The 60236-nt window shown below is 36.5% G+C and overlaps 3 protein-coding genes and 1 long non-coding RNA gene across 4 annotated transcripts; 3 read left to right on the top strand and 1 right to left on the bottom strand.

Moving 5' to 3' along the window:
* The first annotated feature begins 570 nt into the window (after positions 1-570).
* LOC145823525 (uncharacterized) lies at positions 571-5829 on the top strand. The gene is made up of 3 exons (XR_014365809.1): positions 571-1072; positions 5405-5461; positions 5720-5829. It is a non-coding gene; the product is annotated as an uncharacterized LOC145823525 (long non-coding RNA).
* Positions 5830-23077: 17248 nt separating this feature from the next.
* LOC145824336 (uncharacterized) lies at positions 23078-23440 on the top strand. The gene has a single exon (XM_082923979.1). The coding sequence runs from the start codon at positions 23078-23080 to the stop codon at positions 23438-23440; it is 363 nt and encodes a 120-aa protein (XP_082780105.1).
* Positions 23441-26101: 2661 nt separating this feature from the next.
* On the bottom strand, positions 26102-37315 carry LOC114260516 (protein FAR1-RELATED SEQUENCE 5-like). The gene is made up of 4 exons (XM_028200657.2): positions 35678-37315; positions 26801-26927; positions 26468-26596; positions 26102-26316 (listed from the first exon to the last, which is right to left on the bottom strand). The coding sequence occupies exons 1-4, from the start codon at positions 37313-37315 to the stop codon at positions 26102-26104; spliced, it is 2109 nt and encodes a 702-aa protein (XP_028056458.2).
* Positions 37316-52688: 15373 nt separating this feature from the next.
* Positions 52689-57590, top strand: LOC114260482 (uncharacterized). Its single transcript, XM_028200623.2, has 8 exons — positions 52689-53263; positions 53362-53466; positions 53563-53628; positions 53728-53793; positions 55859-56170; positions 56393-56474; positions 57022-57188; positions 57298-57590. The coding sequence occupies exons 1-8, from the start codon at positions 53003-53005 to the stop codon at positions 57322-57324; spliced, it is 1086 nt and encodes a 361-aa protein (XP_028056424.2). The 5' UTR covers positions 52689-53002; the 3' UTR covers positions 57325-57590.
* The last annotated feature ends 2646 nt before the right edge of the window (positions 57591-60236 follow it).

The raw sequence follows: 60236 nt of genomic DNA, 5'->3' as shown, positions 1-60236 counted from the left end.
CTGCCACTCTTTACATCAGACTTTCCTTTAGAGTGATGAACACACCAAGGCCGTTAAGAAAATAAAATTGAAGGCCAAACAATTACTATGTCTTTCTGTTTCTAACCCTAATTGAAAGAAGATTGTAGAGACAGATGCCTCAAACCAAGGTTATAGTGTCATCCATGAACAACACAATCCCAGTACATGTAGGGAGGAATTACTGAGATTCATAGATGGCATGTTGAAATTAACAGCATTAAATTATCCTACAATAAAGAAAGAATGTCTTTTTACTGTTAAATGTATTTTTAAAATTTCAAGATGATTTGTTAAATCAAGACTTTTGCGTGTGAGTGATATACACAAATTTTATAAAATAAACAATTTAGATCATCAAACGAGACCTATAATGGGCCTGCTAGCTCAAATAACACTATGGAATTGAGAAATTTAGACCCATAACATAACGAAAGTGTAAATCACAATTTATTTTTTGTTTTCCTACTCTAGGTTCCCAAACAAAGTACAAAGTGAGCAATTAATATTAGCTGATGATGAGCAAGCATACACACACACAGTATGGTTCAAGTTTGAAGAAAGATATAGAGAGATAGACACGAAGCAGAGAAAAGCAAAGCGACGAAGAGGATGTTTGTCTAGAACCCGAGAGAGAGAGAGAGAGAGAGAGAGAGAGAGGGGAGGGGAGGGGCAAATTGAATTGAATTAGCCACAACGATGCTCTCTCTATGGCTGAGTTTACAAATGGGTGTGAATGGGGTTGTCTGTTTTGGTATGCAATTATGGTTTCGATTCCTATTTGGAAATTCAAAATTGTCCAGATTACAGTAATCCCATTTGACAACCCCACTCACACTCGCTATCCCTTCAAAATACTACTATCTATCATCTTTACGATCTTGCTTCAACCAATAAAGATTTTCCAGAGAAATGGAGATAGAGACAGACAAAGAAACAGGTGTAGAGAAAGAAAGAGGCATAGAAAAAGGTGAAGGAATCGAAACAGATAGATAGACAGATACAAAGAAAAACCGAGAAACACGAAGAGAGATCTCTTGAAGCTTTTGAAGGGGTAAGATTGTTTTTCTTGAATTCAATCTCTCTCTCTCTCTCTCCTTTCTTTTCTTTTTTTTTTAAATCTATGGTTTGATTGATAATCTGTGAACCATTTTTCTCTGATTTCGTTGTTTGATTCTTAATAGTGAAGCCCAGTTTGTATCTGTGATTGTTCTTTTTTCTTCTTCTTCTTCTTCTTCTTCTTCTTCTTCTTTTTTAATTGAAATTTTGTGTCATGGGCAAATTCCTTATTTTCTTGACTGGAATCTTTCTTTTTTTCATGTATGTGTAGATCGTCAAGCTGATTAGCTGAAAATCACATATATACACTCAATTTCACAATTTGGACTATCGGGATAAGTTAGTATGATCTTTCCTGTTTTTTTTTTTTTTTTTTTTTTTTTTTTTATTTATTTATTTATTTATTTTATCAGCAAAGAAAAATTTTATTAACAACTTGAAATTAAAGGTATAAAAAGATAACATGCATCGAGAGAGATTCGAAAAATACAGATTACCCCTACTACTGCTACTCGCATCCATACAACTAACCCCTTGGCCTCACGAATTTTTTTTTTTAAACAAAAAAAATTAAGAACTTAACTAAAAAATAAAATACAAGACTCCCCACAAAATCAACCCACACAACCCGAACCCAATAACCAACACCAAAACACCCAAGCTTTTCAAACTAACTCCCAATGCTGCTGCACTCCCAATTCACCTGTGCTGCCAAGACCCACCCACGCCACCAAAGCCAAGACCCACGCCTGCTACACTCCCAATGCCCACACCACCCAACCTAAAAACCTTTCAGCAGCCCACCAATACCAAGACCCACGCCACTAATACCAAGACCCAAGCCTGCCAAGGCCTATGCTTGGTAACACTTGCCAAATGAATATTTGCCACCTCCTCTACCTATGCTGACACACCATCATCAGCCACTTCTTCCACTCTGCTGTTGCCCCTTACGGGCTCACCTACCACCTTGCTCCTGCCATCATCATCATCCTCCACATTGCTTCGTACCTTCCCTGGTACACCATCCTCCTTACCTATGTATCCATCATTTGACTCCATGCTAGCAACCTCTTTGAAGGCCAACTTCTATGCAAGCACCTGAACAATAAACTCACACTACGAGCCGAGCCTACCAAGACCCTCGTTAGAACACCCATCCCCACTTCCACGATCGGAACACTTCTTTTTCCGATTCAAATCTCCGATCACTCATAGCAACCGAACACACCCGAGGACGAACAAAACCCATTGCCACTGCCGAACAAGACCCATTGCCATTGCCAAACAAGACCCACTGCCATCTCCAGTTCCATGGTCGGACACATCTGTTCTGATCCAAACTCCGAACACACCCACTGCAGAAGCTCCAAAGTTAACAACCCAAAACATCAAACAACCGCCAAGGCACCTCCATACATCTGGATGAAGTTCACCCCTCAAACACCCACTCGAAAAGAAGCGCTCGAATGAAATCTTAGATCTGGATCGAAGATCTGGATGTAGATCTGAAATCTTAGATCTTAAATCTAGACCGAAGCATCTCCATAGATCCGAACCAGAGTTCATCCCTCAAACTCCCACTCGCAAAGGAGCGCCCGAATGAAAAACCTAACCAGATCAGAACAACCTCTATTCCGGTCCAAAACCGACCTCCTTCTACTCTGTTTTGACCCCTATTCCAAGCACCCCCTGGTGAAACAAAACATACAACCCTAATGAATCATCCAAAAATGAGCATCAAACACCAAAAAGTTTAAGATCAGCAGCATCGAAACACACCTAAGTGGGAAAACATTGTGGGAATCAAGTTACTAAAAGGAAAAACCAACACATAAACACAAGAGGGAGCTGGACCAGCCGACCGCCATAGCCAAAGGCGGCGGCCGGCCGGTCAAAAGTGAGGCCCGGGGGTGGAGGTTTTTAGAGACAGAGAGAGAGTATCAATTAAAAATATATTGTTAGTATGATCTTTCCTTTAAAACTTATAATTTCTTTCATGGATCTTTTCTTAGAGTAGGAACTAACTAATCTTCATGATCTATCTAACATTTCATAGAGTTATATTGTTGACAATTTTATGATTTATACAATGATTCCTATGGTTAAGTAATCTTCGGCATCATTCAAGAAAGGTGGTTCTCAATATAGCTACTAGATGGTTCATGCATTGATTGATATTTTAGCAATCCTAAATCTATGCATGATATTAATAATTTGTTTTAAATTTACAAATCGTCAATGGATTTAGTAGATAGTAAGTAAAATTGACATTCTAGTTCATAATTTCCATTAACTGAGGAGTTCTTAACTCAAATCTTTTAGAGGTTCTTCCTTCGCTCCCAAAAGTATTGATTTTATTTTTTCACATTCTGTACTAGAACTCCCTCTCTCCCCTCTCTTTTTTCTCCCTTGTGTAAATCTTGTTTGTTTCATATATATTTTTTTGATGTTAAATGATATGTGTTGTTCATTATTATTATATTCTAGGTAACTAAAAGATTTTTCAGGAACTCGTAGTTCATTAATATACTTGTATATGTATATCTTTTTCTAAGTAATTATTATTCTTGCTCATTTCTAAACATGTTACTATAGATTACTAATTTTGGTGACATAATTTCAAGATTGCTGAGAAGTCTTGTATGTAAAACCCTAGTCAACCCTGAAGGAACGTCGAAGCATCTTTTTTATTGATTGAATGGATCAATCCAATGCAAAGCATAGATGGTTGCCTTCTCCAGACATCAATATTGAAACCACTGAGAGCTTGGAAGAATTTCAAACTTTTGAGAGAAATACTCGCCAAAGGATAAATCTAGGTAGTGAAGAAGAATTTCCATCCTCAAGCATGTCATCCTTTACACATGTTGGTAACACCTCACAAACCTTGCAGCCTTCTATTTCCATTGTCAATCCAGACACTAGAAGTACTTCATATGTTCCTCCAATCATTCTTGCAAGTGGAGCAGATACATTGCAAGAAGAAGAGAACCCAGCACAGTGTGCAATGCCTTTAAAAACCTTCTCGGGGAACTATAGTACTCAAAATGGCACTACAACTAACTAGCTACCTCCTTTTATGACGAGTTTATCTGGTGTTGTGTCTGGAGGCCGGATTGGTTACCATCAGCCAACTCCAAGTACTTATACTACCATGAGCGGCATCCTTGTATCTAGACCTGATAACCAAAGGGCAATTCAGGCAGTCCATCCAACACCTAGAGTTGTAATGATGAGGGCAGAAGGACAAAATGCTGTCATCCATCCAATGTTGGTTGCATTAGAGCAATTCATTGTTGACCCAAGGAGAATTAGAATGGTACTTGTAATTTAATCCCTTGTTTTTTTTTTTTAAGGAAAGTTTCCTATGGAAAATGTTCTTGAGCAATTCATTGTTGACCCAAGGAGAATTAGAATGGTACTTGTAATTTAATCCCTTGTTTTTTTTTTTTAAGGAAAGTTTCCTATGGAAGATGTTCTTGCTATGTTGTTTTAAGCATCTCATAAACCATGTTTTTGGTTTTATTTCATGCATTTCTCTTATTGAATTTTTTTATACTATGTTGAATTTGGAAAGGCACAGGAAAAGACGAGAAAAAATTTAGATTTGCGAGTGTTTGGGAAGTGGCTATTTTTAGGCTTTTTGGCTTTTTGGCTAATTTAGTAGGCTATTTTAGCTTTTGTGTTTGGGAAGATAGGATGGATTTTTATTTGGGTTGTGTATTAAAAAATGTTTTTGAAATGATGTTTAGATTGAAATGACAAGTTTGTTCCTAATCTCATTTTTTTCAAAAATAAGTTTGAAAGGGCAAAATTGTCATTTACTCTTTGAAATGATTGGGTTGTCAATCCTTGTGCCTACACTATCACGTTGACAGTGTAGGATACGCCCTATATTTTTTTTTTTTTTAAATCAATGGGTTTTAGGGGCTAAAAGGCTTTTTTTACAATTAAGGCTAAAATAGCCTGTGGCCAAGCTTCCCAAACACCGCCTTTATTTCCTTCATTTTTCGTTTTCCTTTCCAAATTCATGATTCAAGCATAATCTTATTGTATTTGTAATATACACCTTATTGGAAAATTAAATAGAAAAGCCTACTCTTGTCCTACACCAATGGTGGGTATCCAACTTATTGTAATACACATTATTGAGGTTGGTTTTGTCCTGTATTAGATTCCAAAGCTTTGTTTATTGCATGAAACATCACGTAGTAAGAAAATTTTGTACGTTTGTTAGTTTGTATTGTATTTTTCTTTATAATATCTCACAATTGTCTCAACTCTCCAGTCAGAGCTCTAATTATCTTTGTTTTTCCATAAGCAGGTTCGCCAAGCTTAGGAAATCCTACAACAAGCTGGTGCTACCGCCTTGCAAAATGAGGTATGGTCTTTTGCTAAGTTTTTTTTATACTTCAATTATCAAGTTTGTGCTTGCTTTGGGAAATGAATAGAAACTTGCTAGAGTTACTTTGTCTATGTTCTCTAAATATACAAATATTATTTGTCATTAATTGCCTGCTAAAACTGAATCAACTATTTTTTACTACATTATTGATTACCATTGTATATCTCGACTATATAAAAGTGTACAAAATAACATTTTTCACATGTTTTGATTTCATCAATATGTATTATACAGCTTGCTTGGATGGTGGTGTGCTAGGATGGTATGATTGTTGGCCTAATATTTAATGAGCCTAATGTGCATGAAGATATGCGTCTCAATGTGGACAACATGACTTATGAGGTAACACTTCAAGAATTGAAGTAAATGTTTACCTGGCATTTTTTTCTCATTATCATTAAAGATTTTCTCATAAATATTGGGCTTAGGTTTAGGAATTGTTGTCCTTGGAAGTGCAAATTGGTAATATGAACACTGGACTGGGTGAGGATGCTATTTGGGGGGGGGGGGGTGTGAAGCAGCATAGGCATCAATCAATGAAATCAGGACTTCCAATGGAGGACAAATAGTGTTGTGTTTGTCAATGTAAGAGGGGTTAACTTGTACCCGCTAAATTAACTGGGCCCAATCAAAGCCCAAAAATTGGTGAGCTCAGAGAAATTATTGCCAAATAGGCCAAGTGAATTCTATTGAATGGGCCTACAAAAAAAGTCAACAAATTGAGCCGAGGAGGATACATTTCAAGCATATGTCTCTAAAGAAAGCCCAATAAGCCCATTCGAGAACGTCCAAATCATACAAGTGTCTGAGGAGGTTAACTGTTGCTTTCAGAAGAGATAAAACCCTTGGAGGAGATCCATTCTCCGAGGTATTTGCTTAGCCTTGAAAGGGTTCGGAACCACGAACCTAGAGACCTATTTGAGCTCGGACTCGAAAGGGTTTGAATGTACGAACCTAGAAATCCGAAACGCTGGGCTTCAAACGGATTCGGACACAATCTAGAAGTCGCTCCATTAATGAGTTCCAGAACACTTGTGGGCTCGGAGCTTTCCGGGATCTACACACCAGAACCACGGGCATAACGGAGTCCGAACAAAGGACCCGATCTCGAGGACAGTGAGTGGAGATAAATTCACTCTTTGATTAAACTAGCCTATACCCGGGTCGAGGTAGCACGATCTAGGGGGTCCCTAAGACTCAGTAATATTTGCGGCAGGGTGTTCTCTTGAACTACCCCTGACCCTTCTGTGGCAAGGCGTCCTCTAGAACTACCCCTAACCCTTTGGGATAATTGGGGGATCATTGGTTAGGTGTGGCTAAGAACAAGGGTTCTCAAAGGTTGATCTCCTCTTCGGGGTTTTCTTCATCCTCGAAGAGGTCACCTCCTCGGACAAGATAGTTAAAGGGAATATTTCCCACATGCCTTGCACATGGGCTCCATCCTACACCATGAGATGCTTATAAATTGCACTCACCTATAGCTTTACAAAGGGATGGATTTTGGAGACAACTCTTGGAAAAGAACTAATTTCCCTTCCTTTTGTAGATGGGACAAGAATTCTTCTAGATGAGCCACTGTTTGATGCAGTTCAAGTGAAACTGATGTCCGCAATCCAACTTCCCAAGATCCTCTTCATCAACATATTCTTCCTACAAATTGATCTGACAAATGGAAGCATATTGTTTAATGGGAAGCTTGAAATTTAAGAAAAATAAAAGCCTAGAGATGAAGAACTTTAATGCTCTTTACCTGACTGTATGAGAGGGTTCAAGAATGTTGTCGGAAAATTCGGAGATCTTTGAAAAAAATTTGAATTTTCTAGAAATGATGAGAGACTTAGATTCTTTAACAGTCGCAACTAGGAACACAATAGCAAAGAGATGATGAAGATAAGAGATTGGGTGAAGAGGAAAGCAAAATAGTTAGAGAGTTGCACTGGCCAATTGAGAGAGAGATCATCACCTTCAGGGCTCTCAAATCAGATGTCATTTGCTGATTGGTTGATCCCTCTAAATTTCTCTATGTTCCATTTTTTATCAAAACTTATACTGTTTGTTTTCCTTTTCTTCCTCCATGAGACAAGTTCATTTCAATAATATGCAAGCTCATGAGAAACCTGTGTTTCTCATGATGTTGCTTTGCATGACATGATAGGGTCCTCTATGAGGATTCCATTAGAACCCAAGTTGTAGAAGCTGAAGAAGCTTCTATATATATTTAGCAGGTTTTTGATCATGAATTGAAACACACCTTAGACTTTTAAAAAACTCTGTCGTTGTGGTTTTTGGGACAATAGGTTCCTCAACACTCAGGGTTGTGGCTTTTACTAAATGTTGCTCGGGCAGCTGAATTCCTAAACTTATTCTGCTTAAAATAAACCATGTTTTGGATCTATTCTCTTGTTGTTACTGTATGTCTGTCTTTCTAGTGTTTGATAGCTATTTGAAATGTGTGCAAAGTTGATGCTATATTGCCAACCTTTATGACTGTTAGTAGGTAAGAAATAATGGTTTGTATGGTAAGTTTTGTGGTTGCAAATTATTTGTAACTTAAATTTCTGTTAGCATTATGCTAGAATTGTTACTTCATGTATTGGTATTTAGTACCCAAATCAATTATATAGACCCTACATTATATATTATATACAAGTATGCATTGTTATTAGAAGAAAATGTTAAGCCACCGTTGTACTCATCTTAAATTTGATGATGTGTTATGATTGGTTTACGGTTTGGTAATTGAAGGGGCAAAATATGAAATGGGTTGGATCCGAGCCTTGGGCCGGTCCAATCTCCTAAGCCCAAATACAAATGGGTCAGGTGAGTATGTAGGCAACCCAACTAAGCCCAACTTCATTACCAATAGTCCACCCAAGTCCTCAAGCGGACTCAACTCGCAGTGGAAAGGCCAATCCAGCTGCGATACTGGGCTAGGGCAGAGCTACAGGACTCATTCTATGGGCCGAATTGATGGGTCAAACCCATCATCAGAACCAAAGTGGGCCGAGTTCCATACACAGATATCCGAATGGGCCAACCAATCCCTACAGTAGTCTCGCAAAGGGCCGAGCCGAGGTATAACGGTACCGAGCTGAGGAAACCTCCCAAAGAAATGTGGAAGCTGTGAGTATATGCATGTGCAAGATGCCACCTTAGCTGGTCCCCTACAACTAGAATCACAGAAACAGTTAAACTAGAGGAATGTGGTTTGTTATCAACATGACTACAATAAATATATGCACCCCATGACAACTACCAGATGGTCCCCCACCTTGAGCAATACTAAAAGGAAACTTGGCAGCACCAGAGCTTCATGAAACCATCTTGGACAACAAACAAGGAGTTTTATATAAATCGCACTAACATCACATTGAAGGTAACTGATCTAAGCTAAACCCTACTTACTAAAACTGAACTCTCTACACTTAGGGAGCATCTTTCTCCTTCCCCAATTACTCATCCCCACACCGGAGGGGTTATCCGACCAACCCCAGCCGGGCAGCTCTGACGGTGCTCCTTGTTGCAAGGCCTCAATTCCCAAACAGTCTAATCAAGTGCGGAGCTCCGATCCACAATCATCAAGTGCAGTATTCAGTACGCACAATTGGTGCGGTGAACGTGGACGCTTTGTCTCAGAGCTCTGCACTCGATTCCAGCGATGGGGATTGAGGACATCCCACCTTCAGCCCATACTCCACAGACGGAGAAGACAAAGGACAAAGGCTTGGCACTACCAACAGTCTTAGAAGAACAAACCGAGAACAATAACCGGACCCCCAAATCTGTTGAGCATCGATTGCCCTTCGCTGGAGGTTCTTCTCATCACTTTCTTCTACAAAAGGATTACAGAGATCGAATCATAGAACCCATGGGGATAGAGATACAAGAGCTGAAAGCGCAAGTCAAAAGGGTGCTGGGCGATCCAACGGAGAAAATGACTGACGTAGAGCCCTCTCGCCTGCGACAGAGAAGCTCTTCTAGAGAACCACCGGTGAAGAAGATCCCCAGAAACGATTCTGGGCAACAGAACCAGCCAATCCCGGTACAAAGTGAGGCGGCGAGCAGCCACACCCGTGGGTCACGCCAGAGAAGGGCTAAGAGGCAGAAGACGGTTAGCCAACAGACTGAGTACCCTCCTCAAGACCTTCGTACTTGGCTGATTGGCAACAAGCAGAATGAGCAACGTCGGGATCATCTAGACCGTACCATCCACCAGAGAGAGCACCGAGCGTTGGATAGGCTTGTCTCCTCCCCTTTCTCTCCTGAAATCGAGGCCATGAGACCTCCCAAGAAATTCACCCCGCCAAAGTTCACGTCGTACGATGGGAAGTCAGACCCATTAACGCACATCGGCCATTATAGACAGATGATGTCCCTATGGAGCCGAGACAAGGCACCAATGTGCAAAGTCTTCCCGTCTAGCTTAAGAGAATTCGAACTCCAATGGTTCAATCGACTCCCCGCTAGATCAATTTATGATTGGAAGTAGCTCTCCGAAGAGTTCTTAGCTAGGTTCATCTCCAACACAAAGATCCCGAAAGAGCCAGATACACTATTCGGTCTTTGAAAGGAATAGGAAGAAACGCTGCGCAATTATGCGAGGAGGTATTGGGAAGAGTACAATGACTTATAGGAAAACGTTTGCAGTGAGCAGATGGCTGTTATGTCCTTCAAACATGGTCTGCGCCCTGAAAGTAAGTTGAGACAGTCACTTATCAAGCGCCCGACCACAGCACTGAAGGATTTGTGTGCCAAGATTGAGCAGTATGCTCGCCTCGAAGATGACCAGATCTCCCATCGAGGTAATGTCAGCAGAACAAATAGCTCGGCACAAGAAGAGAACGGACTAAGGGGAACACCGGGGACTCACAGTGAACGAGGTGGACAAGTCCAAATCTCACGAAGCAGTCGTGACTGTATTCAAATAACCAATCTATCATATCTTGGAAAAGATCAAGAGAGAGCCCTTCTTTATTTGGCCGCTGAAAATGTTGGGAGATCCAGCTCGGCGTAATCAGAAGCTCAGATGCACTTATCACCAAGACATAGGGCATATGACTCAGAATTGCAGAGCACTGAAGTAACACCTGGAATACCTAGTAGCAGCTGGACACCTCCGAGACTACATTGATTAGGATAAAGCAGTGGCCGAGCCGGGGAACCCACCACAAGAACCGAACAACAAGCACCCACCTCGGCTGGTAATAAATGTGATTCATGGAACAACGACCCAGAAACGCGAAGAGGCACTAGAAGAAGAAATTGCTAAGGCTGTGCAAATTCAGCAGGTCATGTCAGTAGAGCTCACATCAAAAAAGATCAAGGCAGTGCAGCAGACATATTATATTATGACTTGTTTAGAAAGCTCGGTCTCTCTGAGCAGCACCTCACCCGAACTGTAACTCCCTTAGTTGGCTTCAATTCACAGCAAGAGTGGCCACTTAGCAAAATAGTGTTGCCGGTTGTGGCAGGAACGAAAACCCTCTAGATAGAGTTTTTAGTTATTAACACACCTTCTCCTTACAACGCCATACTCGGCTGACCATGGATTCACCAAATAGAGGCAGTCCCTTCAACCTACCACCAGCTCATCCGTTTCCCAACAGAACACGGAGTAGAGCAGATTTTAGGGGATCAAGTTGCGTCCAAACATTGCTTCATGGCGGCAATGAAGGCTAAACAACTTTACAACCCGGTACAGACAGTGGAAGTGGCCGAACAGCCAGTCTTAGAAGATATAGGAGGAGTCCCAGAGGAAAAAAATGGTAGAGGATTTGGAGAAAGTCCTAGTAAAAGAGGATGATCCAGAAAAGTACTTCCTTATCGATACCTCGCAAGGCGCTAATGAGAAACTTCAGCTGTTGGAATTGCTGAGGAAAAATATGGAGGTATTCGCATGGTCAGCATATGATACTCCAAGGTTGAACCCAGAATTTGCTTGCCACAAACTTAACATCAATCCCTCCACTCGGCCTGTCGCGCAGAAAAGTCGAAGATCCTCAGTTGAGCACATTGAAGCGGTAATTGCCGAAGTCAAAAAGCTCTTAGCATCAGGAGCGATTAGAGAAGTTCAATACCCATAATGGCTGTCCAACACAGTTGTAGTCAAAAAGAAGAACGGAAAATGGAGAGTCTGTGTTGATTTCACCTGCCTGAACAGAGCTTGTCCCAAGGATAGTTTTCCTCTACCTCGCATCAATCAGCTAGTGGATTCAACAACAGGCCATGAGCATATGAGCTTTCTGGATGCTTATAGCAGTTATCACCAGATACCACTGTTCGGTCCAAATAAGGAGAAAACAGCGTTTATCACTCCAAGGGGCACATATTGCTACAAAGTAATGTCGTTCGGCCTCAAGAACGCCGGGGCAACCTACCAGCGAATGATCACTCGAATGTTCAAGGACCAACTTGGAAAGACTATGGAAGCTTATATAGATGACATGGTAGTAAAAAGCAAGCTCGCTACAAACCACCTTGTAGACTTAAGAGAAGTTTTTGATATCTTGAAAAACCATCAGCTTCGCCTTAATGCCTCGAAATGCACTTTCGGGGTAAGAACAGGGAAGTTCTTCGGGTACATAGTCACTCACAAAGGAATCGAGGCAAATCCGGACCAAATCAAAGCAATATAAGAGCTTAAAGTACCAACAAAGACTAAAGAGCTACAGAAGTTGGCCGGAATGGCGGCCGCCCTGAATCGGTTCATCAGTAAGTCTTTAGATCAGATGAAGCCCTTCTTCCAGCTACTAAGAAAAAAGGCAGCGTTTGAATGGAGTCCTAAGCGTACCGAAGCGTTACAAAGTCTCAAAAGATACCTCAGTACACCACCTATTCTATCTACTCCAGAACCAGAGGAGGAACTGTACTTATATCTGGCAGTCTCAAACAACGCCGTAAGCGCAGTATTGATTCGAGAAGTTAACAAGGAACAGAGGCTAGTATACTATGTTAGCAAGACTCTACTAGATGCCGAGACACGGTATCTACCCTTGGAAAGGTTAGCTTACACATTGCTTACTGCCTCAAGAAAGTTGCAACATTACTTCCAGGGGCATACTATCAATGTCCTCACTGAATTCCCCCTCAGATTTGTCTTCAGCTGAGTTGATTTCTCTGGCCGAACAGCAAAATGGGCGGTAGAGCTTGGTGAGTTTGATATTCAATATCAACCCAGGATAGCAATCAAGGCCCAGATCTTGGCAGATTTCATCGCAGAATTTGCTCCCACTCAAAGTACCGAGCCTGAGAACTCCAATTCGGCACAGGTGCCACGCACCACCGAACTGGGAAAACAATGCGCTTCAGAAGCATGGAAACTCTTTATTGGAAACATCTAGCAGCTTTATGTCCACGGATCATCCAATAACTGAGGTTCGAAAGCAGGGGTAGTACTTATGTCACCAGAAGGATTTATTTGGAAGCAGGCTCTTAGGCTTGGCTGGAAGGCTTCTAACAATGAGACGGAATACGAAGCACTGTTGGCTGGCTTACGCAATGTCGAACACTTCAGTGCAGAGCAACTTCTTGTTTTCAGCGATTCCCAATTGGTGGTAAACCAGCTTTCTGGGGTCTATGAAGCACGAGATGAAAGAATGGCTATGTATGAAGGCAAGGCCAAGGATCTACTCAAAAAAAATTGATCTATACGAGTGGAACGAATCAGTCCGTACAAAAACAACCATGCTGATGTTCTGGCCTGCCTCAGCTCATCAGTAGATACCAAAGACGCTAGAAAAGTTTGGGTTGAGTTCGTGCCAGAACCAAGCATTACATCTCCAGTCCTCTGCAGCAACCTAGAGCCAAGCTGGATGGATCCGATACTTGCTTTTCTGAAATCTCGCACTCTCCCCAAAGATAAAAAGGAAGCTAACAAAATCCGAGATTACCACAGGCCTGCAGAATAGTAGTACAGTAAAACAGAGTACAGGGCCTGGCGGAAGCCAATACAGTAAATGAATAATGTCCATTGAGCTATGTCAGTCTGTATGCCAAAAAGATTTTTCATGCATTCACATATACAAACAGTACAGTCTATACAAAATTTACAGTCACACAGTACAGGGACCTAATCCCTTGATAACAGTACAGTAAACATTCAGTCTATACAGAACAGTAGACGGTACAGAAGGGGAAATTGTAAAACACCCTTAAGCCTTAACACGATAGGCTCGGAACCTCGCAGTGAGGCACATAGGCTGGCTTGACAAAACTGGAGTCTAACCCACGCTCCTAGCTCCGATCTGGTGGCTGAGCACCTACATATATATATAAACAGTGAGCTAAAGCCCAGTGAATAACATAATGCGTAAAGGGGTTATGAATGAAATGTCCTTACAGTAATGAAAACAGTCCATTAAATCAGTATTTCAGTCAGAACAGTTATTCAATCATATGTGGTACATCCATTAGCATAGCAGTAAACAGTAGGTCTTAAAGACCGAACAGTATTGATGGCCATCAATCAGTAAACAGTAGTGGTTCCACGAGGAAACCGACAGAGATCTCTGTAACAGTAACAGTCAGTAACAGTAGTTGCTAAGGATGCCACAATACAGTTCAGAATAGAGGACATACATTTATTCAATTAACAGTAACAGTTCAGAGAGCAGTACAGTTCAATTGTTCAGAAAATAATCATTTTGAACATATCTTTACACAGCTGTTACTCACAGAGTTTGGGTTACAGTATGCTAGAGCGTGCCTCCCCAGTCGCCAACCCTACACAGTTCACAGGTTGAACACACACTAAGCTACACAGTTGGGAAAGATAACAACTTAAACCCTAATTTGCCTCGGTGTGTTCTACATCTATATCCTCAATAAGATGCCTTAAACTAGGTCTAAGAATGCCTAGAATGGGATGAGGGTGCAAAGATGTGATCAGAAAACAGTCTCGAAGTTTTCAGAAAAACAAAGTCCCGCTCGAGCGCATGTTTCCCCGCTCGAGCGGACATGCAACAAAGGTACACGCTCGAGCGTAAACTTTTCCGCTCGAGCGTACTGTAAAAGTACTGGATTGGTGAAATCTCCGCTCGACGCCCGCTCGAGCTTGAGACATGACTCCGCTCGAGCGCCCAATCCTCCGCTCGAGCGGACTATAAAACAGTGCAGAGATACTGGATGCTCGGATTCCACACTCGAGCGGCAATTCCCCCGCTCGAGCGGAAATGCAAAATCTGGAAATTCCAGATTGCACCTCCAAGCCAAAAACCAAGTTCAAAAGCATCAAAACCGATCCTCTTGGGCCCATTTTCTAGAAAACATTTATAAACACATAGAATAACATGTTTCAAAGCTCAATTTTAAGAAATCAAAGCCCAAGGGTGTTTAATTCAAACTCAATTTAAACCAATTTCATGAACAATATGAACACGCAAACATGCATGAATTCAAATCATTTGGAAGTTCCACTCTGATGCTCTAAGGAGCCAATTGATCCAAAAACAAGTTGAAAACATGGACCATTACACAATTATGGACATGCATGCACCATTTTGCCATGAACTCAACTCCAAATTCAACCAAGAACACATGCAAGCATGAATTATGCTCTATATCAACATGTATGAACTAAAACATGACTTAGCTCTACAACTAAACATGGACCATGCAAGAATCAACTTAAAGACAAACCAAAAGGATGAAATTCATACCTAGGTTCCTTAATTACTAGTCTTGAGGTTCAATCTAGCAATCCACACTTCAATTAGCAAGCAATTCTCAAGTTGAGCTCAATTCTCTCCTATCTCCTCTCTTGGTCGGCTAGTGTAAGGAAAAAGGGATGAGGAAATGGTTTTTGATTCAAGTGTATGAGTGTATACAAGGCTCAAAGGTGTGTGAGATAATGGCCCACTTAGTGGCAAGTCGGTAATTACGGCAAACTTTGCAATTAACTCGTTTTAATCTAATTTAATCATACCTAATCCCTTTTTCAGATAACTTTACTATAAAATCACATTAATTATGATGATCATAAAACTTCAATCAATTCCGGATTCGGCCGTCAATAAGGCCTTCAATTAGCAGTTTAAACACAAAGACATGAACAGATAATTAATCAATCAAACAGATAGAATGTGCAACACAACAGTTATACTTGGCTAATTCAGTTTCAATTTCAGTCAGTCGGTTCAGTACTTTTAATCAGTTCAATCATCAGTCATAATCAATTCAGTTTAACGGTAATCGATGGTTATCGGTAATCAATCAGTCATTAATCGGTAAACAGTATGAGGGTTGTTACAGTCTCCCCTCCTTATAAAGAGTTTAGTCCTCTAAACTCGAGTTACCTTCATTCTGGACGAAAGCAGGATTCAGTGGAAACAGTTCAGGATATCTTTTAGCCATGTCATCTTCCCTTTCCCAAGTGGCATACATGCCACCATGGTTCTGCCAGTCGACTTTCACTAGCGGGATCTCTTTGTTCCTCAGTTTCTTGATCCGTCTGTTTACAATCTGTATAGGCCGTTCCTCGTAAGTGTAGTCATCACTCAACACTACGTGGGTAGGCTCTATTACATGGAAGGGATCCCGGAGATAATCTCTTAACATCGAAATGTGGAAAACATTATGCATATGCTCCATTTCAGGAGGGAGCGCAACTTGATACGCCACCGGATTGATTTTCTCAATAATCTCATATGGTCCGACGTATCTCGGTGCTAACTTGCCTTTGACTCCAAAACGAGTCTGGCCTTTCATCGGTGTCACTTTTACAAATACGTGATCACCCACTTCATACTCTCTGTCTCGTCTTCTGACGTCAGCATAACTCTTCGGTCTGCTCTGTGCAGTTTTCAATCTTTGTTGTATCAGTTTTACTTTCTCAGTTGTTTCATAAACCATCTCGGGGCCAAGCAAAGGCCCATCTCCAATTTCTACCCAGCAAATCGGAGATCTACATTTTCTGCCATATAATGCCTCGAAAGGCGCCATACCAATACTCGAATGGTAGCTGTTATTGTAGGCGAATTCAACTAATGGCAGATGACTTCCCCAGTCCCCCTGAAAATCAAGGACAAACATTCTCAGTAAATCCTCCAGAGTTTGGATGGTCCTTTCTGACTGGCCATCTGTCTGAGGATGATAGGCACTACTCAGCCTCAAATCAGTACCCAATGCAGTCTGTAGACTTTGCCAAAACCTCGATGTAAACTTCGAATCCCTGCCAGAAACAATAGACACAGGCACTCCATGCAGTCTCACAATTTCATCAATATAGATAACAGCCAATTTGTCCGCATTATAAATTGTTTTGACAGGTAAGAAGTGAGCAGATTTGGTTAGTCTATCAACAATAACCCAAATTGAATCCATACCTTTTCTGGAGCGAGGTAACCCAACGATGAAATCCATCGTGATATGCTCCCATTTCCACTCTGGTATGGGTAAGGGTTGCAATAGTCCGGCAGGTCGTTGATGTTCAGCTTTGACCTGTTGGCAATGAAGACATTTGGATACAAAATCGGCGATTTCTTTCTTCATTCCTGGCCACCAGAAATTCTGTTTCAGGTCTTGATACATTTTCGTATTCCCCGGGTGGATCGACAATTTCGAATTGTGGCCCTCTTGCAGAACTCTCCTTTTCAGTTCAGTATCATTTGGTACACACAGTCTTTCATGAAATTTCAGTACATTGTTCTCAAATTTGAATCCCGGTCTCGGTTTAGATTCTCTTTCTTCGATGATCTTCTTCAAGAAGTCATCCTGTTGCTGTTTCTCTTTAATTTCTTCAATCAGTGCTGGTTGAGCAGAAATAGCAGCTAAGGTTCCACCTTGTTCTCGCAAAACAATTTCGATTTCAGATTTTTCAAGGTCACAAAGCAACTCTTTCTGTCCGGTAAGCAAACATGCTACGTTTCCAATTGCTTTCCGACTCAATGCATCGGCAACGGTATTGGCTTTTCCCGGATGGTACAAAATCTGCAGGTCATAGTCTTTAATCAGTTCTAGCCATCTCCGCTGTCTCATGTTCAGTTCTTTCTGTGTGAAGAAATATTTCAAACTCTTGTGGTCGGTGTAAATTTCACATGTCACCCCGTACAGATAGTGACGCCAGATTTTCAGTGCAAATACTACTGCAGCAAGTTCCAGATCATGGGTCGGGTAGTTCTTTTCATGCGGTCTCAGTTGTCGGGAAGCATAAGCAATAACTTTCCCATTCTGCATTAAAACACATCCCAAACCCTTATGAGAAGCATCACTAAATACAGTATAACCATCCGTACCTGAAGGTAAAGTCAGAACAGGTGCAGTCACTAATCGAGTTTTCAACTCCTGAAAAGCAGATTCTCTTTGATCAGTCCAGTCAAATGATATCCCCTTCTGAGTCAGTTGAGTCAACGGTAAAGCAATCTTGGAGAAATCTTTGACAAATCTTCGGTAATATCCAGCCAATCCCAAAAAGCTTCGGACTTCAGTCACGTTCGTTGGTCTAGGCCAGTTCACTACAGCTTCAATTTTCTGCGGATCAACAGAAATCCCATCTTTGCTAACAACATGTCCCAAAAACATAACATGGTCAAGCCAAAATTCACATTTAGACAGTTTAGCATACAGTTTCTGTTCTCTTAAGGTTTGTAGGGCAAGTCTCAGATGATGTTCATGTTCTTCTATATTCTTGGAGTAAATCAATATGTCATCAATAAATACAACAATAAAATTGTCAAGGTATGGTTTAAAAATTTTGTTCATAAGGTCCATAAATGCAGCAGGGGCATTCGTGACTCCGAATGGCATAACTAAAAATTCATAATGGCCATACCTTGTTCTAAAAGCAGTTTTATCAATGTCTTCCGGTTTAACCTTCAGTTGATGATATCCCGATCTGAGATCGATCTTAGAGAACACTTGAGCACCCTGTAACTAATCAAATAAGTCATCAATGCGTGGTAATGGGTATTTATTTTTCACAGTTACCTTGTTCAGTTCACGGTAATCTATACACAATCTCAATGAGCCATCTTTCTTCTTTACAAACAAAACGGGCGCACCCCATGGTGAGGTACTGGGTCTAATGAACTTTTTGTCTAACAGTTCTTGCAGTTGCACTTTCAGTTCTTTCAATTCAGTTGGAGCCATTCGGTACGGAGCTTTAGAAACCGGCTGTGTTCTGGGAACCACGTCAACAGTAAACTCAATCTCCCTGTCAATCAAATCTCCTGGCAAATTGTCTGGAAAGACATCTAGGAATTCTCTGACTATAGGGATACAGTTCACATTAGCATTATCATCAGTAGATACAGTCAGTACAGAACACAGATATCCCTTACACCCCTTTCTAACTAATTTAACGGCTTTCACTGACGAAATCAAATACGGAGGAGGTACTACTCCACTCCCATTAAACACGAATTCAGGCAAACCAGGTGGACGGAAAACAACTTGCTTGGTCACACAATCAATAGTGGCATGATATTTTTGTAACCAATCCATCCCCAATATTACATCAAAATGATCAATGTTCAATGGTAGTAAATCAATAAACAGATGCATATTCCCAACAATGATTTCACATGCGGGGTACATGTAAGCACATGTCATGGATCCTCCTACGGGGGATGATACGGCTAGCAGATAGTTCATGGGTTCTAAGGGTCTATTCAATTTCCGTGAGAAAGCATGTGATACATAAGAATGCGTAGACCCCGAATCAATTAATACATATGCATTTTGTGCACAAATAGAGAGGATACCTGACACAACGGTTTCAGTATTTTGTACGTCTCCCGGTACTAGGGCGAACACTCGGCCCTGCCTCATGGGCTCTTTCCCGGTAGCTCTGGGGTTAGGCTTTGGTGCTACAGTTGATGTTGCTGCGCTTGGTGCAGCTTTACTACTGGCTTGTGGAGCAGAGGGGCAGTCTTTAACCATGTGGCCCACCTTGCCACACCTGTAACAGGCTCCAGATATTCTGTAGCAGACCCCTTTGTGCTTCTTGCCACACTCAGAACAGGGTGGTATAAACCCACTCCCTTGGCTGGGGCTAGTTGTCGACCCCGTATTCTGTTTCTTGTTGGCCGGGTTGTGCTTGCCTTTCTTGAATTTGAAACCCTGCCTCTTACTACGCCATTCCGACGTTGGTGTTTCAGTTTTCAGTGCTTCAATGTTTGATTCAGCCATCAAGGCTCGGTCAAGAACATTTACATAATTCGGTAGCTTCAAAACATTTATTCTGTCGAGAATTGCAACATTAAGGCCGCCTTCAAATTTCTTGGCCTTCTTATATTCAGTATCCACCATATGCGGTGCATATCTAGCAAGCTCGGTGAATTTCGTCTCATACTCCGCAACGAACATTGTGCCCTGCTTCAGCTGTTCAAATTCAGTCACTTTTCTATCCCTGACACACTGAGGAAAATACTTTTCAAAGAAGGACTCCTTGAACTGAGCCCAAGTCATAACAGTATTTGTATCGCGGATCAACATCCACCACCTTCTAGCTTCTTCTTGTAGGGTGAAGGTAGCTAACAATACTTTATTCACTTCTGAGCACGGGAACACCTCAAATAGTTTTTCTGTTTCAAGCACCCAAGCTTCAGCCTTTAGCGGTTCCAGTCCTCCCTGAAAGGATGGCGGTTTCATCTTGCTGAATTTATGGGTGAGAGCAATAATATCCCCATCATTCACATTCGCATTAGGTTTCGGCTGTACCGGAGGAGGAGGAGGTGGGGGTTGTTGGTTCTGTTGTTGTTCAAGTCTAGCAGTTATCAGTTCCATCATTCTTTCCATTCTTTCCATTCTTGCCTCAGTAGATGAGGATTCAGGTTCATTCGCATTGTCCATTTCACTATAAGCAGTTATAACAGTTGTAAACATAAGCAGTCATTTGTTTAACAGTTTTAACACGTTAACATATATTCAGTCGTAACATAGCCACACACTTTTCAAGTTCATGAGATGCCCTAATTACTTTCTAGGACACCGTATAGCTCATTTGGACACGTGTGTGCGGTATGACTCGTGGTTAAGTATCGCTCTGATACCACTCTGTCACGACCCAAACCCGGCCTTATGGGTTTAGCACCGTAACCGGCCAGTAATCCGAGATTACCACAGGCCTGCAGAACAGTAGTACAGTAAAACAGAGTATAGGGCCTGGCGGAAGCCAATACAGTAAATGAATAATGTCCATTGAGCTGTGTCAGTCTGTATGCCAAAAAGATTTTTCATGCATTCACATATACAAACAGTACAGTCTATACAAAATTTACAGTCACACAGTACAGGGACCTAATCCCTTGATAACAGTACAGTAAACATTCAGTCTATACAGAACAGTAGACGGTACAGAAGGGGAAATTGTAAAACACCCCTAAGCCTTAACACGATAGGCTCGGAACCTCGCAGTGAGGCACATAGGCTGGCTTGACAAAACTGGAGTCTAACCCACGCTCCTAGCTCCGATCTGGTGGCTGAGCACCTACATATATATATAAACAGTGAGCTAAAGCCCAGTGAATAACATAATGCGTAAAGGGGTTATGAATGAAATGTCCTTACAGTAATGAAAACAGTCCATTAAATCAGTATTTCAGTCAGAACAGTTATTCAATCATATGTGGTACATCCATTAGCATAGCAGTAAACAGTAGGTCTTAAAGACCGAACAGTATTGATGGCCATCAATCAGTAAACAGTAGTGGTTCCACGAGGGAACCGACAGAGATCTCTATAACAGTAACAGTCAGTAACAGTAGTTGCTAAGGATGCCACAATACAGTTCAGAATAGAGGACATACATTCATTCAATTAACAATAACAGTTCAGAGAGCAGTACAGTTCAATTGTTCAGAAAATAATCATTTTGAACATATCTTTACACAGCTGTTACTCACAGAGTTTGGGTTACAGTATGCTAGAGCGTGCCTCCCCAGTCGCCAACCCTACACAGTTCACAGGTTGAACACACACTAAGCTACACAGTTGGGAAAGATAACAACTTAAACCCTAATTTGCCTCGGTGTGTTCTACATCTATATCCTCAATAAGATGCCTTAAACTAGGTCTAAGAATGCCTAGAATGGGATGAGGGTGCAAAGATGTGATCAGAAAACAGTCTCGAAGTTTTCAGAAAAACAAAGTCCCGCTCGAGCGCATGTTTCCCCGCTCGAGCGGACATGCAACAAAGGTACACGCTCGAGCGTAAACTTTTCCGCTCGAGCGTACTGTAAAAGTACTGGATGGGTGAAATCTCCGCTCGGCGCCCGCTCGAGCTTGAGACATGACTCCGCTCGAGCGCCCAATCCTCCGCTCGAGCGGACTGTAAAACAGTGCAGAGATACTGGATGCTCGGATTCCACGCTCGAGCGGCAATTCCCCCGCTCGAGCGGAAATGCAAAATCTGGAAATTCCAGATTGCACCTCCAAGCCAAAAACCAAGTTCAAAAGCATCAAAACCGATCCTCTTGGGCCCATTTTCTGGAAAACATTTATAAACACATAGAATAACATGTTTCAAAGCTCAATTTTAAGAAATCAAAGCCCAAGGGTGTTTAATTCAAACTCAATTTAAACCAATTTCATGAACAATATGAACACGCAAACATGCATGAATTCAAATCATTTGGAAGTTCCAATCTGATGCTCTAAGGAGCCAATTGATCCAAAAACAAGTTGAAAACATGGACCATTACACAATTATGGACATGCATGCACCATTTTGCCATGAACTCAACTCCAAATTCAACCAAGAGCACATGCAAGCATGAATTATGCTCTATATCAACATGTATGAACTAAAACATGACTTAGCTCTACAACTAAACATGGACCATGCAAGAATCAACTTAAAGACAAACCAAAAGGATGAAATTCATACCTAGGTTCCTTAATTACTAGTCTTGAGGTTCAATCTAGCAATCCACACTTCAATTAGCAAGCAATTCTCAAGTTGAGCTCAATTCTCTCCTATCTCCTCTCTTGGTCGGCTAGTGTAAGGAAAAAGGGATGAGGAAATGGTTTTTGATTCAAGTGTATGAGTGTATACAAGGCTCAAAGGTGTGTGAGATAGTGGCCCACTTAGTGGCAAGTCGGTAATTACGGCAAACTTTGCAATTAACTCGTTTTAATCTAATTTAATCATACCTAATCCCTTTTTCAAATAAATTTACTATAAAATCACATTAATTATGATGATCATAAAACTTCAATCAATTCCGGATTCGGCCGCCGATAAGGCCTTTAATTAGCAGTTTAAACACAAAGACATGAACAGATAATTAATCAATCAAACAGATAGAATGTGCAACACAATAGTTATACTTGGCTAATTCAGTTTCAATTTCAGTCAGTCGGTTCAGTACTTTTAATCAGTTCAATCATCAGTCATAATCAATTCAGTTTAACGGTAATCGATGGTTATCGGTAATCAATCAGTCATTAATCGGTAAACAGTATGAGGGTTGTTACAACTACCCACAAAGTAATGGGTAGGCAGAAGCGTCAAACAAAACCATCATCAATAGAGTAAAGAAACGGCTCGAACATGCAAAAGAAAAATGGGTTGAAGAGTTACCCCACGTACTATGGGCTTACCGAACCACAGCACGGCGCTCAACAGGGGAAACACATTACTCTCTAACTTATGGAATGGAGGCCATTATCTCACTTGAAGTAGGTCTCCCAACCGTCCGGTCTGAACTATTTAAAAGCACAAGTAATGAGGAAGCTATTGCACAAGCACTGGATATAGCAGAAGGCCGAAGAGAAGCCGTACTGATCAGACTTGTAGCATATCAGCAGCAGCTCACCAAAAGTTTCAACCAAAAAGTTTTCCCAAGACAATTCACACCTGGAGAGCTGGTTTTGAGGAAAGTTATGGATCACAAAAAGATGCCTGGTGAAGGAAAACTTGGGCCTAACTGGGAAGGTCCATACAAAGTCACAGTTGTTGCTGGAAATGGAGCTTACTACCTAGAGGATCTCAAAGGCAGAACCATACCTTGGCCCTAGAATGTAGCAAATCTCAAGAAATACTATCAATAGAATTATACCTCAACTTCTCTATCATAATATAAAGACATTTATCTCTTGACCAATGCATATGTCTCCCCACTTCTCTCAAATTTATCAAATTTTTTTAATTAGCTTTGGTGTTCACCAACTGGAAATAGCTTTGATGTTTATCAAACGGATATAGCTTTGGTGTTCACCAAATGGAAATGGCTTTGATGTTTATCAAACGGAATTAGCTTTGGTACTTACTAAACGGAAATAGCTTTGGTGTTCACCAAACGGAAATAGCTTTGATGTTTATCAAACGAAATTAGCTTTGGTACTTACCAAACGGAAATAGCTTTGATGTTTATCAAACGGAATTAGCTTTGATGTTTATCAAACAAACTCAGCTTTGGTCTTAACCCAAACGGACTTAGTTTCAGGACGACTGAACGGAATTTAATTTTAGTTAGCACTCAAACATGCCAAGTGGAATTGCTTGGTGGAATTATGTTTAGCAACTAAATTGGACTTTAGCCAAGTGGAATTGCTTGGTGGAAACTGCACTAACATACTTTAAGTACACATCTCCTGAGCTCATACAATTTCTTAAGTACCGTTACATCAACACTTCAGTATTGATGCATACAAACAGAGTTGGAACAAACTTGGCTAAACTCTATCAGGAGAAAACTTCCAGCACTAGTCTTACTCAACTCCAGGTGGGGGCAAACAATTGTTTTTTTTCAAGCCAACCTGGACCTGAGTAAGACACCTCTTTATACCTTTATCCCATTCAAATGCACTTATTCTATCAAAGTTACAACAGACTTAAGCAGCTCTACCTAAAGAGCACAGTCTTCAGTACCGATCTTACTTAGCTCCAAGTGGGGGCAAACAATTGTTTTTCAGAACCAACTTAGACCTAAGTAAGACCCTCTTCTTTCATTACAAAACCAAGCACAGCCATGCAACATATTCGTTAACCAGACCGAGCATCTATTCGGCCCTGAGGTCCCAATAATGCTCGACTGGGGGCAAACAGTACAGAACCAGACCGAGCATCTATTCGAAATGGTATAGAACCAAACCGAGCATCTATTCGGCCCTAAGGTCCCAACAATGCTCGTTCGGGGGTAAACAGTACATAAAACATTCAGACGTAAAAGCAAAAAAGCATCAGGTTGCAAAATCAAAAGAAAAATTTCATCATCCAACAAAGGCACAGATGACCTCACAACCAGCAACAAAAAAAAGAAGAAAATTTTTCTTTGCAAACATAAGGGGGCAACTCGTCAAAGAAGACCAAGCCGCAGTACATCAAAAACATGAAAACAAAAAAAAAAGCCAGAAAAAGCAAAAACTTCGAATCATTCCAAAGAAGACTTTAGCTTTCATCAACAGAAGGAACCTCAGGAGCAGCGTCTACAATCTTGTCCAGGCCGTCTTGGGGAGGAAAAGTAGAGGCAGCTCCAACTTCTTGAGAAGTAGAAGCTTCCTTAACCACATCTCCCACGGCTTCAGTCTCCAGGGTTCCACCCACTTCAACGTTCACTGTCTCAATGGCAACATCACTCTCCTGAGTCTTGTTCGCAGAATCAATTTCCGAGGAAACCTCAGCCGGAAGAACTGCAGGGGCAGTGGCGATCTTTGAACCCAAGGACCTTAAGGGAACAGGGACATACTGAAACAAGGGAGACCCTTCAGGAACCTGAGCAGCGGCCAAAGCACTTGACCAACCCTTCAGAAAGAGCTTATCCCGTAGCACCAGCACCTCTTCTTTATAAGCAGCCCTAGCCTCGTCCCAACCTTGTTGCTAATACTTGGCTTCAACACAGAACGTTCAGCGGCCATCACTGCAATAACAGCCTCCAGCTCTGCCACTTTTTCTTCAAGTTGAGCCTGTACCCCAATGGCAACCTCCTTTGATTTTTTAGCTGAAGCAACAACCTTGCTCAGACAGAACGCCTCCCTCTCGGCAGTTCTGCGTCCTTCTTTCTCGATCTCCAGGCTCACTGTCAATCTCTCTGCATTCATAACGGCCTCCAATATGGCCTTCTCCAGTTCCTCTGCTCTGGTGATGGACAGATGTATCCTCTAAATACACTACGACAGATTGCAAAGTATTAAGGGAAAGAAAATAGTAGCATAAAACAAAAAACAACAAAACAAGAACGCACTTACAGCAGTCATCATCTGAAGGGTCCCCTTCAGAACTGGAATATCGCGGGGCCCGTTATGATCAGCCATGTCCACCGGCATCAACAGGGTCTTGGTCAGGTCAAAAGCAAAATCTTTGGAAGCAACAATCGAATCAGAAGTAGAAATGGGCCTGCCTCGATGCAACATTGGCGGCTTCCACTTCTCAAATGCCTCGTCCACAATAGGATCTTCAGAAGGTTCTCCCACTACCGCCTTGCCAATCTCCCTCCTCCTCTTCTTTGCTATTGCAGCAACCGAAGTAGAGGGTTCGACAGCAGTCCCAGAAGCTCCCACCTTTAATTTCACATCCATGAGGCTCTTCGCTTCGGCCTTTACCAAAGGAGCCTCCAAAGCATCAGAGGAGCCAAAAGCCTCAACCTCCAAATCCACTAGCACTCTTCTTTTTGACATGGACCCACCCCTTGCGAAACTAGGGGCAAGAAAGGGCGTCCTCTCAGACAGTGCACCCTGGCTTCAGCGACGATTCGTAACCAGATGGGTGAGGGATGTATCAGTCTCAGTGTCAGAATCTAGAAGGGATGCGACAAGCCTCGCCTTCTTCGGAATGGTGGAGCGGTAAGTCACTTGGTAATCCAATAGCTCGGGCACGGACCTCTTCTTGTACCTCAAAATGGCTTTGATGGCCTCAGTGTTCTCCTGGTTCGGCCTACGCTGAAAGCGGGAAGCCTCTGCAAAAAAGAAGGGCAACATAAAAGCAACATTCAAAACAAGGCAAGAAATACAAAACACGCTAAAAGGAAGGACTCGAACTTGGGTAACCATCCTTCTGGGGCATCCGTTCGGACTGGAACTCAGTCCCAGTAGGGAATTCCCAATTACCTCCAACTTGCAGAAAATCATCATTATGTTTGTCTGAGTCAGGCAAACCAGTCACCAAATGGCAATCAATCGAACGGACACGAAGATAGTACGTGCTGTGATCCTTGTTGTGTGAAAGAGTGTAACAACCTAAAATGTCCCACATGTCAAGATTCAAACCCAACCGCTTGTTAAGGGCGGACACACCGCAGACGACTCAAAACAGGTTAACAGACACCTGCATAGGGGTAAGCTGGACTTGGTGCAAAAATCGATGCACCAAAGGGTCGAGGGGAAACCGAACCCCTCCCTCAACAATGGCCGCAATCGGAAAAGCGACAGTACTCCTAGTACCTATCCGCTTGGCATCAACTTTTGCCAGCAAAAGGGTCACATCATCAGGGATATTATAGTCTCGGCAAAACATGGCCATGGCCTCAAGGATATCAACCAATGAGCGGAACTTCCCCATTAAACAAACCTAATAGGACAGAGACAAAACTCAGACAATAAGGCCTCGTTTGGGAACAGGCTTTTTTAGTGACTTTCTGGCTTTTTGGCTAAAATGTGATGTAAAAAAAACTAGTATGTTTGGGATGACTTTTTGACTTTTTATGAAAAGATGTGCAAAAAGTAGAGAGAAAATGGAATCTTTGACTTTTTGGTATGGGTTGTTGGCTTTTTGATTTTTTTTAGTGACTTTTTGGCTTTTTGGCTAAAAAAGCCATTTGCCAAACGTGGCCTAAGATGCCGGAGACAATGGTGCAAGGGCCAAACAGGACGATTAAAACAGAGAAAGACAGGAAGAGAAGAGTCCCAGGGGAACTTACAGAGATCAGAACGACAGTGGTGAGCAGGCGGTGCTAAAGCGAGAACGGCAGCGGAACGTCTAGACAGAGCACCGATGAGACTGGCTCAGACTGGAAAGGGTTTTTGAACTCTCTAAATGATTGAAAACAGACGAAGGGGTTTGAATTAATAGCTCCAGCGCATTTATTGCACCAGTCGGCATGAAGGTACACGAAGCACGACCAACGGTATGGAGTCAGCGCACTATCTCTGCGCACTAATACCACACCGCCACATGTCACCATGAAAAGACACATGCATGGGGTGTGTATGTCAGGAACGAACCATTACCAAGGCTGAACTAGGTCGGATTCGAAGCGACGCGACACTTGGAGTACAGGACAATAGCTCTCTCTAAAGGGAACCTTAGCGCGAGCTAGGGGGCAAATGAAGGAGCTAAATATGAAATGGGTTGGACCCAAGCCTTAGGCCGGTCCAATCTCCTAAGCCCAAAACCAAATGGGTCAGATGAGTATGTGCGTAACCCAACTAAGCCCAACTCCATTACCAACAGTCCACCCAAGTCCTCAAGCACTTGGGCTCAACTCGCGGTGAAAAAGCCAGTCCAGCTGCGATATTAGGCTACGGTCGAGCTGCAAAACTCATTCTATGGGCCGAACTGATGGGTCGAACCCATCATCAGAACCAAAGTGGGCCGAGTTCCATACACAGATATCCGAATGGGCCAGCCCATCCCTACAGTAGTCTCGCAAAGGACCGAGCTGAGGTATAACAGTACAGAGCTGAGGAAACCTCCCAGAGAAATGTGGAAGCTGTGAGTATATACATATGCAAGATGCCACCTCAGCTGGTCCCCCACAGCTAGAATCACGGAAACAGTTAAACCAGAGGAATGTGGTTTGTTATCAGTATGACTACAATGAATATATGCACCCCATGACAACTACCAGATAGTCTCCCACCTTGAGCAATACTAAAAGGAAACTTGGCAGCACCAGAGCTCCAAGAAACCATCTTGGACAACAAGTAAGGAGTTCTATATAAACCACACTAACTTCATATTGAAGGTAACTGATCTAAGCTAAACTCTACTTACTAAAACTGAACTCTCTACACTTAGGGAGCATCGTTCTCCTTCCCCGATTACTCATTCCCACACCGGAGGGGTTATTCGGCCAACCCCAGCCGGGCAGCTCTGACGGTGCTCCTTGTTGCAAGGCCTCAATTCCCGGACAATCTAATCAAGTGCGGAGCTCCGATCAACAATCATCAAGTGCGGTATTCAATACGCACAGTAATCATGCACAACTTTTGACTTGCTAACGCATATCACTGCTTTTCGTTAGTATTTTATTGGATTTGGTATGTGTTTTTTTATTTATGATTATTAATATACTTTGTTGATGATTATTAAAGGAGAGGAGAGATGAGGGTGGTGATGGATTTGTAATACTGGTGGGGTGTGTTTGATTGAGGGATAAGGGGGGACTATCTGCTGTGCGGATTGTAATCCATTGAAAGTATCTAATTCGGCGTTTGTTTTTTTTTTTTTAATTTGCTGGACTCCTTATCCCCCATATGAGGGATTACGCTACACCGGCCGCCGGGGGGAGGGGGGGTGAGACAATTTTCATGGGATTACTTACTGTTGGGATTAGATGATGAAATAGCCATTTTGACCCTCTACTATTTAATTATGTATTATATTTAGTAAAATTCAATAAAATTTAAATGTCTCAATTTAAAAATAAATTTATTTTATTTAACTTTTTATAGATATTTTATTTTAAAATTTTGTTATATTTTATTTAATTTCATTATTTAATTATTATTATTTTTTAAAATAAATTTATTTAAAATTTTAATTTAAAAAATAACATATATTTTTATTTATTTATTTTATTTATTTAATTTTTAAAAAATAAATTTATTTAATTGTGTAAAAAATAAAATAAAATAAATTTTTATTTAATCTAGCTAAAAATAATTAAAATATTAAAGATATGTTTAATATTGCTATTAATTAGTAAACAATTAAAAAGGGATAAAATAGTCTTTTGCTCATTTATCCTATTCAATCCGTCCAACCAAACATTAGATTCACTAAAAATAGTCCTTTCCATACATCTAATCTCATGAGAAAACAAACACGAGATACATATCCAATCCAACCAAATAGTCCGAGGGATTCACAGTCTCAAAATTTAAGTCCAATTGATTATAATCCCCCCTTATTCAGTTCATCAAATCAAACACACCAGTGGAGTAATGGGTGGTAATGATGGTGGTGGAATGGTGTTTTGGTATAGTTTGGGAACTTTGTTTATTGGGTAAAAAAATTACCCTTTTTTTTGTTTTTAGTGACTTTTTTGAAAAAATGTCAAAATTTTACTTTTTCGTCTTGGGTAGATAAATTTAAAAAGCAAAAAAAAAAAATCAAAATTTTCAAAAAAAAAATCGAAAAAGTCAAAATAAGTCAAAATTCTTCAATATTTTTGGGTTATTTTATCTTTTTTTGAAATTTAAAAAAAATAATTTTCTAATTCGTCTCGTCGAGTTGAATTTACAAACTTCAAATTTTTTGAATTTTCTTTTTAAAAAATTCACTGAATATAAAATAAGTAAAAAAAAAATTACCTAATAAACTAAGATTGATATTTGTTGGTATGAATAATGTTGAGGTAGTATTTGGTTATGGTGATAAAAAGTGAGAAAAAAAGGACATTTTTTGTATTTGGGGTCTAAAATATGCCAACTGAATAAAAAAAAACACAAAAAAAGAAAAAGAAAAAGAAGGCCTCATAGGTAACCTAAGGGGGAGGGGGGTGTTCGACTATGGTACCCAAAAGTGGTATTTGGGTACCACACATGAAAATAATTTTGAACCATTAGATCTGAATCTTTAAATCTTAGCCATTCAAAATCAAAACAAATTAGTTTTAAAAAAAAAAAAAAAAAAGCATCCGGTATTGTACTGCTCATCTTGTACTCTCTTCTCTCTCTACTGTGTTATTTTTTGTTTACTTTCTTCTTCTCTCTCTCTATTGTGTTAGGACCCCTTGTTTACTCTCTTCTTCTCTCTCTCTCTACTATGTGTTAGGATGTCTACAAACCCTTCTCTCTCACACCCCGTCGCCTCTCGCCGCCTCGATACCGTTGTTCCACCACCACTGGCGCAACCTCGGCATTGATTCTCGCCACTCATCGCCTGAAGATCCTTGACAATACAAAAAGCTCTGTTAATGGCTTCCTCTGATAGAAGAAAGAAGAAAATGGTTTGCTTTTTAAACTTTTTTTTTCCTTTTGATTTTTACACTCAGTTCACAGTGGAGATGCAAACTTCTTTGTATTTAGTTTCATATTTGCCTAGAATAGTATAATGAGGAGCGAATATGCATATCAAAAAATAAAAATAAAAATAAAAATAAAAAAATAATTGCACAATCCACAGAGAGAAAGAGAGATAGGATGGGCATTTTGTTTTTGAATGCTCCACAAAACTACCTGCCAAAGAGATAGAATAGGCATTTTGTATTTGTAGGCTCCACAAAATTATCTGCCTTGTTTCTTGGGTAAGATTTGGAAATATCAACTTCAATTATGTGGAAAGTTTTTTTTTTTTTTTTGTATTTTTTTTTTCTTTTTCAAAATCATCTAGAAAGTGAAAGTGTTTTTTTTTTTTTGGTTCCAGACTATAGACAAAAGTAGATGGGTAAGTTGGTTTTATTTTTCGACCCCGCTACGTAGCTCGAATCCGTGGCTCGAATCTGTGGCTCGACACCAAAACGACGTTGTTTTGGTGTCTTTGTTTTTTTTTTTTTTCTTTTTCCTGTGTTTTTGTTGCAGAAGGAAAACGAAGAAGAAGGGTGGAGAAGAAGAGAAGGAGAAGAGAAGGGAGGAGGAGGACTGGAGGGGGCATATTCACAGGGGGAGGAGGAGGCGGAGGCGGGGCTGGAGGCGACGGCGATGGTGCTGCGACGATCGCTGGTGCTGCGACGACTGGCGGCGGCGAGGCGACGGCGGTGGTGATCTCCTCTCCTCCTCTCTCTTTCTCCCTCTCTCCTCCTCTTTCTCTTCTCCTCTCTTCTTCCTCTCTTCTTCCTCTCTTCTCTCCCTCTTCCCTCTTCCCTCTTCCTCTTTTCTCCTTTCTCTCTGTCTCTGTCTTCGAATTCAAGCCATTTTTCGAGCCACAGATTCGAGCTACTAATCTTTTTCCTTTATTTTTTTGGTTTTCTCTAGTCTCTAAACCTTTTTTCTTGTCCTTGATTTTTTTTTGTTCAAAATCGAAGGTAAAAGTAGATAGATAGTTGGCTTTATTTTTTGGGGGGGATTTCTCTGCTTTATAAAACTTCTTTTTTTTTTTTTTTTGATTTTTTTGTTCGACAAAAGTAGATGGTTTTAGCCCCTTCAAAATTGTAGATTTAGCCCTTTCAAATACTCTTGTCAAACATGAAGCATCCTCCACATCTTACTACTAATAAACCAATAATCATGATTTTTTTTTCAATTTTTTAAATATTTCGCATGGCCTCTTAGATTTTTTTTTTCCAATTTTTTGTTTGTTTTAAACTAGTCTAACCAACTTAGTTTAATTACTAAAATAATATATAATATATTTATTATTATATAAATTTTTCAGAATTATTGAATTAAATTGAACCGAACCAAACCGATTTTTATGATTCTGTTTTGATTCGGTATTTAATTACGATTTCAATTTTCTGAAATCGTAAAAACTGGTTTAGTTATTAATTTATTCCAATTTTTATGACTATTCACATGTGACTATTAACAATGATTAAAAAATACTAATAAATCACATGTGACACCCTTATTTAACCTCATTTGTATACATCACACTTCACTACATGCCTAAGTACTCAAAATGCCTAAACGAAAATCTAAAAATATTGCATCATCTAGCTCTACATTTAGTCATGGTAGTGATGATGATTTTCAAACACCTCCAACAATAGGTTCCTATACTGATCCATTAGGAAAGACATGGTATGGAACCAAACATCACTTCCATAATAAACCTCTTTTCATGCATGATCCATGGCAATCAAATGTGGGTCACGTAATTGTTGGTCATGCATACGATCATCCACCACACGGGGTCAATGTTGACATAAACAACTTACAATGGCAAGACCACTTTGAAAAACCTCTATAACAAAACACATTACACTTAGGATATAAATTTAATTATAATTCAATACACTTACTAGATAAATTAAATTGTTAGATACCTGTAATGACCACATTTTCTTGGCTTTGAAAACTTATCCTTTGCAACAGAACGACTCCCCTTCGTCTTTGTAAAGGGAGGATCACCAACACCAAAATGTAAACATGTCCCTTTAACATTGGCTTTTCCTTTTGTTCCATTTCCTTCAACATGTTGGACATACTGTAACAACCCTCATTTTGACTTAGTCATACTTGCATACATTTGTGGATGATCTTGTGTTAATATGTGCATTTACAAATCTTGTCCTGTTTTGCTTGAATGATTGCTTGCACGCTCTGTTCTTGTCTGGTGTGTTGCCAAGGTCATCTTAAGCCTAGACACCTTTGAAACCTTTATCACCTAGAACTATCTTGGAACCCCTTTGGTTGACCCCCATCTTTACCTTGGCATATTGGCCGAGATGTCACCATCTAGGCCGAGGTGCGCGTCGCCTAGGCCGAGATGTTCATCATCTGGGCCGAGATGTTAATAACTAGGCGTTCAAGATCCTTGATCCTTGCATGAGTGATTTTGTTCCCGGAATGGTATGACCTAGACCGAGGTGTGGCACATCTAGTCCAAGGTGTGGCACAGTTTAGTCAAGTGTTGTCCTTCCAAGCCGATGTCCTTGCCCTTTGATTTCCGGAATCTTGTTGTTAGCCGATGTCGTTTCTTGCCGGCGTGTTTGTGCCGCCTAGCTTGCTGAGTACACTTTGTCTTGGTCTTGTCTTGTCAAGTCAGTAACCTTTTTGAGTTGAGCGTATCAACCGATGCCACGTGTCCCGACAGAGGGATTAAGTCAGTGTTTGTTGTGTGAGGCATATCATTTGTATCAATCTTGCCTTTTAGAGAGAGAAGCTCTAGTTAGAAGGAGGAGAAGTTTGAGCTAGAGAGGGCGACTTCCAAGCTTGATCATTGGAGCTTGAACCGTAGATTCGAGTTTTGAGGTCAGAATCTTAACCTACTCTGGTTGTTCTTATTGATCATCTAGCTGCATTGCACGATCGAATCTGTTCGGCACGTCATGCATGGATTTAAAATCGATTTTAGAAAGAGAAAACAGTTTTCATGTGTTTTTGGAAGAAAAGTCTCGTTTGATCCAAGAGTTTGCTTTAAAACTCATGTTTTTGTGTTTGTTCTGATAAGATCCTTGAGTATGGGTACCCAGGTCCATGTTTTTGAATTCATAGCATGAAGTCGCAGCTGTTGTAATAGCAAGTTTCGATCTATGCATTCATCTTCCTCATGTTCATGTTCTTTAAGTTCTTCATGCTCATGTTCTTCATGTTTATCAAGAGGGAAACCCAGATTTTTCCTGACTTCGCTTTTGATTGTGGCCATCGAGGCTACACCTCGGCAAGGAGGTGTGGGACCTCGGCCTAGACCTAGTAATTGCCCAGCGTGTTTTCCAGAATAAGAAACTGTGTTTTGATTCGATTTGACTTAGTTTTTTTGAAGAATGCCGAGGTCATTTGCATGTGTGCTAGACTTGTTTCGAGTAGTGCATTCAATGGACTTTGCCATGTGTTGTCAGGACTTGGACTTGCCTTGACCCCGTCGTTTGAAGAACTAGGTGAGTGGTATTTTTAATAAAGCTATGTTATACGTTTTGGTAAAGACCTTGCTTTGCTTTGTTTTGAAAGTGTTTGTTAAGCATGAATAATTGTCCCTGTTTTGTCTATCAAGTATGACCTTGTCTTGATGACCTTCTCGGAAAGTCCCTTGTGCTGGAGGACTCTAAACTTTCGCAGCACATCTTATTTTGAAAGTCCTTCGTGCTGGAGGACTCTAAACTTTCGCAGCACATCTTGTTTTGAAAGTCCCTTGTGCTAGAGGACTCTAAACTTTTGTAGCACTCTTGATTCGTACTCTAGTGTTAAAGGGCTACGGGCCTTTGTAACATAGGTTCCTCGTGCTGGAGGACTCTAAACTTTCGCAGCACATCTTGTCTTGAAAGTCCCTTGTGCTAGAGGACTCTAAACTTTTGTAGCACCCTTGTTTGAGATGCCCCTTTTGCTTTGTCTTGTTTTGCCACGGACGGTTTACCGCGTGGATATGTTTGCCGAAATGTTATCATTTGTAATATATGCTGCTAGCAAGTACCCCTTGAAACTTTGAAGATTTGTTTGATAGGCAAGGTCCATTCCTTGTTATATATAGAGTTTGTCTTGCATTGTTTTGAAAGGATTTCGGCTATTATTCATGCAAACCCCTTTATTATTTATACCATTCACTGAGTATCCAAGCTCACCCTCTCTATATATATGTAGGTGATGAACAAGAAGGCGGAGACGCCTAGATGTGAATTTTTGGAGCTTGTTTTGGGTTTTGATTATGTCGGCTTAACTTGCATTTATGTCGGCAGTCTTGAAAATCATGCTTCTCGACTTGTAATAATTGTCTTTCGAACACGTCGGCTGAGAAGCCTTTTGATCAAGATGTATGTTTTGTATGATTGTTATGTCGGCAAAGAAGATGTCGGCAACCTGGCAGACTGTGCTCTTAGACTTGTAATTCATACAATTTGTTCATGTCGACCTGTGGAGCCCTTTGCTAAGATGTAAAATGTAATTTGTACTTTGCTTTGTTTGTAATTAAGTTATAACCCATATGTAAATGGTTGCTATCTCACTTGACTTATGCACAGCTCTTATGGACTAATCTGTTTGTATAAATCGCTTCCGCACTTGTAAGCCCCATATATTCATACTCTGTGGTGTGTGAAATTTGTAAGTTGGCCTTCGGTAATCTCGGATTACTGGCCATCACGGCACCAAACTACTAGGGGCGGTTTAGGGTCATGACACATACAAATCTTTCATTCGACATGTTAACTTTGTCACTGCATCTCTAGCTTCTTCATATCCATTGGTTCAGTGTGAAGCATAATAGCACATCTCAGTAGATGCACTTGACAATGCACCGAACCGTGTTGTTTGCGTAAACCATTCTAGAAAAGGAGTCCTACCAAGTAAAGTGGAAGACTTGATATTTTTTGTCCACCTTTGTAATATACAACTAGAGGGAATTTCTTTCAAATGCTCTATTTTCATGATTGATACAATATGGGAACATGGTATTCCACATGATTCAAAACACAAACAAGAACATTTCATGGCATGATCACTTGGCCGATATTGCACGTTCCATGTGGATTCTGGACGTGTATACATAGACAAATAGTATACGTGAATATCTTCTATATCAATTTTTCCTGACGTAAATAACACTTGCTCGGATTTTATTTGTTCGCAAAATTTGAAAAATATGGCACGAGTAAATATATCAGATGCATGTCTTTCAATCCTTTTCACACCTGTAGAAAGAATAGGAGTGGTATTCTCAGTTTCAGATTGTGCCTTAGCCTCGTTATGGCAAAGTCTTGCAAGTGCTCTATCATATGCCCTTACAAATTCAAAGAGCCTTAGGCGCACCTTTAGGAATCGATTCAAAAATGCATTCATACTCTCACAATGTTGCGTGCATTTTGCACCAGTAAAGAAATGTCCATGGAGGTATGCTTCAGCCCATAGAGTACGCTTGCAATATACATCTGCAATCCACTTGTTATTATGAAGGCCATACTTGTCTACAAGGTTCTTCCACTCTAATTCAAACATTTCTTGTGTACATTGCATTGACATGCATTTTTCAAAGCTATGAAGAAATCCCTCTATGTGGATATTGGAAAGAGCATTCATTTTAAGATGCCATTTACATAATCGATGTCGAGCAGTAGGCATAACTGTTTTGATTGTTGTACACATGGCCTTATCCCCGTCAGTGATTACGAACAGAGGTATCTTGTGATCCATCGCATCAAGAAATTTCTCTAACACCCATATGTATATCTCTACTGTCTCGAAAGCTAATAGTGCACACCCAAAAACTGTCGTTTGAAAGTGATTGCTCACATCTTGTAGTATCACAAAAGGTTTGTTGTACGCATTTGTCCGATACGTAGAATCAAACATCAACACATCACCAAAATACAGATAATCTGTTTGAGATACACCATTAGTCCAAAACAAATTATTTAATCGATTTTCTTCATCTACATCATATTTATAATAAAACATTGGATCTTGCTCTTCTTTACCACATAAGTAAGCCAAAGCACCATCTGCGTCACCATTGACAACTTGTGCTCCACGCTCAATCCTAAAATGGTTGTACATGTCCTTCTGTATGAACCCAACATTCTCATAGCTACCTGCTTGTTGTGCAGCAAAGTCCATAATGTGACTTGTCCTCATACCAATATGATGCATTGCATTGTCTTGTGCCTTGTCGGCACTCGTAACACTCCGGTGTGAGCGACGAAATTGAACACCAAGAGGCCCTATCATGGAATGATTGTGCTCCTTGAAAAATTCATTCACTTCATATTTGGAAGTACTCCGATTGTATTTGATACGAAAACAAGCACGACAACCAACTCTAGTTAATTGTTTTGGTTCTCTTTTACGTTCTTCAACCTCAACGTATTTGGATTGTCTGTATCCTTCTTTTGAACATACCCAACTCTTTGATATAACCATATTATTCTTGTCCTTATACAACTGATCCCTTCGAATACTAAAGCCTTTCACCTTAGCATACGAATTATAAAATCTTTCTTCGTTTTCTTCTGAATCAAATGTCATTTCAAACACATCCTTTTCAGTTAATTCATCTAGAGGCTTAATATCTCTTTCGGTTGGAATATCATTAGAATTGATGATATTATCTTCATTATGAATATTATACTCACCATCATTACCACCGTCATCATCATCTAGTTCATATATAATGTTATAATTGTTTTGCTCAGTGTTGTCTTCCATCTGCAATAAGCATAAACAAATTAATTAAGAAAAAACAAGTAGAAAATGGTAAGTAAAATACTAGGTGGTAAAATAGATGGTAAGTGGTAAGTTGAGTCACAAAGAGTTGCTAGTAGAATGAGAAGGAATGGTAAGTGTTGTGTTTTTAACTTATTTAAACCACACTTACTACTCAATGAGACTGTACTTACTACTTTATCAGAATTACACTTACTACTCAATGAGACTCTACTTACTACTTTATCAAACTTGACTTATCAGCCATTTAAACCGCACTTACTAGTCAATAAGACTGTACTTATTATTTCATTAGACTTGACTTACCACTCATTTAAACCATATTTACTACTCAATAAGACTGTACTTACTACTTTATCAGACTTGACTTACCACTCATTTGAATCACACTTACTACTCAATGAGACTCTACTTACTATTTTATCAAACTTGACTTATCAATCATTTAAACAACACTTACTACTTAATAAGACTCTATTTATTATTTTATCAAACTTAACTCATTTAAACCACACTTACTACTCAATGAGACTGTACTTACTACTTTATCAGAATCACACTTACTACTTAATGAGACTCTACTTACTATTTTATCAAACTTGACTTATCAGTCATTTAAACCACACTTACTATTCAATGAAACTGTACTTACTATTTCATCAGACTTGACTTACCACTCATTTAAACCATACCTACTACTTAATACTTGACTTACCACTCATTTAAACTATACTTACTACTCAATAAGACTGTACTTACTACTTTATCAGACTTGACTTACCACTCATTTGAATCACACTTACTACTCAATGAGACTCTACTTACTACTTTATCAAACTTGACTTATCAGTCATTTAAACAACACTTACTACTTAATAAGATTCTACTTATTATTTTATTAGACTTAACTCATTTAAACCACACTTACTACTTTGTCATAGTCACACTTACTACTCAATGAAACTCTACTTACTACTTTATCAAACTTGACTTATCAGCCATTTAAATCACACTTACTAGCCAATGAGACTGGACTTACTATTTCATCAAACTTGACTTACCACTCATTTGAATTACACTTACTACTCAATGAAACTATCCTTACTACTTTATCAGACTTAACTTACTACTTATTTAAGCCACACTTACTACTCAATAAGATTAAACTTACTACTTTATCAAACTTGACTCATCACTCATTTAAACAATATTTATTCAATGAGACTCTACTTACTGCTTTATTAGATTTGACTTATCAATCATTTAAACTAAATTTAAGACTACATTTACTATTTCATCAAATTTGATTTTTTTTTTTTTTCTTACCACTTGAATCTCATAATTTTTCTTTTAACTAAGTGAAATGTTATTCCAACAAAACATAAAAATTTATAAATTCAAAATATAATGAAAGTGAAAGTAAGAAAGAGAGACTTACCTAAGGAGTTTCAAATCAACAACAATTATATCTTAAAATCTCCGAAAGTTTTAGAAATGAACATCCTTAACTTATCAATCATTTAAACTAAACTTAAGACTATATTTACTATTTCATCAAACTTGATTTTTTTTTTTTTTCCTTACCACTTGAATCTCATAATTTTTCTTTTAATTAGGTGAAATGTTGTTCCAACAAAACATAAAAATTTATAAATTCAAAATATAATGGAAGTGAAAGTAAAAAGAGAGAGACTTACCCTAAGGAGTTCCAAATCAATAACAATTTTATCTTAAAATCTTCGAAAGTGTTAGAAATGAATATCAAATTTTGTTTATGGAATCCTCAAATGAATTTGAAATTTTTCTATATTTTGTTAATCATATTTCTCATTAATTGCATTTATTGTGGTAGATGAAAAAGATACTAGGTTTCATTTATTGTCATTCATTGCCATTAAGTACATAAATAAAAAAATCATATTCCATAAAATGTAAAAAATTATAATAAAATTTATAAATTTCATATTTATTTTATACTTTTTTTTTGTTTTGTTTACATTCTATTTTATAAATTTTATATTTATTTTAGAGGTTAGGTGCATTTTATTAATGTTTGAATGGTAAGTGTAGTTATGTGGAATAATTACAACTATATCAAGTAGTAAATGTGTTTAGTTGTTGTAATAAATTGAAAACCACTCATTTAAACCATACTTACTATTTTATTAGACTTACTTACCACTCATTTAAACCACGTTTACTACCCAATGAGACTCTACTTATTACTTTATCGGACTTGACTTACCACTCATTTAAATAATACTTACTACTCAATGAAACTCTACTTACTACTTTATCAAACTTGACTCATCACTTAAACAATACTTACTACTCAATTAGACTCTACTTACTACTTTATCAAACTTGACTCATCACTTAAACAATACTTACAACTCAATGGGACTCTACTTACGATTTTGGTAGACTTGATTAATTAATCATTTAAATTAAACTTAAGATTGCACTTACTATTTCATCAAACATGATTTTTTTTTTTTTCTTACCACTTAAATCTCATAATTTTTCTTTTAACTAGGTGAAATGTTGTTCCAACATAACATTAAAATTTATAAATTCAAAATATCATAGAAAGTTAATGTAAAAAAAGATATAGAGACTATAGAGACATAGATTCTTACCTAAGGAGTTCCAAATCAACAACAATCTTATTTTTAAATCTTCAAATATTCAAAAATTTTAAAAATAAACATAAAATTTTGTTCATGGAATCCTCAAATAAATTATAAATTTTTCTATATTTTATTAATTATATTTCTTCATTGATTGCATTTATTATTTTCAAGTGTGGTAAATGAAAAGGAAATTAGGTTTCATTTATTGCTATTAAATAGATAAATAAATAACAAATCATATTTCATAAAATGTAATAAATTATAATAAAATGCTTAGAATTCAAATTTATTTTGTATATTTTTTTCTTAAATTCTATTTTATAAATTTTATATTTATTTTAGAGATTTTGAAAATTTATTACGTGACGCCCCAAATTTTCTTTTTTGAAACATCAAGGGAAATTAAATAAACAAAATGACTTAATAAACTAAAAAGTTGACATCTTAATAGGGCATTCCAACTCTCGTACATAACCAAAGGTTCAAATAATATTAAATAAAAACTTAACATTATCCAAATACAACATCAATGAAATTATAAGGTCCTTAATAGCTAATATATAGGATAATAAAGTTATTCGACTTTTGCTATGATTTCAAGTCAGCCAAGGCTCTACGTTAGCGTCAACTCCATTTCAGCTTCAATTATTTCCTCGCTAAAACCTGGCATAAAACGCCAGGGCAACAAAAATATATGCCATGAGTTTTGCAACACAGTAAGAAAACATAGCCAATCTACCATTCTTTTTAAGAGAAAAATAATGAGGTTCTAAACATGAGATAACAATATAATTGTAAACATAAATTACAACCATTAGAATAATTTCAATAATTTTAGTAAATTAGGTGACACTCAAAATCTCACCAAAGAGATTTAACTTAAATTACAACCCTTAGAATAATTTCAATAATTTTTAATAAATTAGGTGACACTCGAAATCTCACCAAAGAGATTTAACTTACCAACCACTAAGCATGGCAACGGTTAATTTGAAACCCTCCCTTGGTCAAATATTAAAGTGTTACCAACCGTAACTACCAGGGATGCCCACGTCCAGAGTTATATACCCAAGTAGTGGCATCCGTGGTCTGCCCCAAGGAAACGGTCTGTCAGGGGTAAGTAACTTCCCTGTGTGCCACCTGCACATCCACCCTTATTCCAAAACCGAATACCGAAAAGGGTTCAAATAAGTCTCGTGCCATCTTAGAGTTTCGCAACACAATTTACGTGAGAATTCTCAAAACCAGGGCCCACCCTGAACGACCGGTATTAACCGTCAATCCCTTAATTTCATACATTCTTTAAAATCAAGACTCACCCTGAACAACTAGTATTAATCCTTTATCAGTAACTTCATATATTGAACACAAATTATTCAAATCTCAATCACTAATAATGTTATACCAACTAAAATATAAAACATTATACATGTCACACTTTAATAATTTAATGTCCAAAATTTAACAGACAATTAATTTAAACAATGGTATGAACATAATAACTTAGATATTAAAATTATAAATAAACTATTTGCACAATCCAAAAATTCATGCAATTGAACAGAATACTCAATGTGGATGTTTAGGTCACTTTTCAGAAAGAATTTCAGAAAAATAAGATGTAAATAATCCTGTAAAATTTCCAGCAATTTTTATGACACAGATTTGTCACATTTCCTTACATTAATTACATACTTAATTTTATAGATCAAATCCATAATCTAAAAATTTATCATGAAACTAGACTTCTCAAATTTCATCTTTTAGTTAGAAATTACCAGATTTGGCTTAGTATAAAATTTTAAATAAATTTTCAAATACATGGTAAAATCTGTCACACAGTTTCAGATTTAGTTAAAAATTTGTATAAATTCGTAGAAAGCTCAAAAATTGTTTTCAAACATTTCTGGATAAACTAGACATTATTATCAACAACTTTGTAGAAGAAATCATCTCTAAATTTTGAGTATAAAATTATCTAAAAATTCGGGTAAACATGCTGGCAGATTCAAAACAGTTTATTCTCAACACAGTTTCAGATTTAGTTAAAAATTTGTATAAATTCGTAGAAAGCTCAAAAATTATTTCCAAAAATTTCTGGACAAACTAGACATCATTATCAACAACTTTGTAGAAGAAATAATCTCGAAATTTTGAGTATAAAATTATCTAAAGATTCGGGTAAACATGCGGGCAGATTCAAAATAATTTATTCTCAACACAGTTTCAGATTTAGTTAAAAATTTGTATAAATTCGTAGAAAGGTCAAAAATTATTTTCAAAAATTTCTGGACAAACTAGACGTCATTATCAACAACCTTGTAGAAGAAATAATCTCGAAATTTTGAGTATAAAATTATCTAAAAATTCGGGTAAACATGCGGGCAGATTCAAAACAATTTATTCTCAACACAGTTTCAGATTTAGTTTAAAATTTGTATAAATTCGTAGAAAGCTCAAAAATTATTTCCAAAAATTTCTGGACAAACTAGACATCATTATCAACAATTTTGTAGAAGAAATCATCTCGAAATTTTGAGTATAAAATTATCTAAAAATTCGGGTAAACATGCTGGCAGATTCAAAACAGTTTAGACAATGTATCCTATGTATACAATCTGAAAATTTCAATTATATAAAAAAAATGAGAAGGTTGAGAGGGTTTTCTTACCTATTAGCCTTCAAGATCTTCCTTTCTTTAATTTTTTTTTTTTTTTTTTTTGCTTTTGCTTCCCATGAAATTCCTTCTAGCAAAGAAAATTGAATAGGCTTCAATACTCTCTCTCTCTCTCTCTCTCTCTCTCTCTCTCTCTAGGACTCTCACAGCACATACCCACCAATTCCTAACCCAAACACCTTTAACTCCTTAGTGTTACACACACACACATGCACCTCTCTTGTTGACACATATTGCACACGTGCACCTTGGTCAAGCTTCCAGCACATCACTTACACATGCACACACAAACAGATTTCTTTGTACACACACTTGGGTTTCTCAGCACACTCTCAATTCATATACATCCATAAATTTCTTTTTCTTTTTTTTTTTTTTCTTCCATAGTTTAATTTATGATTAAGATTGATTTAATTAAATAATACATATTCTTAATAAGTCTTGATTGACACAAAATTAGTTAATTATATCTAATCTCAAATCCCACCTAATTTAATTAGTCTAATTGACTTCCATTAGAGTCTGATTAAATATGTGTATATATATATATAATTTTTTTTTTTTTGGGTTTTAGTATATAAAATATTAGGTTTCAGTGTAATTTGAATAAAAATATCATAAGGTTCATAAATTTATATTGAGTGATAATATAAAGTCAAAAAAATATTTTATTTTATTTTATTTTAAATAAATGTTCAGTATAAAAACATACAGACTATTAAATTCAAAATATTGTGACTAATTATTTAAGAAAATTAAAAATATATATTATTATTATTATTATTATATAAAAATATGGGGTTTCACATATTATAACTTAATAGCAGGTTAAGTGTATTTTATTAATAATTGAATGGTAAGTATAGTTATTAAAAATAGTAAGTATAATCATATCAAATAGTAAGGGGTTGTTTGGGATGTCCTAAATAAGTGTACTTTTTGACTTTTTGGACTAAAAAGTCGTGGAAAAAAATATGGTTGTTTGAATTAACTTTTTGACTTTTTATAGAAAAATGTGTATTAAAAAATTATATAAATTAGTGTGCAAGGAAAAAGTAAGATTGGGAATTGTGCGGCTGTAGTTTTTGACTTTTGGTGAATAATGATAACTTTTTGACTTTTTAAATTTTTTGACACATGCCAAACTTGGCCTAAGTATACTTAATTATTGTGGTAAGTTGAAAACCACTTTTTGGTTTCAAAACCATTGAAAACTACCTTATTTTTTACAAAACTACCTAGATTTCTTAACATGATTTTAATTATTACCAATCAATAATTAGATTTATTTTATTTTTAGATCTAAACCAAACCAAGCCTTAAGTCTCATCAAATAGGATCGGTTACATAAATCCTTCTTCTCCACGCAATCCTATCAAAGGCCATTTTATTTTTAGATCTAATGATCTAAAATTATTTATGTATGGTACATAAATACCACCTTCATGTATCATAGAAAAATTCCTATGGGATAGATCCTAGTAGAGCCAAAGTCCCATAGGTTACTTTTTAAGTGGTGTAAATTACGGATTCATATATAGATGTTGATTTAAATCTATATTTTTTTATACTGAATACGATTTGTCTAGTATACTTTTCACACTGAATATGATTTGTCTAGTTGTAAAATATTCGACCGACTAACCATCTATGTTGTGGCCTAAATGACTATTTCCGAAAAAATTTGTGTATGTTGTCAATTAAAATAAATAACTTGGGTGTAATTTTAAAAACTTAGAAGAAACCACTTTGGAAGTTGGGTGGGACATGGGGGAAGGTACCTGGAGTGTTTTTTGAAATATTCTAAAGAAAAAAAACAAATTAGAGAATTGATTCATTTTTTAAATTATTTAGAGAAATAATTTATTTTTGAAATCGTATTTTTAAAATGTAATTTTGAAATAGAAATTTCAAGGTGAAATCGCATTAAATTATATTTTTAACTTGTGATTTTAAAGTGAAATTAAATGTTGAAGATGCAATTTCAATTTTAAAATCGTATTTTGAAAATGTGATTTCAAAAAATAAATTAATTTCTTAAATAATTTGAAAAGTAGGTCAATTTTTTAATTAGTAGTTTTTTTTTTTTTTTTTGGAATATTTAAAATAAAAACTCGCAAAGTGGGGCTCACGTGCGACACGGGAGTGGAGCTTACCAGAGGCCTGTCTGCCACCTGACAATGACAGACAAAGCACCCTCTCTCATTTGTTATTGTTTATTAGAGTTAAATTGCACTTTGCCAAGTGGGCTGGCTTTTTGGCTTTTTAGCTTTTTTGACTATTTTAGTCTGGGTTAAAAAGTTTGGTTTGGGAAGGGTTTTTTGGCTTTTTGGCTTTTTTAGCTTTTTTTGTGAGAGAAGAATGTAATGATTATGGGTTGGATGTGATATTTTGTTTTTTGTGGCTAAAATAGCCTATTTTGTTTTTTGTGACTAAGCCTCCGTTTGGGAAGTGGGTTGGCTTTTTGGCTTTTTGGCTTTTTTGACTATTTTAGCCTGGGCTAAAAAGCTTGGTTTGGGAAGGGCTTTTTGGCTTTTTGGCTTTTTTGACTTTTTTTGTGAGAGAAGAATGTAATGATTATAGGTTGGATGTGATGTTTTGTTTGTTATGGCTAAAATAGCCTATTTTGTTTTTTGTGACTAAAACAGCCAAAAAAGCCTGAAAAAGCCCTTGCCAAACACAGGCTAAAATAGCCAAAAAAGTCCCGTTTAGCTCTTGCCAAACGGAGGCTAAGTTATTCATAGATTTCAATAGTAGAATTTCATCAAATTTTATTAAAATTAAATTTTAATAAATTTATTATTAAAAATAATTTTTTATGATAATTTTTTATATATTTTGTTAAAAATATAATTATTGACTTTTTTATCACAATTTTTATAAATTATTATTAAATTTTATAATTAGTGACATTTTTTTGTGACATTTTTTAAATTGTCACTAAAAGTTAAAAATTAGTTACTTTTTGTGACAATTTTTTTAAACTATCGCTGAAATTTACAATTAGTAATATTTTTTATAACAAGATTTTTAAATTGTAATTGAAAATTAACAATTAGTGACATTTTTAGTATTTAATGAAAAATGTCATTAATTCTCACAGGATTTATTGGACAATAAATTTACATATTATGATTTACACGTAAGTCTCCTTATATTTTGTCTTTTATTACTAGATTCTTGAATTTCTTTAGTTTATTTTAACTTTTTATATTTTAAGTTTTTTCTAATTTACTTTAAAAATTAATTTTTATTCAAAATTAAATAATAAAAAAAACACCACATTAGTTGTCACATAATATAAAAATATATTTTTTTAAAATTTGTGTTAAATGTGTGAATTATATAATAAAATGTTTTTATATCACCTTATTGTTAATGTGTTATTTTCAATATAATTTTAGAGATAAATTAACTTTTAAAATAATATACAAAGAAAGACTTGAAACATGAAAGATTAACAAAAAAAAAAGGCTAATTTTTAACAAATACCAAATAATATTTCGAGACAATTAATTAATTATCACATTGTTTAGTATGGAAATTACGACATGTTCTAAAATTATGAAAAATGAAATTAATAAATAATATTTATTTTATTTTATTGTACTTAAAGTATTCAAATTATTATATTTTGTTTTGAAAACCATCGGTGACATATTTTGGGAACACCTATATAAGCCAATTCTTTTTCTACTATATATTTTTAGTATTTTTTAAAAAAAAGATTATGTCAAAAATTTATTTTTTCAATTCGTCCTGTATAGACGAATTTAAAAGTAAATTTTTTTAGAAAAATTATAAAAACCAAAATAATTTTTTTTAAAAAAAGGTCTTTTTTTAAAACTTATTTTTGTCTTTTATGAATTTTTTTAAAATTTCTTATTTGTTTAGTTGAATTAAATCTAAAAACTTTTTTAAAAAAATTAAGCCAAAAAAAAGTCACCAAATAAACAAATTTCAAATAGGGAGAGAGATTTGTATACAAATATGGTATATCTATGAATATATTTTACTATTATAATTGGTGATAGGTGATAAAATAAAAGTCATATTATTAGATGTTTAAGAGACATATATATTTATAAATTAAAAAAAAATTACTATAATTATCTTAAACAATTTATTATTTTGTCTTGTAGTATATATAAAATTTATAAGTTAACTTTTATATTTATAACTTTTTAAATTATTAGTTTAAAAAAATCAAAATATATATATAAATCTATTTAGTGAAATTTTGATAATTTGCATTAAAAAAAAGTTAAATCTAATTAAATGAGTTATGACATACTTTTTCTTGTTATAAAAATATAAAAGTTATAATTAAGACAAATATATAATTTTATTATAAAATGTGAAGTGAAGTGATATTTAACAATAATTAATATGATGTTTCTATTTTTAATCCGATAATTTAAGTTACATTTATTTTGATTTCAATTTTATAACTAAAAATACAATATGAATATAATATACACATGAATTTCTAGTCTTTAATAATAAGAAGGTTTCAAAATATTTTCAAACTTTCATCATTTTCTTTTAATTTTTTTTTATCTAATTTGATTTTAAATTTGAATAAAATTTTTGATTTGATATGAATTAATTTAACTTTTTAATTAAATTTTTATCAATTTTTAAAAGAATTTTATTCTTATCCCAATTTTTTTTTTCTTTTCACCAATTTTGATGGAAAAAACAATAACTTTTAACATTTCATCTTTTTAAATTTTTATCAAATTATAATTTGATGAAAAAAATATTAAGGGTTGAAGATTCTCTTAATTGGAATTATAGTGAAATAACATCTTGAAATAGTCAAATTTGAGTATGTGGTTGGTTGAAATGTATAATTTAATTAATTTTCTTTTCATATTTGTATAAAAATTGACACTTATGACTATATAATTATAAGTTAGATTATGAAAAAAAAAATTTTTGAGGTATCAAACATTTTTCATTTGTAAATATCCTACATATTAAAAAAATAATTAAAAAAAATGTAGCTTTTGGATATGTGTTTATCAGTTTTGTTTTATAGACATAAACAATTGATGTTCCAATTTAAAAATTAAAAAGTAAAAAAAAAAAAATAGATTGGGTTTTTTAGAAATAAAAGAAGTCATCTAACTCTTCTATATACTATTTAAGATGGACTATTTAATCATATAAAAAAATAGAAATTATATTTAGAAATTAGCCCTATATATTATGATATTATATACAACTATATTATATATAAAAAGTCATATTAAGCTTTTATTTTCAATTAATTGAATTATAATTAAACAAACAAATAGCAATAATAGTATAATGGAATAGAAAGAGGATAAAAACAAATAACACAATGATATTTAAAAGTTTTAAATTTACCTAATGTTATAGCAAAATCTTGAATTCTTAATAAATTTTCACATTTTCTATAAAATAAAATGACAATAAAAAATAAAAAAGTTTGATACCCATTTTTTTTACTTCAGTTTTATGGTCTTCATTGAAGAAAACAAAATCCGATCAAAATCCTTGGCACAAAACGGACATAGACAATGTAACGCCCTCAAAATAAAATACTAATAATCCCTCACGTAAGATTTGTAAACATAACAAAATGATATACTTCATTCATCAGAGTTTTTATTACAAAAAGATATTACATGCGTTATACATTCATAAACATTTATCATGAATCTACAGCATGTAATACGAGTTAATAACAACAAAATAAATGCCCTACGGTTTATATCTTTCCAAGATATCACTTGGTCATAACAAAAGAAAGAGTCTCAAGCTCTATACATGTAAATCCCTCGGCTTGAATGAACACTTAAGCACAAATAAAATCAAAATAGAGCCTTCAGCCCTCAGTCCTTTCAAGCTATGTCCTTGGAGGTGGCATATCACCAGTACCTGAAAATAGTTTCCCAAGTAGGGTGAGCCAAAACCCAGTAGAGATAAACTAACACAATATATGAGATTTAACTAAGATATAGATAACCATATCTCAATCCATTTCCATCCATTCGTTCATTTCAAATCAATGCATAAGTATGGTTCCTTATCATCTAAACAATCCCAAATGAGACTACAACTTATCCATTCACATTTCAATAACATTCATTATTCAAACACTTCAAACTTCTTGCAATTTTACGGATTCTCGCCCGAGAGAATCGGCATCCAAATATACACATATAAGGTTTCGGGACTTTCACCCTAGACACTCCGGCCAACTTAATTTAAAATGGAGTCCATCCTCTATCTCCTTCAAAACAATGGAGTACATTCCCTATCTCCTCCCAAACAAAGATACATGTACGATATATTTAAAGGCGTTGTCATATACAATGACTATCCAAATCACATATTCAATGGTTTAACCAAATCGTCATACTCAATGACAAAATTCAAATGATTAGTTTCAATTTACCTAATCCTCATGCAGTTTCTACAACAATCATAGCTATCCTCCACTAACAGCCCAAAACAGATATTTCTAAACAGATATACAATCCATCAAACAAATAATTTATCAAATTTTCAAAGGTGAATGATTTATCAAATCCAATTACACCATTCATTCATACACTTCTCCAATTTCATATTTTCCATATTAATTTTAGTATTTATACAAAATAATTATTTAACACAAATTACGACAATTTTCCCCATCTTCCAAATATTAACCCCAATGCCAAATTTCACTATTTTAACATAAGAGAACTTCATGCATAAGGCCCCATAGGCATTTTTTTTATAGACCAACATGGAAAACCCCTCTTTAACTTTTGATATTAAACCCTAACTTTACCTAAATTCTTTTAAATCCCACCATTTATACAAAATGACAAATACATAGGTTAAAAATCATAACAAGGTGTAGAATATCCCTACCTCAAGTGTAGAGGCTCAAAGGAGATGAAGAAGAACCTCAAAGGTGTCCAAACTCGATTTTGTTCGGATCAAAAGAAAGCCCACAAGATGCTCTAACTCTTTATCAAAGAGAGTAGTGGAGAGGCCCTTAAATCATGGAGTATTTGTAGAGAGAGAGAGTGTCGGATTAGGGTTTTTAGGAGAATGGAAATCAAAAAGTGATGTAAAATCACCCTACTGCGAATTGATATACGCGACCTTCGCTCGAGCAAAAGAGTTGTCGCTCGAGCGACTAGACACAATAAGTGACCTCGCTCGAGCGCAAGAAGCGTCGCTCAAGCACAAAATGCAAAGCTTCAGAAATTTTACAGACTCATACGCTCGCTCGAACGCAAGAAGCCTCGCTCGAGCGAAGCACTTCACCTTCCTAGATATTCTACATCTGGGTAAGAAACCTGAGGACTTTCAATTCTCACTCGAACGAAAGAGCAAATTTCACAAGACTCGCTCGAGCGCAAGAAGCCTCACTTGAGCAAATAAGCCAAAATCTGGGCAACAACAATCTAGACCAACTAACAACCAACCTGCTCCGAACACGCCCAACATACTCCAAAACTCAAATTCAAAGAGTTAAAGAAGGAAAACAAGATATGGATAACAACATACAACCACGGAACCCGAGTTCAGAACAAAATAAAGATCCCGTCAAAACTGGAATCGCTATAGATACTTCGATTGTAATCATAATCACTAATAATTCTTCTCCACCAAGCAAACCTGTAAACAAACACATAAACCTCACTAAAACCAAAGCCAAACTAATAGCAGAGAAAGAGAATCATACATGGAAAAAATATATATATAATTAAAAAACAAATAAATTTATGGAATGAGAAAATGTTACCTCCAACAATTTAGATCTCACTTAACCTAATCCGTTAGCTCATCTGCCAGTGCCTGCGAAGTCTAGGAGCTGATATGACTAATCAGATTATTTTTTAAATAAGACTTAAAAATTGATTAATTGTTCCATTAAGTGATTTAAAATTTTGATAGATATATATAAAAAAATAAATAATTATATTATTAAATCATAATTCCAATTTAGATATTGTCATATTTTTTTTAGATCCATATCTAAATTCTTATCTTTTTATTTTTATTTTTGTGTGCTTTCTATTTATTTATTTATTTTTTTTCAATTTACTTAAGATGGAATTGTGGGTTTCTATTTTTTTCCAATCTAATTCATTTATTGTTTCTATTTGTTTTTAATTATTATTATTTAGGTCAGTTATGATATGAGTTAGATATGTGATACACATGTGGCTTTTATTGATTTAAAGTATGATGGTAGGCGATATTTTCGAATTAGATTTGTTTAGATAAACTATAAAGTTTTTTAAAATTTAAAATTGGATATTGAGATGTAAAAGAAAGATTTTAACTGAATAAATAAAAATCAAATTTATTATTTTTATCTGTTAGTATATCTGATTTTTAGTTTTTTTTTTTGTTATGTTATAATATAATATATAAGATATAGATAAATATTCACAATTTTCATAAAAAATATTATCTGATTTTTTAGGAAAGAGAGAAGACAGACAAGTTTTAATATATTTTTTTAGAAATCGGTGAGAGAGATTAGGATGGAGAGATTATGAAATATTTTTTTTTATCTTTCAATTTGAAATTCATAAATTAAAGGATAATTATTATTTCTAAAATAATTAAATAAATAAATCAGTCAATAGTTTTTTTTTTAAATCTATTTTATAAATTGAAAAATCAATAATTTTAAAAAATTGATTAATTTTTCCCATTAAGTGATTTAAAATTTTGATAGATATATATATCAAAAAAATAGATAATTATATTATTAAATCATAATTCAAATTTAGATATTGTTACATCTTTTTGAGATCTATATCTAAATTCTTATCTTCTTTATTTTTGTGTGGTTTCTATTTTTTTTTAAATTTAATTTATTTGTGATTTCTATTTGTTTTTAATTATTATTTAAGTAAGTTATGATGCGAGTTAAATATGTAATAGATTTGTGAGTTTTATTGATTTAAGGTATGATGGTAGGAGATATTTTCAACTTAGATTTGTTTAGATAAACTTTATAGATTTATAAAATTTAAAATTAGATATTGAGAGGCAAAAGAAATATTTTAATTGAATAAATAAAAATCAAATTTATTAATTTTATCTATTTTTTGGAGGAGAGAAATGGAATGCAAGTTTTAATTTAAATTTTTTTTTTTTTGAAAATTGGTGAGAGGGATTATGATTAAGAGATTATGAAATATTTTTGTTATCTTCCCATTATTATTTCTAAAATAATTAAATAAATAAATCAGCCAATAAGTTTTTTAAATTTAAATTTAATTTATTTGTGGTTTTTATTTGTTTTTAATTATTATTATTTAAGTAAGTTATGATGCGAGTTAAATATGTGATAAATATATGAGTTTTATTGATTTAAAGTATGGTGGTGAGAGATATTTTCAAATTAGATTTGTTTTGATAAACTTTATATATTTTTAAAATTTAAAATTGGATATTGTGAGGCAAAAGAAATATTTTAACTGGATAAATAAAAATTAAATTTATTAATTTTATCTAATTTTTTTGAGGAGAGAAAAGAATGCAAGTTTTAATACATTTTTTTTGAAAATTAGTGAGAGAGATTATGATGAAGAGATCATGAAATATTCTTGTTATCTTCCCATTATTATTTCTGAAATAATTAAATAAATAAATCAGTCAATAGGTTTTTTTAATCTATTTTATAAATTAAAAAATTAATAATTTTAGAATAAGAGTTTAGAACTTTTAGAAGGTTTCTCATTAGAAATTTTTTTTTATATATAATAGATATATATATATATATATTTATATTTGTTTTAGATATTTTTTTAATAAATAAATTATTTTTTTAGATTTTTTATAAAAATAATTTAATAATTTCATCACTAATCATAGTGTATAAAAGAAATTAAAAAAAGTACTGTAATAATTATGAGAGAAGTAAAAAAAAATTATGAGGTGTGAGAACTCAATAAATGTTAAAGTTATTTATTTTTTTAAATCAAAAAATTGTGATCACAGTGAACTTTTTCCCAATCACTCATATCTCTGTTCAGCTGCGCTTGGCATTCCCAAACCATCATTTGTTTTTAATCCCGCCCGCAATTCCATACACTGCTCTGTTCTCTCTCAGCTAAAACTGCTCTTCAATATTGGAGAGAGAGAGAGAGAGAAAACCAGAAAGAGAAACAAACAACAGTGAGACAAACCCAGAAAACCACACTGAATTCAGAGAGAGAGAGAGAGTGAGTGTGTGTGTGTTGAAATGGGTTTTACAATTTGCTGTTAGACTAAACAAAGCCGAACCCAATAACTAGTTTTTCTGGTTTCTCTTCACTCTCAAACTCTGATCTCTCTGTATTCTATTCTATTTACATATACACAACAATGGCGGATTTGTATAACTATAAGACCACCTGTTCTTCATCTTCCTTTCCTTCTGAACCCGACGATATCTCTCTCTTTCTTCACCAAATGCTCCTCCGCTCATCATCATCGTCATCATCTTCTCCAATGCAGACCACCCCTCACCGTCCGATCCCAACGTCTCTGCTTTCTGGGTTTGAACGCCCGACAACCCACCCTATCTCCGCCGCCGAATCATCTTCCGGGTTGAATGACCCTGACGAGTACGATTGCGAAAGCGAGGTGTACTTGCGTGAATGTTTTCACAATTTTTTGAATTTTGCTTTGAATTAAGTTTCTCCTAAATATTGGATACTGAATGTGGTTGTGTTTGATTGTAGGAGGGTTTTGAAGCTCTGGTTGAAGAGGGTCTAGCAAAGGCTATTACGCCGCGTAATTCTTCCAAGAGAAGTAGAGCAGCAGAGGTTCATAATTTGTCTGAAAAGGTTGGTTCTATATGATAATGTCATGAATTTGTTTAAAAAAACCTCTCTTTTTGGGGGTTTAATTATGTGGGTTTTTGTTTCTTTTTGGGTGGACAGAGGAGGAGGAGAAGAATTAATGAGAAAATGAAAGCATTGCAGAATCTAATTCCGAATTCCAACAAGGTTTTTCATGATTTTGGTGTTTATTAAGCTTGATTAGTTCTGTTAACAATCAATTTTTGTGATTTAGTGCTTTATTTGAGATTTTGTTTGTGATTGTAGACTGATAAGGCGTCCATGCTCGATGAAGCTATTGAGTACCTCAAGCAGCTTCAGCTCCAAGTACAGGTATGCTGGTTTTCTTCAGGAATTTTGGTGGATGGTTTGTGATAGTGAGGCATAGGTTGTTCTTACTGGTTTAGAGAAAAAAAAGGCACACCTTTTAGTTGTATAACAATTGAATAATCTATATCCCACCCAGATGTAGATGTAGAATGCATTAGATGCTGATACTTGGAGTTTGGCTTCCAAAGATGAAGTGTTCTTCATTGCTAAATTTTTATCAAAGGAATGCTAAATCTATCCATTTGCTATTTTGTTTCTGATAAAGGGGGTATAATTCTATTTTTTTTTTTTTTGTTTGTTTGTTGAATCTTGTGAAGAACTTGTTCTTTTGGTGCCAAATTCTAGTTGCAAATGTGTATAGTTGTATATTCAGATAAGGAGATTACCGAGGATAAAGACATCTGTTCCCCAACGTTTAGTCCTCCCTATTCTTATCATCATCAATCAAACACCCAATTAAAAATCTAGTGGGAACCACATGTTCCCTCACTTTCCATCCCCTCTTTTAATACCACAAACAAACAGGCCCTGAGGTTGTAACTTGTCATAGATTTTGGAGGCAATGTTCACATGATATGACATGGTATGGTTTTTGGTACCCAACTCGTTATAATTCACAAAATCTTTGGAGTTTCATGGAATTAGACACCTAGATGCATACCAGAAGAACCCAATAAGTTTACTTGAATCCGTTAATATATAGGCTTGGGTGTGATAGTGTGATTAAGCCAAGCATGACAAAGTTATTGTGACCAGACCCCCTGTATATTAGAAGGTAGCATTTGGCAACATAGTTGGACCATGACTGAACTTGAAGGTTATGTGATCCTCTGTGATAAACATTTAGTCAAATTTTCATACTACAGCCTCTTCATATCCGACCGGTCATCATATCCCTTTAGGGAATGAGTTAGCTGACAAACCAAGTGGCCACCATAACTTGTTTTCCTCCCATCACATGACTCATGTTTAAATTGCATAGCTGAGTGGAGTGACTTTCTTCATCAGAATCTGTTGTGTTGCTCTCTTGAATTGAGAATTGATGCATACCCGTAGTGCCTAAGCTGGACAAGTTACTCTTCTGTCACCCTTCTCACTTGTGTGCTTAAAGTGAGGCCCCTAGTTCTGTTATTGATACTTCGTGTAACAGAGGATGTCTTTAGGCATGGCTCATGGCTTGACTTGAACTAACACAGCTATGCTGCTGAGGAGATGGTGCCCAGGTTGACTTGGGTTTTTCAGATCAATTGGTCCTAGTTGTGAATGACTTGACTTTCTGGGTTTTCTTTTGCTTCCATATGGAGATCACAGTTTAATATCATGGCCTATACTTCTTTTTCCTAATGTTCTATACAAGTATCTCACACTTAAATGAATGGAAGTTGGAAGTACCAATTGCTTGGGCAATTCATCACTTGGTGACTATTGGTAACCATAGGACATATTTTGATAAATTATTGACAGCATGACTTCTTCTATTAGTTGTAGTTAGCAAAATGGAATTGAAGTCCCATACAAGTATCTTATGTCCTTGGGAAGCATCGTCGTGGTCTTTTCATGGGAATAGGCACTAAGTTTAATTAGATCCCTTTTAGTGTCCACATGGTCTCTACGACGAATCAAAATCTCCAGGCTGATCGTAAGATCATGGCATCAGGAAACTCTTTGCCCATGGTTGTCGTAGAAAGGAAGTGAAGATATTGTCCATTAACAAAGATACAACTATATGTTGCTTGTGTGAAAATCCAATTTCTAATGGAAGAGTTGCAATTCAAAGGTTTCTTAATGTTTTTCTTCAAGATTAGTCTGAATTTATTTTCCTGCATTCTTCTTAGGGAAATAATCCTTTTGGATGCTGATTTCTGTTTTTCCTCTCCTAAGCCTTTTTCTAGGCTTATTTTACACTGCAGCTGTCACTGTGGCTTATTGTGTTTTGAGTTTTTCATTCTTGTCTTTCATCTTAAAAGATTTAATTAAAATTTCTGATTGCTTATTATCCTTCTAGTTGCTATCATTATTTCCATTGTTCAGATTAATTTAACTTCTTACACTGCCATTCACATTTCAGATGTTGACAATGAGAAATGGACTGAGTTTATATCCTATGTGCCTACCTGGAGTCTTGCAGCCAGCCCAACTGTCAGATATAAAAATGAGCTTTTATGAAGGAAACAGAACCCTAAATATGGACATGACAGGCATGCTTCCTGTGAACCAAGAAACTCCGACAAATACCCTCTTCAATATACCCAATCAAAGCACTAACCCAAGTGAGCTATCAGCAGCCAACTTAAGTATAATCAATTCTGGAACTTCATTTGGCATGGATTCATCAATCCAAGGTCACCTTAGACCCTTTCAACCCCACACATCATCCAAAGTAAGTTTACAGCTGTGCTGAGAACACATGAGAATTTTACAAAATAGAATACAGAGACAAAGGAATTGGACCCACATGTGGGGTTGGTACTTTGTCTCACATCTATGTCCCATTCTGTGAAAATCCTTTGTGCACTTTGTTTTTCTCATAAGTTTAACCTGACCCATGTATAATCTGATCTTGATTGAAGGAATGATCTCAATCACTTTATATTTATGCTAGGTGAAGGAAATCTGCAGGGAGGACATGTTGTTGCCCTGTCAACATCTAAATGTGGATGATCATTCTCAGATGAATTCCTTAGGTGGGTTGTTAAGCTTGCATCTCTGTATTTATTTATATTTTTTTAAGAAAACTACATATATTTGTTAGTGGTGACACTTACATTAACAGTATGCTTACAGGATCCAATTGTTGGCATGGGACCAATATGGATCCTTTTATAGCATGTTGCTCATGGCTATATCATATGTGTTTATTGGCTAAAGAAAAACTATTACTCCTTACGCCCCAAAATATTAGTCCCTTATTCTATTTTCATTGTCTCAAAATATTAGTCCATTTTCAAAAATCAAGGACTAAAATAAGATGAATTTTCTATTTTGCCCTTCTTTTAAATTCATTAACACAAAAAGTATAATTATGACAATTGATATTTTCCAAAAAAATATACTATCAAAAGGTAATTTTGAAAAATCAATTTTTTTATAGTGCAATAATTGTACTATCAGAAAAAGTTAGCTTCTTCAGAATGGACTATTATTTTGGGACGGAGGGAGTAATAACAATTTAACATATGGAAAGAATTAGTCATTATGTTCCTGTTCTAACATGCATTGATGTGCTGAAAGATTTTGAAATGGGAACCAAAGCTACAGTATCAATTCCCTTGGAAACACAAGCATCTGATGTAAAGGACAATGCGCTGGAAGCATTCATCCTACGAACAGAGAGACCAGAAAGTCTGCTTCTATCAAATCTGGGGCACAACCCAGTTCTTGCCCCCCCATTTGAATCGGTAACAAAATTATAACTTCCAACAAAAGCGTTTTGTTTTGTTCGTGCAGCCATTATATGCACCATATTTCATTATTTGGGAAACAACATTAACTGTTAGATTTATTCAGCATGCACGAGGGAAGAGGTCCACCTGAGGATGACATCAAGGCTGAAGGGCTGAAGTTTTGAGATTTGCTGGCCTATGATTTTACCATCAACATTTTTTTTTAACTTGGTGCAGCCACATGTTCTGTAGGTAACTTGTACATTATTATGTTATTTGCTTTGCATAGGACACAGTTTCAAACATGAATCTTATGTGTACCCAAATGCCTTGAAATTGGAATGTCACTCAACATAGGGGCATTTGGCCATGGCCTGTAATATTTATTGAAAAAAATAGAAAAACATTCATATGAAATCAGCCTTTTTATTTATTTTCTTCGTTATACCTAAAAATACCCTTTACCTTGATATTTTCTTGTCAAAATTTATGAATTTTTTGCATGAAATCAATCTCAGCTCTCATTCTTCTTGTTCTTCCTCTTCTTTTGGATGATATCATTTGCTCCTTCATCTTTAAAATATAAGTGAGTATTTTTTTGTCAATCTGTTCATAATTCATTAAATTTCATTTTATAATATCAAATATGAATAAGTAAATAAATTGCTTAACATTCATCTATATGTCGTTACATTGCGATCCTAATTACCCATCTATTTTTAGCAGTAATAGTTATATGTTTAGGGGGGAAAAATACTTTAATTTAAAAAATAAAAATAAATTTTTTGAAAGAAGTGTGTGAATGAAGTTTATTTTGGATGTGACTCTAAATTTACATCCATATACAAAAATTAGTTAAACATTTTATTTTTTCTATTAATTTTATTAAATAAAAAATTCTGTCGCAAGTAAAATCACATAAGACAATTCATAGTTTAAGTAAATTTCATAAATGTATTTATAATTTACTCTTAATTTTATTCATGAATGATTCACACAACAATAACAACTCATAAGATAAATAAATCAAATAATCAAAGCATAAGACAAGCTAAACCTTTTTTTCCAATGCAAAACATTTACTATGTTTTATTAGCTATTAATGTTTGTAAGAGGAGCTAATTTGAGTCCGCTAAACTAATTAGGCCCAATAGTCCAAGATTAGTGGGTCCGAATTTATCACAAGTCCAAGATTGGTGGGCCCAGATTAATTACCATCAAACGGGTCGAATCGCTCTAAGCCTCGAAAGGGTTCGGATCCACGAACCTAGAGATCCGAAGCACTTCGCTTCGAACGGATTTAGACGCAATCTAGGAGCCACTCCATTAATGAGTCCCAGAACACTTGCAGGCTCGGAGCTTTTCGAGACCTACGCATCAGAACCATGGGCGTAATGGAGTTCAAACAAAGGACCCGATTCCGAGGACGGTGAGTAGAGATAAATTCACTCCTCGATTAAACTAGCCTATACCCGGGTCGAAGTGGCACGACCCCCGTCCATGAGACTCGACAATATTTAGCGGCGAGGGGTCCTCTAGGACTACCTCGACCCTTTGGAATGATTGGGGATCATTGGTTAGGTGTGGCTAAGAAGAAGGGTTCGCCGAGAGGTTGATCTCCTCTTCGAGAGTTTTCCTCATCCTCGGAGAGGTCACCTCCTCGGATAAGGTGGTTAGAGAGAATATTCCCCACGTGCCTTGCACATGGGCTCCATCCTACATCATGAGGTGCCTATAAATAGCACCCACCCATAGTTTTACAAGGGATGGATTTTGGAGAGATAACTCTTGGAAAAAAAACCAATTTCCCTTCTCCATTATCAACCTTGAGAGTAAAAGTGGGAGATCCATGGGAGAGCCTTGCCATTATTCTCTTTCTAGCTGCTTTGCCTTCTTCTTCACCCAATCTCTTATCTACATCAACTCTTTGCTTTTGTGTTCTTAGTTGAGACTATTGAAGAATCTAAGTCTCTCATCATCTTCTAGAGAATTCGAATTTTCCTTCAAGGATCTTCGAAGATCTTCGAATTTTCTAACAACTTTCTTGAACCCTCTCATACATTTGGCGACTTCACTGGGGAGACGGATTGGTTAATGGTCTCAACGAGATTTGGAACCCACACAACTGCAACAAAGATGGCAAGAGAAGATAAAGTTCACCAACAAGGATCCTCTAATGGTGGTGATGATAGGACCATGGCTCCAGATCAACCACTTTTGCTCGAAGCCATTCAAGGACTTCAAAATACTCAGCAGGAGATTCTTACTACTCTTCAGAATCTCACTCACACCATGTTGGTGATGAGTTCTAATTTTGCACCAGCGCCAAACGAAAATCAAACTGGTGGTGGAGTTATTCCCGCCGGAGTGCAAAATCAAATCCAAGGAGAAGTAGGCCCCAGTCAGCCTATGGCTCATGGCAACACGGCCACAGTAACACATGCTCAAACCGCAGTAGGCGGCAGCAGTTTGCCCATGCCCGGGCTCCATGGCGTGCCAAGCCAAGATCCAATGGTGACTAGGGGAGGTTCTGGTGTAATGAATGGCGCTCTAGCGACTGTTGGTGTCCAGGCAAATATAAAGAGCATGATGGCGCAAAAGGGAGCTCTGTCCATACCTAATCTTGTTACGCCACCAGTAAATGTTACTCAAGCACCAAGCAGGCCTCCTTTGGTGCCGACAACAAATTTGCAAGCACAACCCGGTATAGCAGCGCTGTGTGGTGGACTTTATGGGCCTCAATTCAATGTCCCATCACCAACTGGCTTGTCCATAGGCGCTGATGGCCAGTATCGTCAAATGTCCTCACCAATGATGAATTCGCAGCACAAGAATGGCCAAGTCGCCCCTAGCTCAGTCTTCGGGTCCATAAGGCAAGTTCCAGGATTACCACCATCAAACTTTCTTCCTCAACAGTTTCTCATTCTCGCCGATGTGCAAGCCATGTTCGATCTCGAACAGGGCAAAAGGACTTTACCCTCTTTGCCTGATCCGGATGTCAAGCCGCCTTACCCCATTGAGATGCTGAGTTATCCGTACCCTAAGGGGTATACAGTGCTGAAG

Source organism: Camellia sinensis, chromosome 4 (assembly GCF_055761805.1).
Source record: "Camellia sinensis isolate YWXY chromosome 4, ASM5576180v1, whole genome shotgun sequence".
NCBI classification, from domain to species: Eukaryota; Viridiplantae; Streptophyta; class Magnoliopsida; order Ericales; family Theaceae; genus Camellia; species Camellia sinensis.
This window is presented reverse-complemented; position numbering and strand designations above follow the sequence as displayed.

Excerpts from the sequence above, each read along its gene's own strand:
- LOC145824336 (XM_082923979.1), top strand. The coding sequence starts at position 23,078 with ATGGAGGCCATTATCTCACTTGAAGTAGGTCTCCCAACCGTCCGGTCT.
- LOC114260516 (XM_028200657.2), bottom strand. The coding sequence starts at position 37,315 with ATGGAAGACAACACTGAGCAAAACAATTATAACATTATATATGAACTA. Across the intron at positions 26,597-26,800 it reads AGTTGATGCCAAGCGGATAG|GTTGTTACACTCTTTCACAC; the intron begins GTACTAGGAGTA and ends GGGACATTTTAG. Across the intron at positions 26,317-26,467 it reads TGATTTTCTGCAAGTTGGAG|AGGCTTCCCGCTTTCAGCGT; the intron begins GTAATTGGGAAT and ends TCTTTTTTGCAG.
- LOC114260482 (XM_028200623.2), top strand. The coding sequence starts at position 53,003 with ATGGCGGATTTGTATAACTATAAGACCACCTGTTCTTCATCTTCCTTT. Across the intron at positions 56,171-56,392 it reads AACCCCACACATCATCCAAA|GTGAAGGAAATCTGCAGGGA; the intron begins GTAAGTTTACAG and ends TATTTATGCTAG. Across the intron at positions 56,475-57,021 it reads TTCTCAGATGAATTCCTTAG|ATTTTGAAATGGGAACCAAA; the intron begins GTGGGTTGTTAA and ends ATGTGCTGAAAG.